The 72089-nt window shown below is 34.1% G+C and overlaps 2 protein-coding genes and 1 long non-coding RNA gene across 5 annotated transcripts in view; 1 reads left to right on the forward strand and 2 right to left on the reverse strand.

Moving 5' to 3' along the window:
• The first annotated feature begins 16642 nt into the window (after positions 1-16642).
• LOC105628885 (uncharacterized) lies at positions 16643-19837 on the forward strand. Of its 2 annotated transcripts, none has more exons than XM_012210366.3 (5): positions 16643-16803; positions 17148-17280; positions 17737-17981; positions 18762-18933; positions 19260-19837. In XM_012210366.3, the coding sequence occupies exons 1-5, from the start codon at positions 16688-16690 to the stop codon at positions 19431-19433; spliced, it is 840 nt and encodes a 279-aa protein (XP_012065756.1). In that variant the 5' UTR covers positions 16643-16687; the 3' UTR covers positions 19434-19837. The 2 variants fall into 2 exon arrangements, with proteins under 2 accessions (XP_012065756.1, XP_037492951.1); XM_037637023.2 differs by lacking the exon at positions 16643-16803 and adding an exon at positions 16864-17022.
• A 1650-nt stretch (positions 19838-21487) lies between these two features.
• On the reverse strand, positions 21488-37271 carry LOC105628886 (uncharacterized). Of its 2 annotated transcripts, none has more exons than XM_012210367.4 (15): positions 35980-37271; positions 34616-35187; positions 34130-34364; positions 32609-32889; positions 30469-30639; positions 29513-30283; positions 29309-29397; positions 27267-27329; positions 27059-27147; positions 25659-26315; positions 24913-24987; positions 24553-24623; positions 24370-24427; positions 22782-23049; positions 21488-22412 (listed from the first exon to the last, which is right to left on the reverse strand). In XM_012210367.4, exons 2-15 carry the CDS (start codon positions 35026-35028, stop codon positions 21739-21741), a joined length of 3915 nt encoding a protein of 1304 aa, XP_012065757.1. In that variant the 5' UTR covers positions 35029-35187; positions 35980-37271; the 3' UTR covers positions 21488-21738. The 2 variants fall into 2 exon arrangements, with proteins under 2 accessions (XP_012065757.1, XP_012065758.1); XM_012210368.4 differs by lacking the exon at positions 35980-37271 and adding an exon at positions 35819-35957.
• A 33961-nt stretch (positions 37272-71232) lies between these two features.
• The window catches only part of LOC149495684 (uncharacterized), a 2104-nt gene continuing 1247 nt past the window's right edge, over positions 71233-72089 (reverse strand). Inside the window, exon 3 of the long non-coding RNA XR_016321466.1 lies at positions 71233-71469. This is a non-coding gene — a long non-coding RNA (uncharacterized LOC149495684). The remainder of the gene's footprint in view (positions 71470-72089) is intronic.

Genomic DNA, 72089 nt, shown 5'->3' on the forward strand with positions numbered 1-72089 from the left:
TAGCAATGACAGACTGCTTTCCACTTTTCCATGATACTGCTCCTCTAGTTAGGAGAAACAGGTAGCCAAATGTAGAATTTCTAGAATCTACACAACCGACATAGTCTGAATCCGAGTATCCCACCACTTCTAGATGGCTGGACTTTCTATAAGTGAGTATATGATCCTTAGTGCCTTGTAAATACCTAAGTACTTTCTTTGCAGCTTTCCAATGGTCCATCCTGGGATTACTTTGATATCGCCCTAACATTCCTACGATGAAACTAATATCTGGTCGAGTACATGTTTGAACAACATTAAGCTCCCAACCACTGACGCATATGGAATAGACTCCATCTCTTTACGTTCCAAATCATTCTTAGGACATTGCATTTCGCTGAACCTATCTCCTTTTTGAATCGGAACTATTCCTGCAGAGCATTTTTCATTCTGAATCTCTCTAATACCTCATCAATGTAAGCTCTTTGAGACAATCCTAACAGTCCTTGTGACTTATCACAGAATATTTCTATTCCAATCATAAAGGATGCCTCTCCATATCTTTCATTTCAAAGTTCTTAGAAAGAAAACCCTTTACATCATGCAATAACCCAACATCATTAGCAGCAAGAAGAATGTCATCAACATATAGGACTAACATGATGTGCTTGCTCCCACTGACCTTCATATAAATACACCGATCAACAGTGTTTTTTATAAAACCATATGAAGTGATGGTATTATTGAACTTAAGATACCACTGACGGGAAGTTTGCTTCAGTCCATATCTTGACTTCTTTAGCTTACACACCAAATTTTCCTTTTCTGTGACCACAAACCCCTCTGGTTGGTCCAAATATACTTCCTCCTCTAAGTCACCATTAAGAAAGGTTGTCTTTACATCCATTTGATAAAGCTCTATATCATAATGAGCCACCAAAGCCAAAATTATTCTTAAAGAGTCCTTTTTAGAAACTAGAGAAAAGGTCTCTTTATAATCAATGTCATCCTTCTGAGTTTAGCAACAAGTCTGGCCTTAAATCTTTCAATGTTGCCTTTAAAGTCCCTTTTGGTCTTGAAAACCCATTTACAACCAACTTATTTTGACCCCTCAAGCAACTCGACTAAATCCCAGACTTGATTATCACTCTTTGATTGCATTTCTTCCTTCATGGCATTAAACCACTTTTCAGAATTATCACATTCTATTGCTTTCTAGAAAGAGACTGGGTCCTTATCAATGCTCAATTCACATTCATGCTCAAGTGAATAAACCACATAATCACTAGAAATAGTTGGCCTTCTTTGCCTTTGTGACCTCCGTAATGCTATTTCTTATGAAACCACTTGATCATTCGTGAATTGTTCATTATTTACTGGTTCATCATTTATATGGTCATTTTGTGGGTTCGAAATGTTGTTTTGTTGTTCAACCATATTGTTAAACCGTGACACAACAAGTGGAACAACAACCGAAGAAGAGACATTAGGAAAATCCACGTGAGATGGATTTTCAATCTAAATCTCTTGCACATTCACTTTACGTGGTTCACAGCTCCCACTAATTTGGCCATTTTCAATAAACCGAGCATTACCAGACTCTAGAATTCTCGTACTATGTTTAGGACAATAAAATCTGTACCCTTTTGACTTTTCAAGATATCCTATGAAAAATCCACTAACTGTTCTAGCATCAAGCTTCTTTTCATGTGGATTATATATCCTTACTTCTGCTGGGCAACCCCAAACATGAAGATGCCTATAACTAGGTTTCCTTTCTGTCCACAGTTCATAAGGGTACAGTAAAATTATTCAGCATACTCCTAACCATATCCATAAGAGTACGATTTCGCCTTTCAGCTACACCATTCTATTGAGGTGTACCCGGCATTGTGTATTGTGCACAAATGCCACGACTTTCAAGGAACTTTGCAAATGGACCTGGACATTGTCCATTTTCATTAAATTCACCATAATATTCACCACCTCTATTAGATCTCACTACTTTAACTTTCTATTTAACTACCTCTCTACCTCATTAATGAATATCTCAAGGATATCCACTGATTGAGACTTTTCATGTAGCAAATATACATAACCATACTGTGAGAAATCATCGATAAAGGTAATAAAATATTTTTGACCACCCCAAGAGGAAACATCAAAAGGACCACATATATCAGTGTGTATAAGTTCAAGCAATTCACTGCTTCTTGTGGCTGGATTCTTTAATGTGTGCTTAGTTTGCTTACCTTTAATGCAATCTATACACATGTCCCAGTCAGTGAAATCCAATTGAGGTAAGATTTCACCTTTCACTAACCTCAAAATCCTTTCTTTGGATATGTGACCTAACCTTTGATGCCACAAGAAAACAGAACATTAATTATGTGCACTACATTTATTACCTATATTGTGTTCAACATTAAATAGGGATTCAATAAATTCAGCATCAAGATTAAAACAATACAAACCATCAATCAAAGTACCAGAACCATAATAGTACTTATGTTTGTATAATGAAAACACACCATTACAAATCTTAAAACTGAAACCAACATTATCCAACCTCCCTATAGAAACTAGATTTCTAGCATATTTAGAAACATAGAGACACTTTTCAAGATCCAGATAACAACCAGTGTCCAGGATCAATCTATAAGTCCCAATTCCTTCTATTCGTGCCTTCATTTTGTTTCCCATGTATAGGAACTTTTCAGTTTCGTTTATGGGTTGGATCGAAAGAAATCCCTGTATAACATGAGACACATGAGTAGTTGCACCAGAATCTAACCACCATGTATTATTAGACACTTCAATAAGATTCAATTCAAAACATACTGAAACATAAAGTATACCTTCCTTTTCAAACCAAATCTTCCTTTTAGGACAGTCCTTTTTGAAGTGACCACTCTTCCTACAGAAGAAGCACTTCAACTCCTTACGGATTTGGCCCTCATTAACCTTCATTGGGGCACTGTCCCTTTTCTTTCCTTTCTTCCCTGATTTGTTGTTGATGCTGCTAGGTCCATTATGAAATGTGAGATTGATAAAGTGTTCCTTCAATTTCTTTAATCTCCCTTCCTCTTGTATCAACATGGCCTTGATTTCCTGAATGTTCCATTTTTCCTTAAGGGTGTTGTAATTCACCTGGAACTGACCAAACTCAAAAGGAAGTGAGTTAATAATAAATTGAACTAAGAAGGATTCACTCACATCCATTCCCATTGATTTCAGTTTGGCTACCAAATTCTGCATGCCAATCACATGATCATGAATGGATTGTGACCAATCAAACTTCTTGGTCATTAGCTCACTCATCAAGGATCCTATGATGGACCTGTCAGCTATGTCCGATTGGGAGTATTTCTTAATTTTCAGCATGTACTCTCTAGCATTGTCTGTTCTGGGCATTGATGGCTTAACATTTTCGGCCATTGTCATCCTCATTAAGTTCAAGCCCAGCCTGTTAGACCGCTCCCAAGCCTCATAATGGGACTTGTCAACTTCAGTGCTGGTCTCTGTAATGGCTGCTGGCTTTTTAGAGACTAATGCCAGATCCAAGTCCAGAACTCCTAACTGATAATGGATTTATTTGGACCAATCAGCATAGTTCAATCCATTGAACTTAATCAACCCAGTGCCCATAGCAAACATGTTAAAAGAAGCTGCAACATTATACATATACTCATACGTTAATACTTTGAGTAAACGTAAAATGGATTCAAACAAATAACAACCTTGATTATGCATCTAGATTCACCTTTGGGTAATATTTAAATGCATAGCTTTAACAAATAATGATGCCAAGAAGAAAATATTTTAACAGACTTTCATTGATGTGGAGCAACTTGCAAACCTTTATGCAAGTTAAAGAGAAGCACGCTCGTGCTTCACTACAGCACGCTTGTGCTTCTCTTTGGAAGTCAGGGCATGCCCGTGCTACATTGCAGCACGCCTCGTGCTTCTCTCTGGAAGTCCATAGCACGCCCGTGCTCATTGCAGCATGCCCGTGCTCCTTTCTGGAATCCAGTTACCTTTTTTTTTTATTCCATTCAACTATTCAATAATGCTCCATACAATATGCATGTTATCTTTGGATATACATTCATATTAATTAGTACAATGATAAGTCTCTTTAATGGCATTGATTACAATTAATGGTCTACCTTTGGGTAACCTAACAAATTATAATCAATGAACTCAATTGTTCAATTTTAACTTTCATGTCATTTAACGGCATCGCACAAACATGAATAATTGAAAACTGCATAATCAATGTCTAAAATAATCCAAACAAGGCCACTTTGGTGACTAACAAGTTTTCCATTCATTAAACATTATCTATGCAAAACTTTTATGAGATTGAATTAAGATCTCAAAACTTTAACGACATAACACAATAAGATGTCATAACCTTTCTTTATAAATAACAGCAAAATAATTTATAAAGAAAACAAACAGTTTTCAATTTCTAAAATTTTGGCTTCGTTTATACCAGATTAATTAACTTCATAATACGAAATTAATTTTCATTAATTAATCCAAACAAAACACTATCAAACAAATCTAGAACAGGTACAGGCTCTGATACCACATGTTAAATAATCTTTAATATAGCCTAGATCTATTGTTCATAGAATTTATTTGACAGGAATATACAATAATCGGAAGCATATCTTGATCCATAACAGCAGATCTATGTTATGGATTACCTTGTTGCGGCACTTCGATTCTCACCTTAACAGTAGATCTATGTTTCTTCACTCTGACCTTTTGTCCATAAGTTTTCTCTCAATGGTCAAAGAATTATCAATAGGTACGGGAGTTTCTTTTCAGGAGTGTCTTTTCACTCTCTCTCAAACAAACTATCACCATATGTGTTTGAGGTAGCCGTCACACTCTCTCTTTTCTTTTCTTTTCAGTGTTAACCCTAAGCTATTGATTCCTTTATCTTTTATAAGGCAGAGGAAGGGTATTAAAACCCTAACTGACCCTTATCCATTAAGCCCAATAATCATCATCTTAAGCCACCTTAATTAGAACCAGCCCTTTAATCACATTGGCTAGATATAGATTATTAAATAATCTAACAAGCCGAGCTTTTATCGAGCAGAATCTCGAATAGTTCACGAATAATTTGGTTCATTTATAACCCTAATGATGATTGTAATAATGAAAATCAAATCATCTGGTTTAAAAGAGAAATATTGAATGAGTTAGTTTGATTGTTAATGAGGTCAAAGAAATCTGTTTAATATTAAATGGCATGTGAAACACATGTGACGAGATGATTTGGAAATCTACATTGCACATTATCTGCTAACATGGTGAGGGGTGAGTTCCATTTTGAGTCAAATGTGAGGTCCGATGTGCCACATATGTAAAAAACACTTAATTAAAAATTGATTGAATAATTTTTTTCCGTTTATGGATGAAAATAACAAAAATTGAAAAGTTTTGACATTATTGTTCATATATTTTTAATTAAATTTTTTTAATTGTTTATGTCTTTTTTTAATAAAAGTGAATATATCTTTTAATTAAAATGTTTTACTTCACTATAATTAAGGATATTTAAGATTTTCAATTAAAATATTTTATTTAAATTGACCATTATAAAGGATATTTTAGAATTTTCTATTAAAATATTTCAATTGGGCATTACTAAAGATATTTTACAATATCTCTAATATCATTAAAGACAAATTTGTCAATTACATTATTCCCCAGCTTATTCCCACATTTATATATATTAGCCTTTTGTATGACGTGCGTTACACGTTGATTATGCTCGTTATATACTCATTTTTTTATCCATATAATATTAAATCATAAGTTTTGCTTAGCTTAAAATAAATATAAGTGGTTAATTTGTTTATACTTAGCCATACAAACTACTCGCAATGCTACTTATTATGTACTTAATTCTATTTTTATGTAATGAAGTATTTTTAGAATAAAGTTCAATTTAATCCTTAAATCTAATACTTTAATCCATAATTTATAAATGCTGATTTTTAAAATCCTAATAGATGCTATAAAAGAAAATCAAGTCATAACTTAATCTCTAACCCCCTACCCTCAACCTTAAATCGATATCTATATGTAACTATAATGAAGAATAATAATAAATTATTTTTCCTGCTAAGTAAACAGAAAAGAAATGATAAGATGATCTGAATCAATAATGGAAATCTATTTGACTACAGTGGCAGTATTACTTACTCAATGTTTAAAAAAAAGTAGTATGTGCACATACATACAAATTCTTGAAACTCCAAAAAGTGACCCAAACAGAAATATATAATTTTAGTTTTTTGTTCCAGTTTCCTAAACACTATTTTTTTTTAAGTCAAACAGATTTAGGATATAAGAGAAAAAAATATCAAAAAAAATTAAAAATACTTAACCATCAGTAGACCATCTATTTATTGCAATGGAGATATAAATCTCGTACTAAATTAAAATGATAGCAGTTACAAATTACTTAGTAACGAAAAAGAAAATAAAAAATTATTATTAAAAATAAAACTCTTTCAAAATTCACCTAATAAAAAAAACGTTTAAACGTAGATAGATATATAAATATATCAACAAAATATTATATTTTTTCAAATTAAAATTTCAATTATTCACCGTCCCATGTTTAATTATGTAAATTCTATTTGAAAATTTACTTTTTAAAAAATATCCAATCAAATATGACAAACATAAAGAACATTAATATTAATAAAAATAATATACTTTTTTCTTTTTTTTATCACTCTCCGAAATAAAACGTTATATATATTCTATTTGAAATTTTATTTTTTTAAAATTATATCCAACCATATCATACAAATATATAAAAAAGAATATTAATAAAAGAAGTATATATATATATATATATATATATATATATATATATATATATATATATATATATATTTTATCTATATCCTACAAGATTTAAATATTTAGTAAATAAAATATAAAAAAAATTTAAATGTCCCATATCATATATTCATTAAAAATAAATTTAGTAAATATAAAACTTAAAATTTTGAAATGCTTAATTATATATATATATATATATACTTATTTATTTATTTTAAAAATTATTTTTTTATTCATTAAGAGGCTTGATTAGCCGAAATAATACTGTGAACTACACAACAATCAAATTGGTAACTCACCTAACAAAAAAAAAAAAACATTTCAATGTATAATTTTATATAAATATATCAATAAAATATTATTTTTTAAAATTAAAAGTTTCAACTGTTTACCATCACAAGTTTAATTATGTAAATTCTATTTAAAAAATTTACTTTTTAAAAAAATATATCTAATCAAATCTTATAAACATAAAGAACAAAAATATTAATAAAGTAATATACTTTTTTCTTCTTTTTTATCTCCCTCCTAAATAAAATATTATATATATTCTATTTGAAATTTTTTTTTAAATGTCCAATTTGAATCATACAAACATATAAAAAAATATTGTCTTTCTTTTTTATATATTTTGTAAAGAATTAAATATTTAATAAATAAAATATAAAAAATTTTCAAATATCTCATTATCATATATATTCATTAAAAAATAAATTTAGTAAAGATAAAACTTAAAATTTTAGAATGCTTCATTGTTTATATGTATTTATTTAAAAAATAATTATTTTTGATTTATTAGGAGGCTTGATGGGTCGAAATAATACTGTGGGCAACACAATAATTAAATTGGTAAAAACAATTCTGGTCTAGTGGACTCGAACTCAATACATCTCACTCCTTACATAAGTGAGAAAATAATCAGATCACGAATGATTGGCTTAAAAATTAATTTTTATAAATTATATCCAATCAATTAATAAACTGTAATTTTTAATTGGCTATCATTAAGGATATTTTAGAACGTTTTAAATTTCATTAAGGGTGATATAGAAAATCTTATTATTCCCCTCCTATTTGCACATTTATGTATAGTACTAGTTCTTTTTATAACGTGCGTTGCACGTTGACTTTGCTCATTATATACTCATTTTTGTAATTTTTAAATTTTTTTTATCTCTATAATATTAAAGCATAAGTTTTTGTTTAGATTAAAATAAATAAAGTTGTTAATTTATATTACACTTTGCCGTACAAGCTACTTATAATGCTACTTCTTATGTATTTACTTTTATTTTTATATAATAAAGTGGTCTCAAACTGAACTGATAATGGTAATCATTTTGACTAAAATAATAATATTATTTACCTAGTGCATTGGAGAAAGAAATACATACACAAATACACAATTTCTTAAAAGCCCCAAAAGTGATATAAAACAGAAATCTATAGTTCTAGTTTTTTTTTTCAGTTTCTTAAACACTATTTTCTTTCAAATCAAATAAATTTAGAATATAAGAAAAAAAATAAAAAAATAAAAAAAAATAAAAAAATAAAAAAATGTTTAATCATTAAGAGGTCATCTATTTATTACGAGGAAGGTATAAATTCCTTACTAAATTGAAATGATAATAGTTATAAATTATTCAGTAATGATAAAGAAAATAAAATTTTGAATGAAACTCTTTCAGAATTCACCTAACAAAAAAAAAATTCAATATTATATAAATATATCAATATATCAATAAAATATTACATATATTTTTAAAATTAAAATTTTAAATTTTTCATCAATCCCACACACACATATGTCATTTTGTTTAAAATAAATTTTGAAAAGTAAAAATTTAAAAGTTTTGGCAGGTCTAATTATGTGTATTCTATTTTTTTTTTTTAAAAAATACTCAATCAAATCATACAATCATAAAGAAAAAATATAAATAAAAATGGTATATATTTTTTTATCTCTCTCCTAAATATAATATTATGTATATTCTATTTGAAAATTTATTTTTTAAAAAAATATATCCAAAAAAATCATACAAATATAAAAATAAATGTTAATAAAAATAATATAATTTTTTTCTTTTTTATTTCTCTCCAAAATAATATATTTTAAATTATAACTAAAATAAAATCAAATATTTAAAAATAAAATATAAAAACTTTCAAATGTCTCCTTATATATATATATATATATATTTTAAAAAGATAAAATTTAAAATTTATTAATTATCTATATGTATTTATTTAAAAAATAATTTTTATAGATATCCAATCAATTAATAAAATGTAGTTTTTTAATTGGCTGCCACTAAGATTATTTTAGCATATTCTTAATTTCATTAAGGAAACTATTTGAAATCTCATTATTTCCTTTTATTCACATATTTATATATAGTATAGATGTAGAGATTATATTATAATTATTTAAATCTAATGGATTTTAAAAATATTAAATTCCTTAAAAAATTAAATTGACAATGTATGCTTTAATACTATATACATGATTATATATAGATGATTATTAAATTTAAAAGTATTAGAATTCATAACTATTTTTTAGCTAATAAGATTTGGATTAAAGTAAGAAACTAATATAACAAATAAAATTAAATTAAGTGAGAAATTAATATAACTAATTAAATTCCTTTTACTTTTCAAACAACAAAATTAAAATCTTTAAAAATATTATATTATAATATAAATTGAAATTAGAATTTTTTTTTAGTAGAAACAATATTATATATATTCAAATTTTAATATATTGAATCAATACATATATATATATATATACAGTGGATTCTAACGTGTGGATATTATATAATTTTAATTAACCAATAGAAATAATGTTATTTATATTTAAATTATAATAATATCACATCATATACATGCATAGGAATTCCATACTATTAGAGCTAGAAGAAGTAGGTTGAGCATTTATTTCCTCAACCAATACTATCAATACTAAGATCTTTAATTTTACAACCTGCAATTGATTTACGAGAGATGTGAAAATTGTCAATTTATTTCTTAAAAAAAAAAAAAAAACACTTCAATGCAGTTTTGATGGAATTGAAAATTTCGATTTCTTTAATATAAGTTAATTTGAATCCACTATTTGAGAATTTGATTTTTAAATTTTAACTATTTTTTGGGTTAATTCAATTCGAATTAATGTTTTTAAGGTTTTTTTTTATCCTTATCTCTTTCCTAATCAAAATATTTAAAATTTACAATTAAATATTATAAATATTTTTTAAGATAATTTTTTAATTGGCTATCACTAAAACTATTTTAGAATATTTTAAATTATAATAAGGTCATAATAGAAAATCTCATTATTCTCATTTCATTCCCACTTTTATATATAGTATAGATAGATAGACTAGTATTTTTTGTGACGTGCATTGCATATTGTTAGTATTCGTTATTGCCCATTGTTTATACTCATTAATTATTCTTATATAGTATTAAGTATAATTATTTTTTTTCTCTTATATTTTATAGATATTTATATAATATTAAGACATGATTAATAATGAATAATATTTTTATTAAACTAATTTTAATATGATAGGATAACATTAAAAATGAAGTATATTTAATAAAATAATTATGAAGATAAAATGAAAAAATTATTATTAATTATAAGATTGGACTTCAATTTTTTTTAAAATGATAAGTTTAAACTTTAATTAGCATCAATTTTTTTAAAAAATTAAATAATATGATCCTATATTATTGAATATTAATTTGAGTTCATGAAAATCTTGGATATAGATAAAATAAATATAAATAAGAAAAATTCAAAATTTTAAAAATGTATATACAATATTATATATATATATATATATATATATATATATATATATTGCATTTAAAGTTTATTTTAAAAGTACAATAATAATCTTTTTTTTGAAACAAATAATATCATAAATAATCAATGATTAAAAATTCAATTAGAATAATATATTAAAATAATAATGTTACCTTTCAAAATTAAACTAATATTAAAATAATATAATATACCATTTTTTTAATCAATTAATAAAAAATATTAAAAAATTATAGTTTATCAATTATTAAAATTAAAGTTATTTAATAAACTCAAACTATTATCAATTTTCCAATAACTAAAGATATTTTAGGATTTCTAAACTTTCACTAAAGTTCTTACAAATAATTCCATTATTCTCCCCCATTTCCACTTTTATATACAGTATATTCACTAAACTAGTCTTTTATGACCTACGTTATATATTGACTATACTCGTTATTCGTACTTGTTCAATTTTTTTGTCATTGTTCATTGTTACTTATTATTTATATGCATTTTATTTTTTTAATATTAAATATTGATTATAATTTTTGTCTTCTAGTATTATTTAGATTTTTATAATGTTAAAATAAAATTTTATATGAGATTGATGTGAATATAACGGTTGACTAATAGAATAGCAATGTGTATATACACACTTTAGTTTAATTTATATTGTTATTTATCAAAAATTCTACAATTTCACCTAATAAATACGTTTCAATATATATAAATATATGGATATAACAATAAAATATTATATATATATTTTTAAATTAAAATTTTCAACCGTTGGCGATTCCATACACACATATGGTCATTTTATTTAAAAATAAATCATAAAAAGTAAAAATTTAAAAATTCTGAAAGATTTAATTATGTATACTCCATTTGAAAATTTATTTTTTAAAAAATATATCTAATCAAATTATATAAATACAAAGAAAAAATATTATAAAAATATACTTTTTTCTTTTTATCTCTCTTAAATAAAATATTTTAAATTATAATCAAATATTTAAAAATAAATTTAAAAAATAAAATATAAAAATTTTCGGTTGTTTCATTATTATATATATTTATTAAAAAATAAATTTAAAAAAAAGATAAAATGAAAAGTTTTAAAATGCTTAATTATCTATATCTATATGTTGTTTATTTAAAAAATAATTTAATAAATTATATCCAATTGGCTAATAAAATATAATTTTTTAATTGGTCATTATTAAGGTTATTTAGGATATTCATATTTGATTAAAGGCGCCATCCAAAATTTTATTATTCCCACATTTATATATAATATAGATTATAGATATAAATTATAGATAAAGTGCATGTAAATAATAAATTAAAATAAAATAACAGTTGAATCAAATGATAAAAAATTTGAAGTTCTAATTAGAATTATGCAAATTTGTTCAAAAAAAATGAAGTTCTAATTAGAATCATGCATATTTTCATTAAATGTCATAATTAAATACTTTCACTATTTATTTGACATTCATTGACTTTACTCAATAATCAAGAAAATGACTCAAGCACCTCAAAAAGTATCAAATTAATGAATGGAAGTACTACTTTACAGAAAACATACTGTATACTCCCTCCTTCGAGAAAATCAAATTTCTCTAGAATTAAGTAGATGATATTCTTTATAGATTTTTCTAATTTACCCTTGAAAAGATAATTAAGTGGTCCCCAAATTTTAATAAAAGGATGATAAATAATGAGACAGAGGATGTTTTATTCAAATGAGAAGTTTTATTTATTTATACTTCCAACAAGACAAAAACGTGAGCTCTACTGCTCAATATGTTCACTGATTTTCAATTTATATTGCACACATTTTTAATATATATGCACTCTCATGTAAAAATATTTACATATTTTTTTCTATAAGTATGGACTAACTATTTTATGTGTTTGCAATACTTTAAGTTACCTATAAGGTAAAGCTATTTATGAGAATCAAATTATCAGTGTTCATAGCTATAAGTTAACATAAATGAGCACAACAATTTTGATTTAAGAATTGTCGTTCAGGAAAATTTTCCTTCATTTTGGATTTATTAAATCTCATTCTATGTACACATTTGATTATTAAGTATAATCTTCTTGGTCAAATTTAATTTGTACGCATAATGTGCTTGAAGTTCACATTTTATTAATGCATGGTTCTATCAGTTTTAGAATATTAAATGTCCAACTAAAATAATGTCCGCCACTTTCTTAAAATACTCTTAAAATCATGGTTTAATCTATAAACCAAAATAAGGGCATATTAGACTTTTTTTTTCTTTGGCATTAGTCCCAAACTTACCATTTTAGGGAAATTTCTCTAATAGAACGTCAAAATAGGAAACTTGCTCTATATAAATAGAGTAAAAGGAGTAATTTACTAATTATTTATTTTTTCCAAATTCAATTACTTGCTAATCCTAAACATTTGCACATAAAAATATAAATTATATTTGGATAATATTTATTTTTTGAATTGTTATATTTCTAATTTTGACAAAATTAGAGCAATCGTCAAGTATAATTCAAAGATACAATAAATAAAGCTGAAATTTCATATTTATAAGAGCAATTACTGATAGTCAATATATATGACAATCTTTTACGAGTGCCTGCCCAAAGAGAAGACAACGGTAAACCATTACAAATAAACAATTTGATACCGAGTATTTACCTCGTACCCAAAGCATTTATGGGGAGAAGGAGCCACAAATCTTGAAATAACACACCATTGCAATTAAATGATTTGATATCGAGTATTTACCTCATACCTAAAGCATTTATGGAGAGGAAGAGCCATGGATCTTGAGATAACATTAGTCTTATATCCAAAAGGATTTAGTTATTGAAAAATATATATAAAATATAATAAACTTATTCATTTAATCTTTTTACCACCATCTCTGCTAGCACTATCATATGCTTGCTCCTTTCTGGCCTTTGCCATAATGACCCTTTGCATAGCTTCCACAAACTTTGTCACTTGATGTGTATTCATATTTTCATGTTCTTTGTCACATATTCTTCCGGTCTGACTCCAATGGCCGGTTTCTGCCTCCGAAAACAACTCGTCTTGCCGGAGTCGGCACTTATGAAGCTTCACATACTTCATTGGAGGATTCTTTAATTTGCTTGATTAATTTCTAGTTCTATGATCTTTCTTATTAAGACATAAAGCTATATATATATGTGGATGTAGGCATTATGGTGGTTATGGCATAGAGGATAACGACATGGGTTAGGACAACAAACCCACTTGATCGCCACAAGTTTTGTACACTGTGAAAGCAAATTGGCAAACAAAACGTAAAGGCAAAGTTAATTAATGATTAATTTAATTAATAATGAGAAAACATTTTCCTTCTTAACTTTGTTTGGCCGCCTAAATACTCTAAGATTGAGCATATGTAAACCACCAAACTTTGACTTGATATTTTCTTGTTAAACTGGATATGGATTATTTAATAAAGAAACAGAAAAAAAAAAAATTTCATGCATATAATATTTTTAATGATCTAATGCATATTTTTATCCGTTTTTAATTTTTATATAAAAGTGCTTTGATGATTAAAAATCCATAAAGAAGGAATATATTTTCTTATTAAAAAATAAAATTTTAATTATCTTGTAAATGGATTGAAGTTAAAAATGAGAGTCGATTTTTCAAAATTTTTACCGTTTGTGGACCATCAAAATGAGAGTCAAAGACAAGAGATAGAATATTATGCTCAAATCATATTTGTAGGAAGGTCATGAAATCGATTCATGACCCAAGTGGAGCAAATGATCGCAAATGACATAAATATTATTCTCTGTCAATTCGATCATATACTTCAAATTAAAATTGTATTTTTTATTATTTATATAAGTGATTATTATTAAACTTTCGATACAAAAATATAGAAACTTATTAATTTATATCCCATATCTATATACAGCTTCCTTTTAATAAAATTTCTAGTTTAATTTCTTTTAAAGAAAATATAAATTTTTAAATTTAATAAGAAATAAATAATGTATTTATTTAAAATTAAATATAAGTACTAAAGAAACATAACCATCATTAAAATAAAAAACACAAATTATATCTCACATATATAATTCATAAAAGAAATTTTCAAAAGTTTGTGTTAAAATTTATGTTAAGAGTTGATCATTAAAAGATTATTGTCAAGAACAACTAAGGATGAGAATAATATTTTTCATGATGAGTGGTTAATTTTAAACCCTAGAGTGATGAATTACATAATTAAATATGACTGATGAGGAGCATATGTAGTTTACTTTGTTTTTGAATTATCAATTACTAATTAAGATTAAAGGATTCCGTTAAACTACATGGTTTTAGAAATAAATAGGACTTTTTTAAGATGTTAAATTTTAACAATATTTTGTTCAAATATTTAATTTAAATATATTTTGTTGTATTTTAATATTTTAGTATTAAAATATATATTTAAAAACTAAAAGTAATAAAATAAAATTTTAATATATGGATTGGAATATAAAATTTCTATTATGTTTCAGTTTGCTATTTTATACACTAATATTTTAAAAAAATGCACTCATTTTAAATTTCACATTCTAAAAATTATATTTCAAACTAAAATTTAATTTGAAATGTCAGATTGAATTAGAATATTTCAAATCAATCAACATCTCCTAACTGTGTGTATCCGGCCCATGAGTATCTAAATCCATGCATTTGTACGCCATGAGCATTCGACTCATCCAATTTGATCGGTGACTAAATATTTAGTTAAAGAAAATCAGATTTCATGTGATTGGTTAAAAATTAATCAAACTGAATTGGTCAAACTCATTGACTTTCAAAATTATGTCTTTTTTTTTTTTAATTAATATTCTCGGTTAATTTTATTTTAGTTAAAGTCAGTTAATCACAAATTTTATTAATTTTATCTCGACTAAAGTTGATTAATCGCAAATTTCAATTAAATTCGATCGGTTAATTAAATTTTTATTTTCTTTAATTTCGGGAGGATTAATATTCAAAATTAATTCAGCCAAAATGATTCGCTTAACTTTGGTTAAAAAATTAATTCAATTAAATTTGGTTGAAATATTATTCAAATTGGCTGAATGATCCTTTTATTATTTGTCAGCCTCCCCTTTTGTTGAGTCAAATTTACGCTTAAATATCAAATTGATACTTAAAATTTTTATAATTAGTCCAATAATGTGCTAAAATTTTTATAGTCAGTCCAATCATGTCCAAAAGATTTTTTTTTTTTAACAAAATTGACCCTTAAATTTTAATATTTTGGATAACTCAATCTATCTTACAATTCAAGGTTAATTTCTTTAAAAAGACTTGAATTATAAAGGTAATCACTTAACGGAATACTAACTTCAATTTGTCACTTGAAAGTATTTAATCTTATATTTTTATAATAGTCTAGTTTTTTTTTATATAATTGAAATTTTGCGTTTACTCGAATTTCACATAACTAATACTTAATTTATAAATGAAAATTTTTTTCTCTCTTCCATCTGAGATCTCTACAAATTTACCACAAAACCATCTCAGAAACTAGTCTAACTGCTCCTGCAAACACCAGAGATACCCATTTTTTCCAAAAGAAAAAGAGAAATCCAGAAGTCTAGAATCAAAATCGTTTCATAAACATACCCAAATATGTCTTATTTTACTCAAAAACTGCACTTATAATCTTTATTAACCTTTGGAATTTTAATGAATAAAAAGGTCTGAAACTTCATTGAATGATCCAGTTGGTTAAATTTGAAATTGAAGTTAGTACTGTTAAGTGATTACCTTTATAATTACCGCCCTTCACCGAAATTAACCCTACAAGTCAACAATAAACTACAAATGTGGAATAAAAACTTCTTTCTTGAATTTGATTAAATCAATTGGAAAAACTAAGGACCAAATTGATACTTTAGCTTAAAAGTCGTCTGCCGCAGGCTTGCAGTAGAAAGGCGTAGAAGTCAATTGAAATAATAACGTTATTAATGGAGAGAGGGGTACGAAGATGGATAGTGGACATATCAAAGTGGAACCCATCTCCCCATGACTTCTCTTTTGCCCTTTCCCTTCTTCCTCAACATGACCACTCCTCCATAACCAGGTTTGTTCTTTTTTCCCATCTTAATTTCGTTTTCCTTTTTCCTAGTGATTTTCATTTTCTTATAATCAAATACTGCATTCTTAGAATCAGTATTAAACGTATCAGTTAGACAGTATCTTTAGTTTTAATTTGAGATTACTGCTCTGAATTAATACTTGCCGGTTCTATTTGGAAAATTCGAGCAAGAAATTGAATTGCAGTTTCTATTCTAAATGTTTAGTAAGTTTTAGTTGTCTTTTATTTTGGAAGTTTAATTATTATGTAAATATGGGGTTCTACAACAGTAATACATTCAAAGTTGCCTGTGGGAAATTGTATGACTTAGTGCATCTTTACATTGGCAGATTTGTGAGGATGGAAGATAAGAAACGGGCACTTGTGAGCCGGTTGCTTCAATATGCTATGGTACAGGAAGTATTGTTGATTCCATATGATGAAGTTGTTATAAAGCGCACATTGGAAGGGAAACCCTACCTAGTAAGATTAAAAAGTGCATATATTATTCTTGTTTCCTAATTCGGTATTGGTGTTTTTTTTTTCTTTTTGATTACTGAGATTTAAGAGGGTGTTTGACTAAATTCAAGTCCAAGACTGGTTTCAAATTGGATGCCATACTTAAACATTCAGTATTTTGATGCTTCAGCCTTGTATTTGCTATTGGAATGTTGAAAAATTGAACATTTATTTATAGTGTAGCCCAGGATTTCCTTCTCTTTAGAGGAGGCTTCAATTTTCTTAACATATTATTGAGTTGCAGAAGTTGAGAAATTGATATTGTCCTTCCCCCCGCCCTCAATTTTTTCTCTCTTGTTGTTTTTTTTTTTTCTTTTTGCCTCATTTTACTTTCTGTCTTGATTGAATATTTCTCTTTCCAAGTATATTTGCTCTTCTGGATTATAATAATGTTTAAAATTCATTACATAATGTTTTCAGGAATGTGCTAAAGCTTACTCAGAATTTCCCAATTTTAATTTCAATGTATCTCATCATGGTGACTATGTGGCAATAGCATCTGAACCTGTGTGCATTGTTGGGGTGGACATCGTTTGTTGTGTGAAGCCTCCAAATGAGACAATTTCAGAATTCATTCAGAACTTTGCTTCTTACTTTTCACATTTGGAGTGGAACAAAATAATTAATTCTGGAACCTCAGATGAAGTTTTGGTTGAATTTTACAGGTATGGTGGTACTTTCTATATACAGATGTCATTAAAATGACATCTATGAACTTCAAGGTTGCTGCTAAGTTCATTTCAGCACTTGATCGGTCAAATTTCCAAGTTTTTTCCTTTCACGTGATTTTCTGTGGAAATTCGCAATTGCAAAAGTCTTGCCTAGTTTTTGAACTAATGTATTGAGGTTAACACAACATGTATCAACTTATACTTATGGACTATTGCAGAGAAGTTGGAGATGGGCCATATTGGATAACTCTTCCTTCTTTCGTTCATGATTTTACCTTTTATGTGATGCTCATTTATCACACTTCTTGATACTTTTTCATACTATATCAAATCTTCCTTCTTAGTACATTTTTCAAGTTTATTATAAAATTGGTGACTCATTAAACACTGTTACTAAATTGTTAAATTAAAATTTAAGAATAACTTCAATGTGTTTCAATATATGATTGTTAGCTTTAGAAATTCTGATACCACTTAATAGAAAACTAGAAAGAAACACTATTGATAAAAAACTCAAGAATAGAAGACAGAGAAGAAGTTTAGAATAGAATTTCTTTATTAGAAAACTCTTTGTTGCTTGATTACAACTAGCATGGGATAGACTATTTATAGGTAAACTTATACTTGTAACTACAAAGGGATTAAATGCTAGGTTTGAAACTTAAGCTCTAAATTACATAAGAAACTTAAGTTCTAATTCAATACATGATAAATGTTGAAGTAATCCATCTGGATTCAGGTATGATTAAGTATCAATCTACAAGTTTTCTGTAGATACTGGTGTCTCAAAGAAGCTTATGTCAAAGCTACAGGGAGTGGACTGGTGAATGGATTGGACAGAGTAGAGTTTCATCACACTAACTGGAGAAATATATTTGTTAAAATTGATGGGGAGCCAATAACAGAGTGGAGATTTTGGATTTTTGAGCTGCAAGAAAGACATTGGGTAAATTACGTTTGGGCTATATTTCTTTTATCATTGTATTCCTTAATTAAATCCCTTAAAATTTTGCAGAAGTGTGATATTTCTATTGACGTGCCTTTCTTGAAGATAGGTGTAAAATTGCATGGCTAAATTAATGTTTCCTTTTTAGATATGTGCATCAAGTTGTTGCAGTTTTATTCATTAATTCCAAACCCTATTTCTTTGTGAAGATCATTCAAATATTAGGCATCGTAGCTTTCAAATATTTCGCTTCCTTATTTTTGGTCAAAAAATAATTCAACTCTTGTGAAATTGCTATTAGTGCTCTCTATTTTATGGAATTGCAGGTGTCTGTGGCTAGGGGTCACCCAAAAGCGGCTGCAGAAAGTTACAAGAGAACAATAAGGAGATTGGAGTTCGATGAAGAGGAGTACCGTGAGGGTCTTTATCTTCCAAACGTAAGTTTTGTTGACAAAACTGTAGAACAACTCATCCTATTACTCGAAAGAAAGAGTAAATAATATGCAAAAACTAGAACTGATGGCCAATTGGTGAAAGCTGTCAACGGTATATGGGTACGCAAGAGAGAATTCTTTCGCTTCCTGCTGGACCACTGCATAACAAGATTGATGTGACATGCTCAACCAGGTATAAAGTTCAAGTTGGCAGGAGTAGTTTTCCTCCAACTTGAAATACAATCTCACTATCCTGCTATATGAAAGCTTGATTCTGGAAAATCACTAGTGGATAGGTAAATGGTTGATGGTCCAAAATGCAAGGTCCCTGCGTTGTGATTATGGTAGTAAAACTAAAGGGTGTTATCAGTTAGCTCAAATCTGCAGGTTGTAAGATACTACTTTAGCTGTGAGACTTGAGATGTAACCAGTTGAGAATAATAAAATTTACCTTTCCTCTTTTTCCTTAATTTTCTCTTTATCTTTTTCTCAATTCCTTCCTCTTTTCACTTGCTTTCTCAATTATCAAACAGCTGGAGATATCTGCAAAAGTAGTAATAACATAATAAATCAGCAACTTTTGTTATTTTTCTATTTTTTATTACATACCATTTTCTATCTTTCATTCTACTTATCCTGATGATTTAACCTTTTCTTGACGGTTTCCATATGTCTGTTCTAATTCAAATATTACATTTAACAACTAGGAGAGCATTTGATGGGAATACATAGGATTTATATTCTGCTCCAATTAAAGAAGAGAAACCCAGATTTGCGACTGATCAGAGACTGCATCCATCTACTTAAAAAAATTTTTAGTGATCCCTTTTGCGTCTGTTTCGCAACCATTTACCTGTATTAAAAATATAATTTAGCGACAGCTTAGATTTGTGACCAGTGTTATGACCATTCCGAGGATGACCAATCGAAGACCATTGTGCGACTGATTTTATATAATTAAGGACCGGATCTATCCGTCGCAGTTTTGCAAACGAATGTACACATAGGTCGCTAATACATTAGCCATCAGTTTTTGATCGTACGATTCTGATTTCTTGCAAAATGGGAGCAAATAGAATTTAGTAACCGATTTTAGAATATTATCGGTCGCTATTGGTGTTTTTTGGTAGTGTATATATATCGTCAATATGAAGATTTAGAAGAACAATATATTCTGGATTTTGATGTTTGCAATTAAGAGTTGATTCAAGCTAGGATAAGACTTGAAAATTCATTAAGAGTGGGGGAGAGAGAGAGAGAGAGAGAGAGAGTGAGTGAGTGAGTGAGTGTATGAATGAAGTTGAAGGTGAATCATCAATACTTGAAAGTTAAACTGAATCTCAAAGTGAGAAAAGGATTTGATGTTGATGAAGAGGACCCAACTCAGGTTAATACAAGTTAGAAGTACAAAGGAAAGTTTAATGATTGAGCATTCGATCAGTTTGGTTCAAACTGAATTGAATTGGTATTGGGTTAAATAATTCAATTTTTTTAATAAAGAAAATCAAATTAACTGGAACTTTTTTATATAACCAAATCAAATTAATTTGTTTTGGTTCAGTTTTCAGTTGGGAGTTACTTTTGGTCAAATCAGTTAGACTTTTTTAGGATTTTTAGATTTTATATGATAAAATAAAAATTAATTAAAAAATGGTTCTTTCTATTAAAATATGAAATCAAACCAAAATTTTAAAAAACTGGACTCCAACCAGACTATTTGGTTTATTTCAGTATTATATTCCACCCAAAGTATCATTGACCTGAATCCAAATTGAGAAAAAACAGTTATAAATAGTATTATGAAAATAATAGGAAAATAGTGAGAAATGTATAGAGAGAATAAAGAGAAAATATTAGCATAATTTTTATTGATGAAAAGTCATATATATATATATATATATATAGAGGTATGTGAGAGAATAGACTCTTATACAAATTAGAAAGATAAAAGCTCTGGACCAACCTAACATCAATTTCTTTGGAGCAAAAGCTCTGGACGCATTTTGGAGGCATTCATTGACATTTGCCTGCCTTGTTTAGATTGAAATGGGATCGGAAACAGCTTGGTTCCGCATCAGAATTAGAGATTTAAGAGATTCTTATCACATTTAAAATAAAAATGAAAATAAAAATAAAAAGGCTCTATAAAAGTAAAATGTAATATGTTACAAACAGAGACTGTCTACATCAGAAACAAAATTTTCTTTACTTCTCTCTCTATAACTTGTACAGAGAAGTATAGCAAAAGAATGACCTATAATTACAAGTGCATATTTGCAAGGGGCATAAATTATATGTAAGCAGGTTGGTCCCAAGCAGCAGCACATAAATCTCATACATACTAATCCATGGAATTTACACTCTTCTCCCTTCAAAGAAGCATATTCAACTCTGAAAGGTCATCCATAGGGATTTCAAGGCCGTCCATCGGTAAATCAAGGCCCATCAAGTCATTTTCCGGCAGTCCATCTTCATCAAAGTTAAACAAATTACTCAAATCTTGATGGCTCCCAATATCATTGCCTATGCCCAGCTCTAAAGATAAATCCTGCAAGTCTGCAACTTCTGTTCCCCTGCTTTCTTTAGATAAATCTTGAGCATTGTTATAACCATAGGAATTCAGGCTCCCTTCTCTTTTTCTGTTGTTGCTTGTTTCTTTATACTTGTTACTAATTCCATCTCCTGAAGTTGATAGCTGAGCAGTTCTCTGCTTAGGCTTTGATTTCGTTTTCCGATCACCCTTCACACCAGGCTGCAATGCCCGGCCCGCTTTAGTAACGAGATTTTTGGCTAGTGCATCCTTGTCCCTTTCTCTCTCACTTCTCTTTCCCTTGGTTCCAGCCTGCAGTGAATTACCAAGAGATGGGGTGCCTCTGAAGGAAGCATTACCACCAACATCATCAAGCAGCAGCTCCTTTTTCTTCCCTCTATTCAATAATGGTCCAGTTTTGGCAAATTCACGTTCATGTGGGTAATTATGAGTTGCACCTCTGCCAGATTTATCATTTTGGAGATTGTGCTGTACTGCTCCGTAGGGGGACAAGCCTGCAAATTCAAAATACAAACCCAATCATTAGAGGAAGCTCAAGGAGTAAAGATTAAATAACTTGGGATTGTTAGCAACAAAACAATGGACAGGATTTCATGCAAGCAGCAGAAAATCAATTTATTAAAGCAAGCTTCAAGGTAGGTAAGCTGGTTAAAAATTCAATGACTAAGAAGGGAGTAACAAGCTTCCACTTTGTGCAAGCAGAAAACATCCTTCACCAGTTCCATATGAACATCCCTACCCAACAACTCTTCCACCATAACCAAACAGTACTTTCAAGAATGCCCACTCAAATAGAAGGGCAAATCATCATAAAATACAATTACATTTCCTGAAATCATTAATTATACAGATAGAAAGCAAACCTGAGGAACCAGGGTCGTTTTGAGAGTCAGGAATTCTGTGGTGCATATCTGATTTTACTGCTGAGCCAATGCAACTAGTTGATTCTGTCTGGTTTCTATGAAGAGGTGCAGCATAAATGACATCTCGGAGAGCAGGCTCACCAAAGCAACTTTTCCCTGTATCTTCAAATTTTCTGCATCTAGCAAGAGTCCTCTTCATAAAAGCCAGGGCAACTTGTTTTGAAACCTTAGGGACACCATACTTTGAAGCAAAACTTCCTCTAGTAGCCTGTCAATGTTAATCAAGACAATTTCAAATTGACAATATGCATCATAGTAAATTTCAGAATCTTAATGGATGGTTAGAAAAATTATGCAGAAGGTAATATTCAATCAGCTTAAAATAAATGAATAAATCTCCTACAAGGAATCAACAGGAAGCATGGGAGTCCTCCGTCAATACTGAAGGTACACCTGCTGTTCCTGTTCGGAAGCACAAGATTCCATGCCTCATTTAAGTAATGCCTTGGATGAGCAGATTACCAACTATGCTAAAGAAAATGTAAATTTAATGTCTTCCACTTGAAACATCAATTCTCCAAACGTCAAACACAAACACATGAAGAAGACAAAATTTTCAAACATTTAATAAAAATGGTACTCATACCATCCTTTTGCAAAGTAGGGACTGAAAGTCTCAGGGGTAGAGGAATCTATCCAATTATCTGAAGTTAACTCTGGTTTTAGGTTAACTTGTTGGAATGTTAGAAATGTACAGAAAGAACTTAGGGTGGATTAATGAGAAGGCAGTAGCATCCAATTACTTTGTTAAATGGTGGTGTTATTTCCAGATCATTTAATATTATGTCAGATCAAGGTTTTGTTATTTGACAAAAATACCCTTTAAGTCTCTTGAGTCAAAGTTTCCTTTTTCACTTCTTTATTATTTCCTTCCTAAAATAGTTTATTCTAACTCAAAATCAAATTCTCATAACAATGAACCCTTTTATTAATACAATTTTCAAATGTACACTTGATTTGTCAAGCTCAAATTGGAAGGGTCTGTCCAGTTTATTGTTCCTTGTGCAACTAGGGATTAGCTCACAACTGGAGAATTCTTGGAACTGTTATTGGGTTCGATCCCAATTGTTTGCTCCAAAACCAATGGCCACTTATTCTTTATGCAATGATGTGTGCCCTCACGAAGGAAAAAATCAATGACAAAAGAGGGCAGTGATTAGAATAAGGTGCATTAAGAGATATGTTAAAAATTTGACAATATGTTAACTTGCTTTTTCGCAGCTTCTAGAGATGCCCACTAAGGGACTCCTGCATTTAGTCCACAAACTTCTAGATAACTGTTGACAAGCATCTAAGCAATTAAGTCGTGCCTTCAGAATGCATTCTTGGAAGAACACAACATTGGAAAATGAAAAAGCATCTACAAGCAACTACAACTTCACAACTAGAAAATTTAAAGTAACACATTTTGAATAGAGAGTCATTATATAACTTTCTATCAAGAAAATGCAAGATAATATGCCTTCCAAATTTATGAGAAACAAACAACAGGTATAACAACCAGTAAGTAGATAAATGAATAATGTACCAGCAACTTTTTGTATGCCAACTCAACCAGCCTGTTCATTGCAAACTGCTCAAGGGCCCTGCAAATGAAACACAAGATACTGCAATTGAATAAAATTTTAAAGTACCCATTGAAATAACTGATTCATTCTGGAAAGACCAGGGTCCTAACAGCAGAAGATATTCAAAGTACTGAATAACTTACCCTTTTTCCGCTTCCTTGACTTTCTCCACTGCTTCAATCATTTTGTCCAAGTGTGTCTTCTTTTTACCAATCTACAGAAGTACAATCTTAATTATATAGTGAGAAATTATATATTTTTTATGTAAGAGTATGCGGAACATTCTCAAAACAATGTGTGTATCCGCGAGAGAATATTTTTTATATAAGAGTATGCTGAACATTCTCAAAACAATGTGTGTATCCGCGAGAGAGAGAGAGAGAGAGAACAACTTATTCAAAAAGTTTGCAAAACTGTTGACTTTTTGAATCGAGAAATTGTCAAAGAAAAATATTTTTGGGAGTTGGATTCGCTTGAGAAGTGCAAAACTAACAAAACTTAACCTGCAGATGAAGTCCCTTCTGTAGTTCAATGATATCTTGATTTATTGCTTCATCCTCCCCATCTGCTAGATCAGGCTAGAACAATGCGACCATAAAAGGGTCAAGCCCGCAGATAAAACAAATGAAAATGTTGCGAGTAAAGTATATTTATAAATGCAAATAAATAAAAACCAAAATAATTGGGTGAGAGGGGGGGCAGAGAAAGAAGATATCCATTCCATAACGTACTCTTCATGGAAAAAAAAAATTAAGAACTCATGGCTAAAATCGCATTATATTTTTCAAACAAAAACCTTTCCTACAATTACTCAGGCATGATAAAGTATTTTCAGAATTTACTAACTTGTGGTCTTCATTTATTTCATTTTATGGACAACATGATCATGTCCGCAATAGCAAGGCTATTTTGAGACTTAAGGAGTAAATAGCAACCTAAGTAAGCCCCTCCTGTTGGATGTGGTTTATTTGGATGGAGAAAAAGTAGGAAGCACCAAGGTAGAACAGTCTACACAACCTGTAGATAATTTTCCTCAAGACACCTTGGCTATTGATTCTCCAAATTCTAACACAGTTTCTTCTATTGATCTTATAGATGTATCGAATTACACTGTAAATTTTGCTTCTTATAGATGTAATGGTGAAACTTTCATGTACTCCAGACACCAGTTCATCACCCTTTTAAATACAATAGCACCGATGAAAAAAGAACAAGACATATGAACAAATGAATGAAAAATATAAGTTACCACTGATTCTGGATACAGGCCAATACTCTGAAGTTCCACCAAGAGTTTCTCCTCCAAACATGTCTGCTCATATTGACAATCCAAGGCAGATACACCAAAAGCATTCACTTGTACTAGCTTCCCATCATTATTTCCTGAATGCCCAGTGAACATTCCAATCTTCGAGTTGACAAATTCCTGACCTCCTTGAAAAAAATTATCATTGTACAATTGATTGTGAGAACCAGGAGCGCTATTAATAGCAGCATTTCCATTGCAAGAAAAAACATCAACCAGAGATTGCTTCCGAGTTTGAAAACCCAAAATGGAGTCATAATCAAAATCAATCACATCCTTGTTCCTAGGCTCAAAATCAATAGGTAGAGAACTAGCACCAGGTGACCTATCTCTATTATTTTGAGAAAGGATATTTATCCCTTCACAATTATCTTCAAATTCTTCAGATTCATCTTCCACAATCAGTGCAGACAATACTCTTTGGTACAGTGGAGTAATTTGATTTCTTCTTTCCAAGTTTCCAAATGATGCACCATTGTCCAGACCTTGATCTGCCAAATTTACAGTTGTCAGTCCCTTTGGCCAAATGTGGTCCTGGAAGCTTTTTTCGCTTTCTTCAGAAATAAGTTGAGAGTGAAAATCTTCTATATTCAGATTACCCTGAGAAAAAACAACAACAGTAGTGTCACATAGCAAGCAAAAACCAAAGGCAGAGTAAAATACTTCTTTTGCAGTAAGAATTTCTATGTTGATCTTGGAAGGCCAATTTAAACCATATATTAAATTGCTGCACTTCAATTAAGCTACAGAAATAAATTGTAACAAATAGGATGTAATGGTGTTCATATTAGCAAGACTACAATGAAAATTTGGAGCAGTAAGACGACAAAATGTTTATGACTATTGTGCTTCTATTCAATCAAGAAATGGGTTTATTGTCCACTTTTTATATTATAGATTACTATTCTTCAGCTATCTATTTATCAAAAAAAGGAAAAAAAATGGAGATTACGGAAATTCTCGGGAAACTTAGATTACCAAAGTATTATTGGCATACCGAATTATAATGTTTTTGCTTAATGGTCTAATAATCCTTAAACCCTTGTGCGAGTTATTAATATTAGCAAAAACAATTAATTTGTAATGATTGAGAAGTAAACATTTCAGCAATTAAATACAATAATATTATTGCAGTTATTTTATTTTATTTACTCTCTCTCTCTCTCTCTCTCTCTCTCAATATATTTCAAGGAAAGAGAGAGAGAGAGAGAGAGAAAAGAAAACAAATTGACTTTTTTTTTTCCTCCACACAAAGGTTTGGATTTTTGACAAAATTAGGTGAAAAAAAATTACACAGCTGAAAGAATGATTAAACCGTATATCCAGATTTAGATTGTAGCAACCTGGTGCTTCAAGTAGGATATATCCTCTAAGCAGACAGCAGCAAAAACTGGTTCTATTTTCTTCCAAAATGAACTGGAACAGGAAAAATCTACAAAAGCAATGGATTAATGAGTCTGCGGTCTGTTCATAGTACTTGAAAAGAAATACTTTTTTTTTTTTTTTTGGGGGGGGGGGGGGGGGGGGCATGATTTGATTATAGGTGCTTACAGCTAGCATTGCAAGCGAAATTTGCAGCTTCCAAAAGTTCCTCTTGATCATCATCGGACTCACCTGGTACATCAAACACATAAGGTATCTTTTGCACCTGCCTCTCATTTCAGCAAGGAAGATTACATGCTTGACAAATTGTAGGTATTATAGATAGATCTTAATATGAAAAGTAACACATGTATCAGAAAAATTTCTAGGAACGTTCACCAAGGAAACAAAAACCATTCCCAAATTTGGTAGCTAAGAGATGTAGGAAGCAATAACAAATCAACCAGATACTGTTTTTCCATTACTCTGGAGCAACAAAACTAAGGTTCTGCTCAATCAAACCAGTACTAAGCTAAAGGTATTTTAATCAAGTTGTTCAGTCCTTCCCGAATCCAGACGATTTAAGATAAGATAAAAAATTTATTTCGTTCTCCTCCATTTTCCTGAGCAACCACTCAAGGTTGGAGAATCTAAGAGTATATTTATTTTCACTTGGTCTCTCTGAAGCATAATGAACCTTCATGTGCCACTATCAAAACACAGGGCACCAAGCAGTTTCACATTTATTAGATTTTGCTATCAAATTTCATTAGTAACAGGTGCACTGTTAACCATTAAGCCTGCTAGTTTAAGAGTGCAACAAAACTAGATATTATTGATAGAATGGTAATGAAGTTTTTCACTAGACAACAATAAAGTTCACGAAGTAATTTTACATGATCTACTGAAAAGCTAATACATTCAGTATATAGAGTTTTTCATGTTTCACCTAATAGTTGCAGCCTCACTATTTATAATCAATAAAAACTATTTCAGCATAAATATTTAAATAGATGACATAAACTAATTAATAAATTATTAATTATGTTGTTTATCAATTTAATTTATATTCACAATTTTTCTGTTATGACATTGGGAGAACCGTACCTCAACAGCTAGCTGTTGAGGTTGGAGAGCTGAAGTTCATATAAATCTCAGGTTGAAATGTCATACTTCCAATGCAGGATTCAAATATTAATTGCAATCCTACCCATTCGGTTAAAATTAAACTCGCCATTTTCTGAAATTGAGGAGAGATTAATGTAATATGGTTGAGTTTGGCAATGCCGGAAAAAAAATGATAGGTATAATAGGCTATTTTTCATCTCACTTTTGACCAAAAGGTAGGATTGCAACTAATATAAGAAATTAGGGTTAAATAGTCTTTTTCTTCTTTTTTTTTCCCCTTTTGTCAGGTTGGGTATAATTGCATTTCTTTTCAAAAGCTTTTGCAGTCATTGGGCTGAAATTTCAATTATGATCAATGTTTGAATTTGTAGTAAACTCTAATATCCATGCTAATCAGGGGCGATGCCACACTGTGTGAAGTGGGGTCAATTGACCCAACTAAATTTTTTAAAAAATATTTATAAAATAGGATTAAATTGGTAAAAAAATTTATATCAAGTGAAAAATTTTAGAGTTTTAATCTAATTGACCCCACTAAAAATCAAATTAAATATAATGACCCCACTAGAAAATATTTCTAGCTCCTCTTCGCCACTGATTCTAATCATAGTGTAATTAGGAAAGCATATGCCAAGACCGCTAAATTGCTAATACTAGATATGTTTTTATTCAGGAAGAATCACATCACATCCAAAGTGGCATATTTAAGTGTCTCAACATGAATTCATTGGAAGTGTTAAATTATTAATAATTTTTTAGCATTTTAAAAATTAAAAATAAAGATAGGAAAGAAAGCTCCTTAATTGTGCAACTTCATATGCTGATTGAAGTTCTTGCGAATAAACTATATGCTCTGTGAATACTATGGAGGTGTGGCATATGCTATCCCAAGTATAGCATAAATGCACTAATATTTTATGGGCTACAAGTATAGTTGACACAAACTAGAGCATTATAATTGAAAGCCAGGGCAAAGATTTGGATTTTTATAGTTATGAGCCTTGTTTTAATTAATAGTTTATACATATATATATATATATATATGTATTCACTGAAAAGTACCCCCAAAATATATTACCACATTAAGCTACTTTAGTTCATACCTGTGAGAACTGGGGAAGCACTGGTTGTTTGCCCACGAGCAAAGGTCTTGCGATCTGATATTTTTTTAAGAGGGGGACGGCCTGACTTACTGAACTAGGAAACACATTAAACTATAATCAAATAATAATAATGACGATATCATAATTAGAACAAAGCATGAAAAAGTAGAGCTTGCTCCTCTTGTCGAAGGAAATATTCACCACCTTCCAATCTTATCTGATACAGGCTTCGCACTTCTAACTGGTTTCGCCGATGCTAGAGTCTCCAACTTCTCTCTCATTGGTGAAATGCTAGTCCTAGAAGATGATGCACCTCTACCAGTCCTTCCTTGTCTTCGCAAGCCATCACTGATGTCTTCCTTATTAAGTATCTTATTCTTCTTCATAAGCACTGCAGAAGGACCAGCACTTTGGTTTTGGGATCTTTCCTCAACTCCACCACCACCTGTTCCCTTCTCCTTTGGTCTACCCTCGTGACTTCCACCAGCACCAGATTCTTCACTTTCAGATAATCTGGCTGGAGATGAAACACTTTCATGTTTCACTCGAACTAGCTGATTTCCTATAGTCACATCCTTGGCCAGAGGTGACCCATTACTCCCTGAAGAAATTAATCGAGTGGCGAAATCAGAATTATGTCCACCTTCTGATTGCAATTCATCATGATTTGAGACAGGAGACACAACATTTGCTCTTCTAGTACGAGAAATTTTCTGCGGTCTTTGACCAACCCATTGAGCCATTGGAGGTGAAGATGATCCAGCAGTCATCGTGCGCTTCCGATTATTAGGCCCACTGATTGAGTTGACTTTACTTATGATAGAAGTCTGTTCCCATCCATCAGGAGTTCCAGACGTGCGAGAAAAATTAGATGAGGTTGCTGCCATTACAGAGCCAGTTCGATGTGCTCTGGAAGCTTTTCCCTTCATCACTGGACTTGGACCAACTATATGATTGTCTTCAAGAATATTTAACCTAATAAGCATGGTTATCAATGCATTAAAATCAGAAAAAAAAAGAAAGTTGCAGCAAATTATTAAATATCAAACAATTCTGGTGGGGATATTAACACTTCTATAACATGTCCTATATAAGTATGTTAGGCCCTAAAAAATAGTAACTGATCTATAAGAATAAAATTCAATATAATTACTACATACTTATTATTTGTTTTTGCTATAAGTCGCTCCTTATTAACGCTGTCTGCAAAATCCCTTGTCAAAGAAACTTTTTCATGTTCATTCTTGGAAATGGACCGTAGATTTGAACTGGCTGATGACAAACTTCCATCTAATTTATTAGTGCCACTAGTACCACCAAAAGATCCTGTGCTGCAAGACAGATGATCATTCATCAGCATATTAAGCATCAATTATTGCAGATAAAAGACTATGTAAACAACAGTTAAATTCTTGTCTCTTGATAGCAAAGCAACCACAGTAAAATCAACTACATGCAGGAATATAGTCAAAGAAGTGGAAGTTTTAGAAATGCAAGACACAAGCTCAACATCACATTCCCATTAGGGCATCAATTTCATGTAAAATCACCCTGCTTCTTCCCTTACGGAGCGCTATTTCCATCCGATGTGGGACATGAATATTCTCCCTCACCCATTAGTACAACACCCTTGTCACAGCAGCTTCATACCCATAGAGGAGACAGGACTACCTCAGATTCGATATCGCTTATGGGAAACCCCATTGGATGATTAAGAGAGTTGACTTTGATACCAGTTGCCACAGGATAAAATCTTCGACAGGATAAAAGGCTAACCCATTGGCTGAGAGTAGCTTCCTTCTTTATATGTCCAAGACCACCCATATTCTCATCAGAAGTGGGGTTTGTATAACACTAGGCAGGGTGCCTAGATACAAGCCTTAGGGGCTTGAAGGATAACCCTTCTTTACTATTTTACTTTTTTTTAGGGGGTGCGCACAGGTCAAGTCAGTGGGTTGAAGGTCATAAGCTTAACCAAACCAAGATTGTCGGGTTGATATGACAAACTGAAATTTGAAATGCCTAAACTGATAGATTCAGATTTTTATGTTCTCATAAAATTTTGGGTTCCAAAACTATTAACCCAAATTTCAAGCTTTCAACAATCATGTCAAGAAATAATAAGAGAAGAAGATAACACATGTTCTTAATCAATTGCAAAATACACCCAAAATGGATATCAAAATGTATGTGCGTGTAGAGAGAGAATGAAACTTGATTGCATAGAGGGGTAGAAAGACATATTATATACGTTAGTGTGCTTGTGCTCTTTCCAGAACTGTGAATCTGATTATAACCTTCATTACTTTCAAATGGTGTGGATCCCTTCAAAACTTGACCATCATGATCATACATATTAATAAAAGACTTCTACCTTTCAACTGGGAATTATGAAATTCTGTATTTTTGGATAGTACACCCAATTTCAACAATTATTTCTCACGTGTTATTTCAACTCTTAACAATTCAGCAGTTAGAAAGAAACTTAGCAAGGTCGAAAAGGAATTATTTTCCAAAAGGAAAAGGTGGAGGCATAACCTTATAAAGAGTGCTCCAATCTTGGAGTCCATTTAATGTTTCTCTTGCCCACATCTAGCTCAGTAGTGGAACCATTGGAGAAAAACCAAAAAAGATTAGTTTGGGGCAATGCAGGGAAAGAGATTAAACTTCAGAGCCCATCCCTTATATCTCTTTTACCTCCTAAAAAGTAATCTTAAGCTTTAGAGGGCTAAAATGAAAGAAAACAGTATGAGATTAATATTTTGAGTCAAAATTTTATTCTCTGAAAGTCCTTGCTCAATTTAAACTAAAAATTTCACATCCAGACTCCAGATATTACCTTACATCAAAACATAAATAAACAATTGTTACAAATTACAAGACTGACTTGGTCCTAAGCCCAATACAAATTTCAACTTCACTCAACAAAAATACAACAGGAAATCGCCAAAAAATAGAAAAATTGATCTCTAGCAAACTAGTCTTCTAAACCCTCTCTCCCATGTCAGTCTTTGACCTAAAAATTTTCAAAGTCTTAGAACATAAAAAAGCACCTTCAGTACATGATTCACACATCCAATCCATTATATTTGGGAATTATAGTTTTTCTTTTCGCATCTACCAGGCCCAAAGAAGCATTATTCCTTCTCAAACAATAGCTTGATTTGTTATTCAATTTACCAAGAATTAGGGATATATCATTATTTGAAAATGTCGTACCACTTGGCAATCATTGTCAAGTCGCAAATAAAAAATGTTCTAATCTAGTGAAAAATGGCATGTAACCAATAAAGAAAATACCTGAAGCTCTGGACATCATATGACTGCAAACCGGGTTCATTGTTAAACTTATGATGCATGTTTCGTTTAACGTCTCCATCACTATCAGTGGATCTGGCAAAAACAGAGCCAACAGAACGCTTCCTTTTCATCTTTCTGTCCCACCCTTCCCCTCCTGGAGGCATTCTCCGAACCTTTTCTTCTGGTAGATGATTCGAACCTTCACCGCCATCCCTGAGTGTATCTCTATCTTTCCCCATAACTAATGGCTGCCTTGGAAGGGTATTGCTCCGAACATCAGCCTACATATTTCAGAAAAGAAAATGATGAAAGGAACATAACTAAACCAGTCAGTAAATTAAAAGTGAAACCTTCACTAAACAGTTTCCATGAAATGGACAAATATTTAAGTAATGCCCGCACTTTTATGTCTTGACACAATTGAAAATATCGATTGAATTTTACAGATAGGTTGAAAGTAATGTAATTAGTTTCTATTGTTTCAGGCAAAGCAATAGGCTACTATGTCTCAACAAAATTGCAGTGTAAATGATATATTCAATATAGTATGAGTATTTGAGGTGTAAGGAAGATAACAGTTGAAGCATTATGGAAGCACATGTATGTCTACAGAAAAGTGAAGTCACCCATTTTATACAATATGTTTCTAATACAAAAGTGTCATGGTTACCACATAGCAATATTTTGATAGTTTTGATTAGGAATCCAAAGAACTAGTTTTATTTGGTACTGAGCCAATATAAATATGTCAAGTCAACGTGTGCCCAGAAAACAGAGTTCTCAGAAAAGATAAACACTGACAGGACAAAATCAACGAGCTACCATCGCAATTCAATAAGACCAAAACAAAATTGAGCCAGATCAGTGGTTTACAAACATAACCACCAAATTTCCCACAAGGAAAAAAAAAGACTTAAGTAAAAAACCCAAACATTTTCAAAAAAATTGCAATTATATCTACACATCCAAAAATAGACTATTCTACCTTAATTTTGAAAATTAATTGCAATTGTACCCATTTGATCAAAATTACGCCCATCAATTCTTGCAATTAATGTAGGATTAGGATAGAGTTGAGTTTGCAGATGAGTACCCAGAAAAAAAATTAAATGTATAATAGCTTATCTTCATTTTAATTTTGAAAAATTGGGTATAATTGCAACTAATTTTTAAGATTAGGATAAAATAGAATGTTTTGATAGGTTTAAATATAATAGCAATTTTTTTGAAGAATTTGAGTTTTTTCAGTCATTAATCCAAAAAAAAAAAAAGGCACAAAATCTTTGTTTCATAACATAAAAAAGTGAAATGAAAAAAAGAAGTTAAGGTATACAGTAAATTGCAACATAATTTTAAACAAATAATTTTATCCTAACCTTTGTTGCTCAAATAATTTTAAACAAAATTTTTTAACTTGAACACGCTAAATTAACATTCAAGGATGTATAGTGCAACATAAACAATTTAGTATTATTTGACAAATACAAAAGGCAAAATTTGAGAAGTTTTTCATGTACAAACCCGTAATTCTGCTACTGAAGTGCGAACCCGCTTATTCAAAACTATATTCTTAGCACGGTCATGAGTTCCAAGATCAGAAGCATTTCGATGAATCTGAATTCCCATCTTCATAAAGTTCGACCCACCTGATCTTTCACTCATCAATATCTCATTTCGATGTTGCTTTTTAAAACTCAATGCTTCAGAGTACTTGTTCAATTTTAATAAGGATTCACTCAACCTTTTTATTCGAACCCTGACAGAAAAGAATTTGTATCTTCAGAAGAATAACGTTACAATGACAAGTAATTACCAATTAAATTTATAGAAACCATAACAATATTTGTGCCACCACACACAGAAAAAATGATAGACCAAAAAAGTTTAGACTTCAATTGAACGGAAAGTTAGAAAAGAATTCTGGTATCTAAAAAAATATGCCACTGTTACAGTTAACCTTTGAAAATTTCACTAGCCAGCAGTTATTGCAGAAGAATTCAACAATACCTGGCCTTCAAACTGGCATCTAATACACTTGACTTGAAGCGCTTCAGTTCCTCTGTAGCCACTGAAGGAGGAGGCTTTGAGTGAGAACCTCCAAAAGAATTATCTTCCGTTGTGTTCCCAAGAGATGTTCCTAGAACCCTCCTTAACTCGCCTGGCCTATATTTTTGATCCCCCATTGTAATAGGATCCAGCAACAGATCATGAGTAAGTGAGGACACCTCAGATGAAACACTACCCCGAAACACACTAGCTCCAGAAACAAGGACACGGTTCTCACTGCCTTCCCGGAAGCTGCTAGACCTATCCAGAGTCGCACTGGTATAGTTCCCCCTCTGCCCATTTGGATAGCTCCCAGTAAAACCTAATTCCTCAGTACTAACTGAATTGGATTCAAATCTCACATTTCCAGCCATTTATTCAAAACCAAACTAAATCAAGTCATCAATCTTAATGATTTTGTTCTGAACAGCTTGTTTCAGTGTGTCCAGTAATTATCTCCAAAGCAGCATCTTGAAATGTCAAGAACTTGAAAATATTAAATAACCACCAATATTTCAACACAGTAACCATATCTGCAACGACCATAAGCTTTAATTAGTTTATGCTGTTGGTTATCAACAACGTTTCCTTCAGTCATATAGTAAAGTCCACAAAAGTAAATGAATACAGGAATATGGAAGTTCAATAAAACTAGAAAACACAGTAGCAGCTGGGAAGAGAGAGCAGAGAGAGTCTGTCTTCTAGTTACTAGAGTACTAAAGAAACAAAAGAGAGTCAGAAGCAGAAAACAGTAATTCCGCGTCTCTTTTGGATTTCCGAAAATGAAAAGGTTGGTCTCAACTAAGGCAGAACTTACATCTTCCGCAGTTAACTAAAGTTTCCTTTTCCACACTAATAAATCAAGCTCAAAGAATAAAACTTTCAAATTTTAAGCTTATTTTCCTTTCCTCCAATTACTCGGCAGTCAAACGAAGCTTAACGGTCAAGGCATTGCCACAGCAACCAACATAGAGAAATTACGCATAGAAACCTCTCCACAAGCAATGCCCAACTAATGATTGAACCTCTAAAAAGCATTTAAGCGAGTAAAACACTAAAATTCAATGAAATTCAGAAAAATAATAATAAAATAGAAATCAAATTACTCGAAACCCAATTCGTGCAAATAACTAAGAACTTCAGAACGAATATTATGCAACTTACAGAGACTTTAGAAACCTAATTCGAGCAAAAATTTAGGGTTTTTTGCGTTACAGAGGAAGAGCAGAAAACAGAAACCCTTATTGGAACCAAAAATTTCCACAAAAGACGAAAAGTTCAGACATCACATAGCCCAAAATAACCGAAACAGAACCGAAACGTACCGGCATTGAACCATCGGATTACGTAGTAGAAGATCGAATTCTACAGAGAAATTAAAAAAAGGAAATTTTTTTTTAAGAGAGAGAACGTAGAAAATTACTGTTAGAGAGAGTATGTGTATTCGGGTCCCACAAAAAGTTTAGGGAATGGGTGAGGTTGAGAGAAGGAGGACAGTGGCACCAAAATCAGGGCCCTAAATCAGGTTTCTTTCATTTTTATCAGGTTTTGATTTTTGGGTCCCGCTGATTTTGGAAGAGAGATAGGACTTGCTGTATCCGTAGGAAGTGTATATTATCCGGAAGGCAGCATTTGGTTCGGTTAACCGAAAATCCAATTGCACATATCCAAATTCGGTAAATTATGGGTTGGTATTTAAATATAGTTTAAATTATAAAAATATTTCTGCGTTGCAAATCATTCCAAAATGATTTTTATAACCCGGTACTTTTATTTTAAAATTTAGATATATTAATATCCTAATTCAAAAATCACCGTGAGAAGACTAAATAGATATTTAATGTGGACCCACAATTTTAGTTTGGGTTAGCTTAACCTAAGTTAAGCCAAAACTAATTGTACTCCACGAGACAATATCTCTTTCAGGCATTTTATCAAACATGTTCTGTAAAACGCCAACTTATCCATCTCTTGCAAAACCGGCCAAAATAACGTTTCAAGTAACATCATAATTATTTGGACTCTCATCAAAAACCCCTTTTGAACTCTCAATACAACAACAAAGCAGAATATATAAATAAATCAAAGCATTCCTAACATAAACATCCTCACAAAACCCAAACTTCACCGCATGACCATGCACCTGAACCCCCCTTCGTTAAAAACTAAACCCTTTTCCAGAGGCTTGCAAAAGAAAAAATGAAATTATAATTATTGGGTTTTACACGATTTCTCAATATAGATGAGTAAAAGACAACAGCCTTAAATGGCTATTCGCTCTTTGTAAAGCACCGGATCATGTTACTGTAAGCGAAAACAATTGAAATTGAGAGTGTTTGATAAATTGAGAAAGATAGTCAAATGGGCTAATGGAGTGAGAGTAAAGAAGCTGAGGAGATGACCCATGCGAGACGAATTGCAGGCAAGACCAGAGATGATGATGTGTTTGCGTGGTGTGAGAGATTGATGTGTAATAATTAGACAAAAAAAGAGAAAAGAGAGCGAAATGAAGCAATTGAGAATTGTGGATTTGAAATAGTCGTCGAGAAGAAAAGGAGAGGTCCTGATTTATTAGCAGACATAGAAGACAATAATTTGAAATGGGTATTTGAGATTTTGAAAGTTCATTGACCTTTGCTATGAGCTCGCTCATGCCTTTTTATCGTCCCATGTCAAATTCTAACAAAACGGTGAGTTTTTATTTCCTTGGGTTAATTTAATCCAAGATAAAGTAGTGGGTCTCATATTAAATATCAGTTTAGTCCTTTTTATTATCTGATTTTTAAATTGGGATGCTAATATATTTAAATTTCTAAACGAGGGTGTCCGGAGTACAAAGGTCATTTTGGGGTGATCTCTCAACAACTTGCATAGTTGATGATCTTTTTGTAGTTTAAGCCATTTAAATAATTCGATTTATTTCATTTTCTAATGATAAAATCAAACTGAATCTTATATATTTATATAGAAAAATAAATTTAACTATGTTTTCATTTATTTTTTAAATATCAGTACATTAGTTTATCGCTAATTTGTCTTTAAATTATTTTTAAAATTTTAATTTATTTCAATCAATTCAAGTGATATAGATAACTGTTAATGTGATGGTCCTTGCATTTGTAAATTGAATAGTATAAACATAGTTACTAGAGAGACAAATTTTCTTTTAAACTGTATAGATAAGATTGAAGATAAGAATGTTAAAAAACATTATTTGTTAAAATTAAAAGATTGATATTACATAAAAAGAGAAACAATATGAGCCATACGAGTTAAAAGAAATATTTAATAGGTTCAATAGTTATAAAGAGAAACTTTCCCCTTCTTTGACCGACCTACAAGGAGAAATTAAAACAGTTAAAAAAGAAATAGAAGAACTAAAATAAGAGCAAAATAAAATTAAACAAGATATTATTCAGTTACAAGTTAATAACATTATAGATGTACAGGCAGAGCCCTCAGAAAATAGAAAGATTAATAATTTAGCTGAAACATTATCGTGTGATAAGTTTATTAATGTAATATCTAAAGTGAGCTTCAAAAGTGAACAGTTTTAGTTAAATAATAGTTAATAATGATTTTTTTCATTTAACTATGACTGCATTAGTTGACTCTGATGCAAATCAGAATTGTTTACAAGAAGGACTAATTCCAATTGTATATTATGAAAAAAAACTAAAGAAATATTATTCACAGCTAATGGCAGTAAGTTAATAGTAGCATATAAGTTAACAAAAGCAAAAATATGTAGTGATGGTTTTTGTCTTAGAACACCATTTATTTTAGTTAAAAATCTTACTACAGGAGTCATACTAAGAACACCCTTTTTAGCTACTATTTATCCGTTTAGAGTAGATAATGAAGGATTAAAAAATAAATATATTAAATAATCAAATATTTTTTAAGTTTGTGCAACCACTTAAATAAAAGGATTTAAGTGTTATATAAGATATTTCTGTATGTAAAGAGATAAATCTTATTGAACAAAAAGAGAAGCATATTAGTTATTTGAAATAAGAAATTAATAATATTATGATTAAACATCAATTACAACAAACTCACATACAACATATAGTTCATATAGTTTAAAGTATGTTCAAATATTCTGAATGTCTTTTGGTCTAGAAAGCAACATATAGTTCATTTACCTTATATAAAAGATTTTGATGAGAAAAATATTCCAACAAGGTCTAGAGCTATTCATATAAATAAACAATTACAAGAATATTGTTACAATGCATTCTCATAGGGGAATTTCAAATTTTGGTGTAAAGAGGAGACTACTGCTTTAGCCTTGTGAATCCACAGCCTTCCTAGGAGGAGATTAAAGCAAGTCGAGACGTCCACCACCCAAAAGGGGATAATCATGATTGTGGGCCCGATTGTGACCTCTAGATCAGTCACGCCTGATACTACACGCCTGGTGTTGTCATATGCCCTCACTATTTGATTAGATGGTATAAAGTCTTCAGCAATTAGGCCCAAGCAACTAGCCACTTTTAGAGGGCAAACGTTTAGACTCGTTATCTACCAAAACCCTAAGTACTGTGTTACCCCTTGCCTAGACTGTGATGTATAAAGCATGATCGTGGTCTCCTCTAGCAGGGATCTCATGGTCACAGAAATAGAGAGCCAATGCTAAGGGGTTCCTTGTGATGGATGCCACCAACGCCTCTGGGGTTATATCAGCAATGGTCTGGCATTGATCCATAACTTTTACCAGAGCTTGGCGATGCATGAAGGAGGACTGGATTAACCCCCACATAGAGATTTTAGCCTTGGTCTTCTTCAGCTGCTCCAAGATTAGCTTTTTAGGTTGGGGTCCAAAGCTAGAACTGGGCATATCTTTGGCTAGGGTGGTTGGGTTGGGTAGAGCTTCTGGAGGAGGAGATGGATATTGTCTACTGCTCTGGTTAATGGAGTTGATTTTCTCAAGTACGTCATTCAAGTCTACAACGCAGCATGTGTTGTCTAGAATGGGGTGGATCAGTGAGACCAAGTTAGAATTTGGCTCTTGATGAATCATATGAATGTTATTCTGGTGATGAGGGAGAGGGTTTGTGTTTATGTTCGGTTGGTGTCGAATGGGAAGTATTTGGCAGCTTTCTACCAAGTCCTGGATCTTATGCTTTAAAATTTTTGCACTCATCAATCTTGTGTCCAGGCCCTTGATGTAAAGAGTAGAAGGAGTTGAGGTTGAAGTTCTTTGGAATCAAGTTAGGTAGGGGTCTTGGTTCCAAGGGCTGTGTCAACTTATCATCCATAGCCTTTTCAAAAATGAAAGAAAGAGGAACCCCTAAGTTTGTAAAGTTGTGCCTATCTGTTCGAGCAACTGGTCTTGGTGGTGGAGGAGGAGGAAGCTGTCTTTGGCCAATCAGATTGTTAACCTCACTACTTTTCTGAGGGATGGGAGGAACTGCATGATAGCTGGTTTGAGGCTTCTTATATCTGGAGGAAGAAGCTTGATCCTCTTTCATCTGGCCTGATTGGATTAGGTCCTCGATCTTTGAGGCAGTAGCAATGAGGGCTCAAAAGTCTAGGAGGTACTACATCCTTAAGTGACTCCAGTAGCAGGGGAGTAGATTCTTGACAAATGATGCCAATTTGTTCATGCTCGGAGGAACGATTGAGCATTTGGGCAGCTTTGCCTCTCCACCTCGTAAAGAACGAGGTGAAGGATTCTCGGGCCCCCTATTTGGTGGTCTCTAAATCCCTCCTAGTAATGTCAACCTCCACGTTGGAGTGGTACTATTAGTTGAAGGTATTACAAATCTCATCCCAAGTCCTCTCCTTAGCGTTGTATAGGGCGACAAACCAGCGGAAAGCAGCATCAGTAAGAGACTGCTGGAACAACTGAGTAAGGATCTCATTGTTTATGCCGAGAGGAGTGAGGGCACCCATGTACATCTTTAGATAAGTCTTGGGGCATGTGGTGTCATCAAATTTGTCCATGGCAGGCATCTTGAACTTGGCGGGCAGCCTGGCCTCTAGAAAGAGTGGGACAGAATCAACATCGATAAGATCCTCATATTTCTTAATTCTCTTGAGGAACTTCTCGAAGGAGTCCATTTTCTCCATCATCTTTTAGACCTTGGGAGAGGCAGAATCCTCCCCTATCTAGCTCGGGGTGGCAGTAGCATTAGAAGTGGCCCCTACCTCAGGAACCAACCCTCGGGCAGTCTGATCGCCATTGGGTTGAGCACTAGGTTGCTCATTAGATCCTCAAGTCTGATTCGGAGGGACATTATCATTCTGGCTGACAGTTATCAGAGTCCTTGCTTCCCCCAAAATGGTCTCTCGCTGAGGGGTGATAGTATTCTGAAGGGAGTTGTTTTGTTTAGTTAGCATAGTCCGGAAGCAGGTCTCTTGCTCCCAGAGCATTTCTTCCATAATAGCCCTAAGATCAGTAGGTGAAGCCATCGTCGATATTGTTCTCTGGAAGAAGCAAACAAAGGAGGCATCAGTATACGACTATGGCCATGCTTCAAAACATGCATTGTTTAAGGTTTTACTAACTAAGGTCGGTATTTGGGGTCTTTAGGGAAATATTGAGGTGCTTAGGTTGGTGTTTAAGGATTCTGGTAAAAAGGAAGCAATGCACGAGCCAAGATTTGAGGGCGTGACTCGGGCCTTGTCCCCAGTTTGGGAATAATAAGAGTTAGGTCTGGTTTAAGGCTTTTGTGAGTAAGGATGCTCAGGTCGGTGCTTGAGGCTTTAGGTTTTGAGGGTGCTCAGGTTAGTGTTTGAGGCTTTTGGGATTTTGAGATGCTCATTCAGTGTTTGAGGCTTTTTAGGGAATTTTGAGATTCTCATGTCAGTGTTCTAGGCTTTTGATAATGTTGAGATGCTCAAGTCAATGCTTGAGGCTTTTAGTAAGGTTGAGGTACTCAGGTCAGTGTTTGAGGCTTTCGATAAAGGGAAGCAATGCACGAGCCAAGATTTGAGGACGTGACTCAGGCATTACCCCCAGTTTGGGGATAATAAGTGCTTAGGTCTAGTTTAAGGCTTTTGTAAGTAAGGATGCTCAGGTCAGTGTTTGAGGCTTTGGGTTTTGATACAGGTGTTCAGGTCAATGCTTGAGGCTTTTGGTAAAGGGAAGCAATGCATGAGCCAAGATTTGTGGACATAACTTGAGCATTGCCTCCAGTTTGGGGATAATAAGTGTTTAGGTCTAGTTTAAGGCTTTTTGTGAGTAAGGATGCTCAGGTCGGTGCTTGAAGCTTTGGGATTGATACAGGTCCTTAGTTCAGTTTTTGATGCTTTTAGTAAGGTTGGGGTGCTCAGGTCGGCGTTTGAGGCTTTTTCTAAAGGGAAGCAATGCACGAGCCAAGATTTGAGGACATGACTCGGGCATTGCCCCTAGTTTGGGGATAATAAGTGCTTATGTCTTGTTTAAGGCTTTTGTGAGTAAGGATGCTCAGGTCGGTGTTTGAGGCTTTAGGTTTTGAGGGTGTTCAGGTCAGTGTTTGAGGCTTTTGGTAAGGTTAGGGTGCTTAGGTCAGTGTTTAAGGCTTTTGGTATTTTGAGGTTGCTCAAGTTAGTGTTTGGGACTTAGGATAGTGGAAAGCAATGCACAAGTCAATATTTAAGGGCATGACTCAGGCATTACCCCCAGTTTAAGGATTGTGTCTAATTTAAGGCTTTTTGGTAAATAAGGGTGCTCAGGTCAGTGTTTGAGGCTTTTGGTAATTTGAGTAGTGCTTAGGTTGGTGTTTGAGACTTTTGGATAGGAAGAAGCAATCCATGAGCCAAGATTTGAAGGCATGACTCCACATTGCTCCCAGTTCAGGAATTATGAGTGCTTATGTCTGATTTAAGGCTTTTTTGGTAAATAAGGATGCTCAGGTCAGTGTTTGAGGCTTTTGGGATAGGGGGAAGCTTTAGTCGGGCACATTTCCTCGGGTAAGGACTGGTGTTTGGTATTTAGACCACTAGTTGGTGTTTAGGTTGGCCACTGGATGGTAGTTAGATTTGACTACTGGTTGGTGTTTAGGCTGACCACTGGTTTGTGCTTAGGTTTTACCACTGGTTGGTGCTTATGTTGACCACTGGTTGTTGCTTAGGTTTTACCACTGGTTGGTGCTTAGGTTTTACCACTGATTGGTGTTTAGGTTTGACCACTAGTTGGTGCTTAGGTTTTACCATAAGTTGGTGCTTAGGTTTGACCACTAGTTAGTGCTTGTGGTTTGACCATTGGTTGGTGCTTATGGTTGAAGGATTACTCTTGGTCCATAACATGAGATGCTTGAGTGCATGAATGTTATGCCAAAATGGTTTCATGATGTTGGGTGCATACAATCCTAGGGATCGGATCTAGGGTCATTACATGCTTTTAGTGGATTGGTTTAAGGGTCCCATCCGCTAAAGTTGGAATATAGCTCGTCATTTGACCATGTATCAAATAGAATGATCGGTAAGCCAAATCGTTTATCCTACTATAAGGAACGGAGGTGCGCAAGATCGGGTGAGTAGCTTTCTCGGCCCAGGCAACGCTAAGGAAGATTTCCCCTAAGTGATAATAGCAACTCGGTTTGCTTAATTCTAATGATGGGAAAGGATCCCAAATGATGCACCTGAATGTATGCAAAGGCGATTTCTTAACTAGACCAAAACTAGAGATTCCAAGCCTACTCGGTAGTCCTCTTACTACATTTTTTAGTTTGAAAATGTTTGAGTCCCCAGCAGAGTCACCAGCTGTGAGCCCCGCTTCCGAGTGCTATGAGAAAGACCCGAAGGACGGAGTCGATCCAAACAGGCCCATTGGTCACTTCATCACGAAAACTAGGAGGAACTCTTTACGGTTCCTTTTTATTTGATTACATTGATTGTGGCTCGGTTCAGAGCTTAAGTGTGTCGAGTTGGCTCTTTGGAGCACTTTGACAGGTGTGTGATGTGTTAGAGTCACCACCTTAATTTGTTTTTGTTTTCAAGGAAAGATTAAGGACAAAATCCCGTGTTGGACTCCATTTTTAGTTTGCCTTTTAGGATAAAAGTGCTAGCCTCGAATCATTAGGTTCAGGGACTAGGTTTTCAGCTTCTTTCGAATGAATCAACATTTTAGGTCATAATTAAAAAATCAAAAGCTTTATGTTGCATGAATGTCAGTTTATCGATGCATGAACATACTTAAAATGCATGGCAATATAAAAAATATAGTGCATTGAAAGTAATAAAAGGAATAAAGGGTGTAATTTAGAGGGGAGCCTGACTCTATCCTCGTTTATCAAGGATTCTAGGTTGTGCGACACATTCCTTAAATCCCGATCGGTTAGTTTGGTCGGGGGCCCGCTACCTAGGCTGAAATCCATAGGTATGCCATTGTACCTCGTTTGTATGAGGATCAAGGGGCACAAAGTTCTACCGTCCATTAGGATGGTAGGGTTTTGATGGTGCCACTCGGGGAGTGGGCTTACGGGTTGCCAGTCAGACCGGGCTTTGGTTTGAAAATTGTTTCTATAGTTTTGTCGGATGGATCGGGCTTTGTGTGCCATGTGGATCGGGGTTAAAGCATGCAAAGTGCCAGACGAATCAGGCTTGACAGTTTATCAGATGCCTGACAGACCGGGCTTAATTGATAAAGTTTTGAGTTTGAATTATTTATACCCCCGTGCTTGTGATGCAGCCGGATCGGAGCTCCGCAGTTGGTAATAGACCAAAGAGGCTGAGTCTCTCTCCAAATAAGTTAAGGCAGGGCACAAGGACCCAAGTTATAGTCTTATATTTATACTAGTGTTAATTGACAGATTATTAATTAATTCTTAAATTAAGTAATAATTAATCAACTAACTAATAGCTTTGGTCTAAGGAAGACCAAAGTGTGATTAAAAGTCGAAAGGATCGACTTTTGAGTACCAAGTCGAGCTTAACTCAAATAAAGAAGAAGAGCAAAGTCGGACTATATTGCCTTAGAATCATTAAAAGGGAGAATGAGAGTCGTTGATGCTTGAGAACGCTCGATCAAGCAATAAGAGGTGTGGAATGAAAGAGAGGAATGCCATATTTATAGGCCAAGGGACATTAAGCCAGGCAAAAAATGATTCTGAAGTCCTCCAGATCGGCACCGATATGCCCCTAATCGATGCTAATTAAGAGTCCTGCCGCACTATGGATCGGTGCTAATCAAAGGGAGATCGGCGTTGATAGGGCCATTTATCAAAGTGCCTCTACCCTTTGACTTCAGGGTTTTCATGCTTCCAGAGGTTGGTTCTAGGCCCAAACCACATCCGATCGAGCTGATTCTCACACCGACCTTGGCGGAATTTCCTAGAGCCTGGTGCTGAAATCATGGTCAACACTTGCTTATTTTCTACCCCTAACCCTGTCTTATTCTGTAGGTGTCTATTGACAACTATAATAAGGTGTGCCAGCTGTACGAGGTAGCGCGCTTAAAGTTGGCGGTGGCAAGGCTTTCGGATGAGCATGTATATATAAATATAAACAATACAACACAAGAGAAAATATGCTATGCATATGCCATATATGCATGAAATGCATTTACTGATGCTTATGTATGCAGAGAGCTAGCATGGCACCTCCTGCTGGCTGGGGTAGAGGGACGCAGCGCGGCAGGCATGCTGGTCGCAAAGCTAGACGCAGGCAGGTGGTCATTAAAGAGGTCGAGGAGACCAGCAGTGACGATTCAAAAGAGACGGCTTCCAACATGTCTTGAGTTGGCTGCCCCAGTCTTCTAGCTAGTGGTGTGGGCCACTGTGCTGTGGCTTGCACCACACGTAGTGGCATGCGCGTAATACTGCAGTGGCAACCAGTTGTCAACTTGTCCTTTTATTTTCTTGCTATAAAAGCCCATAAAACGTTTGTTCATTATAAAAGTTCTTTCTTCTCATTCAAGACGAACTCTTCACTCAAAAACTTCCCTGAACTCTTCATTTCTTCTTCATTTTTCATTGATCTACCCTTGGCACCTGCTTTTGAAGCATTATTCCATAGTTTTAGCCGTGAGGATTGGGATTTGCTGACACCATTCAAACTCAACGGGCTAAGCTACTACCAAAACATTCGGGTTCAACTTGGATTGCTGCAATGGTTGATAAACCACTTTTATCTTTCAAACAACTTACTCTGCCATAAATGACTTCGAGATCTGCCCGTTGTTTGAAGAATTCAGTATCATTTCTGGAGAATACCCGTGGTGGAAGAAGTTCCTATAATGCCTTGGTTGGATATAGTCCCTACTTCACTAATACTGTCTGTTTTCGGTTTCTCAGCTTACGAGATTCCATCACATGACTTCGGAGCTGATGTCGTGCCCCTGCAACCGCTTGTAGATTGTGCAATGAGTACGGACCACACTAGCCCGTACTAGTCTTCACTTGTTTGCTTTTGCATTATTAGTCAGTACTTGCTACTTAATGAAATCGATGGCTACAGTAGCCTCAGGCTGGTGCCCATAGTCGAGCAGATGGCTAGGCGTCAAATGCCATTTCCACTTATTTTGGCTGAAACATTTATTTGGCTGGGAGAGCATGCTCGGGACCCTAGCTCAGTACTTGGTCCGATGGGAGTCCACTTCTTCTGCAAGTAAATGCATTTTTCTTTTTTCTTGTACTTTCTCTTTCTTTATTTTATATATATATATATATATATATATATATATATATATATATGTATATATATATATATATATATATACATATATATATATATACATATATATATATACGCTTTAACTTTTGCTTAAGCCTCCCTTTGCTTTATTTTATATATATATATATATATATATATAAAATATATATACATATATATATATATATACATATATATATATATACGCTTTAACTTTTGCTTAAGCCTCCCTTTGCAGTTTTTCGACTTAACTAGCTTTTCTTTTTTATTTAATTGATTTTTTTTTTGTAGTTGTGGCCTTTGAGAAGCTACAAGTGATGGACCCATCATTGGACCATCTGATGTTCGATTATAGACTGTAAATCTATGTCCGTCGTCAGCACCATTTGACTGGCGAGACTGTCAAAGACTGGACTGCTATTTTTCAAGATCTTACCTCCAAGGAAGTCAGATGGACTTACCCCTGGTGGTACATAGAGCGAGTCAAAGTTTCTTCTTATATGCTCCGTGTGCCCCTATGTGGCTTGACCATAGTGGTGGCTTATTATCCTAATCGAGTAGCTAGGTAACACGGTCATCACTAGGCTGTCCCTGATTACACGCGATTCGAGGCCAGCCTTATTACCCATCGATTTCTGTCTCGCTTTATTTCCAGTTGGCCTAGTCGCACAACTGTACCCATTTTTAATGTGGTTGATACTTCTTCCTTAGACTTGTACCACTCTTAACTGCAGGCTTATTCTAGAGTCAGTGCTTATTCGGAGGCGGCTCATCTGTTGACAGCTAGATTTCTGTTAGGACCCAGCATGTAGATGCTCCTATCCTGCTTTTTAATGAAATGTACTAGAAAATTATTGATAGTAAAATTATATGAATGTATACACTTATTATGAATGAAATGTCTTTTTGCTTGAAAATGCTTGATATAGCTCTTGCTATTCTATTACATCAAAGTAAATTCACAACATTTGCATGTTAACATAAACCTAGTACAACACGCTTTAAAGTTAATAAGAACACAAAAGGTGAATTTATTAATTGGGCTTTTCCATAAACATTTCAAGCTATATATAAAATTTCTTCAGCCTATTCGAATTGATAGGTTCGGTAAATTCATTGCCTTCCATATCTGATAGCTTCACTGCACCATTGGAAAACATTCTCTTAATAAAAAACGGGCCTTCCCAGTTAGGCTTGAACTTCCCCCTTGGGTCATGAGTGTTTGGCCGCATATGTTTCAAAACCAAATCCCATACTTTTAGTAGCTTCAGATGAACTCTTTTGTTGAACTGCTTGGCTATTCTCCTTTAATAAAGCTGATCCATGAATCTGGCATTAAGCCTTTTTCCATCTAGGAGTGCTAATTCTTGATGGTGATTTTTTGCCCATTGACATTCTGAAATCATAGATTCCATCATTATGCGCAAGGTTGCACTTCTATTTTTGTTGGTAGTACAACTTCCATTCCGTAGACTAGAGAATAAGGGGTTGCCCCATTCGCAGATTTGGCTGTGGTCCGATAACCCCACAAAGCATACTGAAGCTTGCTTGCCCAATCATGATGGTTTTCTACCATTTTCCTCAATCTCTTCTTGATGTTTTTGTTTACAACTTCCACTGCACATTTGCTTGTGGTTTGTAAGGTGAAGATTTATGATGTTCAATTCCATACTTCTCTAATAGAGTCTTTTACTTCTGCTTGAAATTGAACTCCATTATTTCTCACTATATGATGGGGGATTCCATATCTGCGGATCAGGTTCTTTTCAATGAATTTAGCCATTTCCTTGGCGCTAATGTTTTTAAAAGATTCTGCTTGGATCCATCTTGAAAAATAGTCCACTGCAACCACTATAAACTCGTGTCCATTAGAAGTAGGTGGTGAAATCTTGTCAATGATACCTATTCCCCAATCTGCGAATGCCCATGGCGAAATAGAAGGATGTAATTTTGAAGGTGGATTGTGATTTAGGTCTCCGTGAATTTGACATTCCAAGCACCTTTTCACAAGAGAAATACAATCTCTTTCCATTGCCAATCAGAAGAAACCCTATCTGAGAATTTTCTTAGCTAGCACTTTTTCATTCATGTGGGTGCCGCAAACCCCTGCATGAATCTATTCCATAATCCCTTCAACTTCTTTCTTCGATACGCATCTTAACAATATCCTATCTAACATTGTTTTGTACAACTGGCCATCCAAGACAGCAAATTGTAGTGCTAGACGTTGTATAGCTCTTCTATCGTCTCTAATAACTGAATCGAGGTATACCCTTTTAGTCATCCATGGTTCAATGATCTGTTGTAGTGTATGACTAAAAGGGTGTACCCCGATTTAGTGACAGCAGCAAAATCTATCGGCGTGATCATCATCTTGCCGAACGGCAGATGGAATGTATGTGCGGTGTCCATCCACCGCTCCATAACGGCCAGTATGCTAGACGGTAGAGTCCGCTGATAGGCTTTTTTGCAGTGTACGAAATCACAACAAGTAATAAAGAATGAGTAGAGTATCGTTCCAAGAGGATTGTATACCAATTATCAAAATTGTGTTAACCTACTATTATTTAAACGATAATAAGAAGAATATAATCTAAGAATTTAAATTAAAAGAAATAGAAGAGAATAAAAAAAAATCAAGCAAGAATATTTGATGAAAAGAAATCAAGGATTAAAAGCTACTAGGGATTTTGACTTCACTTAGTTCTATCCAATTTATTGTATTAGTTTGATAATCAATTTTAATTGTTCAAGTAGGAAGAACAACTCTAAAATCACTAAAAAGCTCTCCCGATGTATTGCTAGCTATTTTTAACCTAGTCTAATTACCTATCTTCCAATAGCGTAATCAAACATGAATTAAATCATTAAGTTTTATGGTTTGTTTGTGAATTCATAACCTAAGATAGTTAACTTATGAAAATCCCCATGAGTCAAACCATATAGATTCAGCATCAAGTTATTATTCTCATGTAATTTATTGCCTTTTTCATATCAAAAACCCTTCTCTCGATTAATGAAATAAATCAATCTAGGGAAGAAATTCTGTCTGGAAGCATTAAGTTCGATAATAAATTATACTTTGAATAAAGAAAAGCAAATCTAATGTTATAAATTGGAATAGAGATTAAGCTACATTAAATCCCTAATATGATAATTTAGTTCAACATAGTAATTAAATAAAATTCAATTAAACTTATAAATAATCTCATAAAGAATAATAAAAAAAAAGAGTTTAAAAATAAAAACTAGTCAACAATGAACTTGAGCGGCTTCCTTGAATCTTGACACCAATCATGAGCACTTGAAATCTTAAAGAAAGAAAACTAACTAGAGCACAAGAGACTTCGAGATAAAAAAAGACTCCCTTTAACGTAGTTGATCTGTAACGCCCTAATTTTTCTGTGTCTGAAATAGTAGTTTAACCGGTCTGTGAATAGTACGAATGATCCGGGAGTCATTATTATTTTGGTCCGAAAAAGTTATGATATATGTTTTATATTTTTTTTCAATATTTTTGGAGCATGTATGCATGGTTTTTATGGGTAGAAAATAAGTAATGAATATTTTTGGAGAATTTAAATAATTAGTAAATAGTGAATTATGGTGTTATGGTGTTATATTAATTAAGGAAATTTGAGGAATTATTTTTGAGGATTAAATTTGAGAATTTTGTGGAGAAAAACAATATTTTGAAGGAATTTAGTTGGAGAATATTTTTAGCCTTTAGATTAGATTACTATTGACTAAATCCTAGCCGTCCAATTATAGGAAAAGACCAAAACACCCTCAGTTGCTTTATAAAAGTCAACCTCAATTATTTGAGCAACCACTTTCTCTTCTTCTTCTTCTTTTCAACGCCAACTTCCTCTCCTTCTTCTCTTTGTTTTTCTTCAACTTCTACTTGCTAAATCCACCAAATTCACCTCATCCAACTTGATTTAAGTAATTAATCTTAGAGAGTGAAGCTAGAGAAGTGATTTTTTGTGACTAATTTCAAGAAATTTGGAGATTTTCCTACTTGGGTCAAAGGGTGGAGAACCTTCTACCAAAGAGAAGGGCAAAGCTAAGCCTTAAAGAGTTTGATTTAAGCTTGTTAAAGCTTGTGTTTAAGGTTAGTGTTCATAAACACACTTACCTTGTTTGTTTGTTTTTTTTTTTATTTGTGAAGTTTATGCTACTTTGTGAAAATTGGAAATTTGGTATGAAATGATTTGTTTATTGAACCTTAGTTATACAAATGTGTTCTTGGGTGTTTTCTAAGCATACCTATATTTTGAATTGATGAGTGTTTAGTATGTGGTAGAAATCTCTCCCTTATATCTTTTGTCTTGCATGTTCTTTTTCATGGTTAAAGTAAGCTGAAATTGAGAAAATATGTTATTGGGTGAGATTAAGGACTATTTTTCGATCCTTTTTATTTTTCCATTTGTATCTGAGCCCTTCATGAAAGTTGTAGGTCTACTTCTTAGCTTTCCAATCCATCCTCTTGTGTCCAATTTGGACATATATAGCTCAACTTATGGCTGAAACACCCAAACTGACTCTAAAGGAGGAAATTCCTCCCCTTGGTTTTTCATTAAGAGGCCGAACCACCCTAGGGTGGTAATGCTTACTTAATTTCTTTTTATGATATGCTATATATATGATATAAGTATGATTATTTTGATTACTTTCATATGTTTAAAGTTTATGAAAAATGGATACTTAAAATGTATGTGTTTTGAATTTTAAATAAGGAAAGTATGATTTTATATAATAAGAAATTACTTATGATAAATTTCATTGTGACTTTAAGAAAGTTTTAAAAGAAAATGAATTTATGAGAAATTTCCTATGTTAAGTAATTATATTTAAGTATGAAGTTTTCATGATTTACTTAAGTTCTAAAGTAAGCTTCCATTACGATTTCAAAAAGACTATGGAATAAGACAAGTTTTATGAGAAGTGTTATGAATTAAGAATTAAAACAAGGGTTTTGGGCTCTAATATACTTGGTGTGAATTTGATGCATGATTTGATTTTATTATGTAAGATGTTCGCGACCTAAGGCCATTATGAATAAGTTGGCGACCTAAGGCCAATATGAATAAGATGGCGACCAAGGCCATTATGAATAAGATGGCGACCTAAGGCCGCTATGAATAAGATATGAAAATCTATTTGCTTCTCTTTCTCCTAAGTGTATACGAGCCCTTAGAAAATATTTTTAAGTCAATTAAACGAATGAGATTACAATATTTTAGCAAACCTTACTTTGGAATTAATGATTATGTTATCAAATGAATTTTCAAAGCATGATATTTCAGTACATGGTTTTAAAATAAATAGTATATGTACTGGTATAATAAATGTTCAAGTAATGAATTTATGACTTGGAAGAATTAAATTATTTATGTTATTAATTATAAGTTTATTTGATATCTCTTTTGCTATAAATGTAAATGTATGTTGAAATTTAATGATTTTATGATTGTAAATAATTTTATGAAATTTGTATTTTAAGTAAGTTGCCATCACATCTTTGATAAGTATGTGAATTATGAGCACCATTGAGTTTTATACTCAGCGCGTTGATTTTATCATGCGCAGGTTAAAGACCGTGGTTGCTGCTTGAAAACTAGAAGAGTAGCATCAGAGCAGAAGAGACTACTGTGGTAGTAGTAGATTGAGATTTATGTAATTAAGAATTATGGCATGTGTAATTATTACATTTTCAGAGATTATGTTATTTGAATTATAACTTAAGCATGTAATTATCAATTATGTTGGCGTATATATTTGGAGATAAGCATAAGATTTATTAAATGATTTAATATAAAATATTTTAAGATAGTTGGTATGATTAGTTTATTAAGACTTGATATATATAATGAATGCAGTTAATTGATAAATATTAAAATGTTATTGAGGATTTATATAGTTATGAAGGTATAGAAGTGTTGTTGTGTTATTATGATTATTTGGAGATGTTGGGAGTTTGGAGTTTAATTGGGAGTGTTTTGTATTCACATGTTTGGCGAGCTTAGTTTTTAAAGGGAAATTGTTACAATATTTCTATACGATTTTTCCCAATCTATATAGAAAAAAAAAAAGATGAAAACGAAATGAAATGATATTATAAAAAAATTATTACTCGATAAACTTGTGAATACTCAATTACTTCTAATTCATAATCTAATTTTCTGATCTATATGTTAAGTTAGGACGGTATCTTCGGCACCGAATGTGGCATCCGCCGTCGGGTCTCTCGTGACTAGGCAGTGGGTGTTACACATGTAACATCCCTTCCCGGTCCACCCGTTAACTCAAATGAACCGAGCCGAGACGTTACAAACTGGTTAACTTTATGGTCTGACATGCTGAAATCATAATGTATATTGAATATAATATCATGCTGATGTTGTTTACAATAATAATGTAATTTATATTTACAAGACATGATACTAGTGTCAAATGAAATGGGCCCAACTGTGTGCCCTGTACAAGCCATAAAAAGGGTAGACAAAAGATACACATCCAAATGAGTAGCTACCCTGAAGACTGAGTCTTCTACAGATGAACTGCAGCAGTTGCAAGCTGACTCTCTACGGTCCAATCTCAAAACCTGCGAGTTAAATAGGTAACTCGCTGAGCAAATAAAGCTCAGTGGATATCTCAACATATAAAGAAACAATTAAGCACATACATAGATAAAAATGAGCATGTAAATGCATATGGATAACTAAACATATAAGCGCATATAGCATGATCCTTTCCTTATACCTTGATTATCTTTCGTTGAAATGTTATGTCAAGATATTTGTATGGCTCCATAAGGTTATAGTGAAACCGAAGTGATAAGAAAAACTGTATGAAACTGGATGAATACTATATACTTGGCTGCTATGGCCCATATATATAATCATATCCACTCAACGGCCTGTAGCCGGAGTACCAAACTGTATGGGGTGCAGATCTGCTATCCTATGTCGCGACATAGCCTTATCTACATGGTTTCTACCGAACCTCAATGGAGCATAATGTTGGTATGTCAATGATATAACACAACATCATATTCATAGTTCATAACTTCATAAATCATAATGTTTATTTGATTTCACATCATTTGTATGCTTGCATGTTGTTTTGATACATGATTTAATGTTGTATTTTTGTTGTAAAATGATTGGAGGCATACAAGTTGAGCAAAGGAATCCAATTGCATAGAAAATAAAATCCAAAAATGCATGAAAACACAAGTCGCGAGCGCGCCTTACAAAGTCGCGAGCGCGTAATGCACACCTGAAGGTCAGTGAGTTTCCAGGTGAAAGTCGCGAGCGCGCAGTGCAAAGTCGCGAGCGCGTAAAGTGCAAAATGAGAGTCAGTGTGTTATCCGGCATAAGTCGCTAGCGCGCAGTGCAAAGTTGCGAGTGCGTAAAGTACCAAATGAGAGTCAGAGAGTTTCAGGTGAAAGTCGCGAGCGTGCAAATGAAAGTCGCGAGCGCGTAATGTGCAAAATGAGAGTCAGTGAGTTTCAGGCACAAGTCGCGAGCTTGTCATGCAATTCGCGCGCGCGCGTCGCGTTTTCGAGCCTGCACAGTCTGTACTCTTTTGGTCATATCTCTCATTATACAACTCCGATTTGGATGATTCAAAAACCCATGTAAAGATAACACATAGAGGAACAAATAACTCTTCTATAACACTTCCTAATTCCATCATTAAATGGGGTCAAAATCAAGATGAAGCTACTGGTAAAATTTCCAGTAAAACCTGTTTCAGCATAAACTCACTATTTACTTCATTTATTCAACTCCTCCCCTGTTTTCTCACCATGACCAGTCCTCCCACTCAACATAAAGCTATATTGTCTCATTAGCAACACACCACACAAATTCTCATGCAAAGAAAATGGTAAATGAAAAGAGATATCAAACCTTTACTCCAAAAAGCTTGAGCTCTTCTTTAACTTCTTTTTTCTACTACCTTTGAACTCCCTTCTCCTATACACATCATAATTCTTATAACTTATCTACAATATAGCTCAATTAGAGGTTGAATAATATAAAGCTTCAAGAAATTCTACTTACTTGGAGAAAATTGAGGTTGCCTTAAACTACCATGAAAATGGATGGAGAAAGGAAGGAGATGGAGAAGATAAAGATAAGAATGAAAATGGTAAAGTGAACTGGTTATTACGGGTAGGCCATCAAAATATCAATGAATTTATGTGAAACTTCCTAAATGGTACCTCAAGTGGCAAAAGGCTATAACTTAATACCCAAGCTTGATCTTTTAATGCAAATAAATCTTCACCCATATGCTTTGATCTTTTTCTCTCAATCAAGTAAGTCCACTTATAACCCCATTCTACCCCAACTGGGTTTGGTTTGGCCCGACTCAACTCGACTCTATGAAATGACTTGACTCAGTAGGATGTCACAGTTCTCCCCTCCTAAATAAAAACTTCGTCCCGAAGTTTACCTGTTGTGAACAATTGCGGATACTGTTGTCGCATGGTGTCTTCAGATTCCCAAGTTGCTTCTTCTGTCTTATGATTCCTCCAAAGAACTTTTACCAATGCTATTTTCTTATTCCGTAATTATTTAATTTCTCTGGCTAAGATCTGAACTGGTTCTTCTTCATAAGTGAGATCCGGCTGAATTTCAATCTCTTCTGCTAATAACACGTGTGATGGGTCTGATCGATACCTTCTTAACATTGATACATGAAAGACATTATGAATCCGATCTAAGGTTGAAGGTAACGCTAGGCGATAGGCTAATGGTCCTACGCGTTCAACAATCTCGTATGGACCAATGAACCTAGGGCTAAGCTTACCCTTTCGTCCAAACCTTAGGATCTTTTTCCATGGTGAAACTTTCAGAAATACCTTATCACCAACTGAGTACTCAATATCCTTTCTCTTTAAATCAGCATAAGACTTCTGTCGATCACTTGCTTCTTTCAGCCGTTTTCTGATGATTTCCACTTTCTCTTCTGTTTCTCTAACCAAATCTGGACCCAAAATCTTCTTCTCACTCAGTTCTGTCCAACACACAGGTGTCCTACATGGTCTACCATACAATGCTTCATATGGTGCCATCTTAATGCTCGATTGGTAGCTGTTGTTGTAGGCAAATTCCATGAGAGGTACATATCTGTCCCAACTGCCTTCAAATTCTATCACATATGATCTCATCATGTCTTCCAGGATCTGAATGACTCTCTCTGATTGGCCTTCTGTCTGAGGATGAAATGCAGTGCTGAAATGCAATTTTGTCCCTAATGCTTCCTGCAATTTACCCCAAAACTTCGATGTAAACCTTGGATCACGATCAGATATAATGGATGATGGAACTCCATGTAGTCGAACTATTTCGCTAACATAAATGTCTGCTAACTTGTCCAGAGAATAGTCCATCCGAACTGGTAGAAAGTGTGCAGATTTAGTTAATCTGTCCACGATCACCCATACTGCATCATGCTTCCGCTGCGTTTGAGGTAATCCAGTAACAAAATCCATCGTGATCTGATCCCATTTCCATGTTGGCACTGTTATTGGATGAAGTAACCCAGCTGGCAGTTGATGTTCTGCTTTTACTTGTTGACATGTCAAACATCTTGTTACAACATTTTCGATATCTTTCTTCATGCCCGGCCACCAATAGCCTTTCTTCAAATCTTGATACATTTTGGTACTACCTGGATGCATTGTATATGGACTGTTATGAGCTTCATGCAGAATCTTTTGTCTAAGCTCCCCTATCTGTGGTACAATAACTCTGTCTTCATAGAATAAGACTCCACTGTTATCCAATCTGAATTTCCCACCATGATCTTCCTGTACTTGTTTCACCCATAGTGCTGTTTGTGCATCTTTCTTCTGTGCCTCTGCAACTTCCTGAACCCAAGATGGCTGTACTTGCATCTGTGCTAGAATAACTCCCTGCTGTTGTAACTCTATGCTAATTCTCATTGCTCTCAAAGCAAACAATGATTTCCGGCTAAGGGCATCAGCTACCACATTAGCTTTGCCTGGATGGTAATTAATGACATAATCATAATTAGCCAGAATCTGCATCCACTTCCATTGTCTTGAATTCAAGTCCTTCTATATCGGCAAATACTTTAAACTTTGATGATCTGTGTAAATGTAACACTTTTCACCGTACAGATAATGCCGCCATACCTTGAATGCTAGAACAATGGCTGCCAATTCTAAATCATGGGTTGGATAATTCAATTCATGTGGCTTCAATTGTCTGGAGACATAAGCTACCACTTTTCTGTCTTGCATGAGTACACATCCTAACCCAATATGAGAGGCATCACTGTAAATCTCAAAGTCTTTACCTGACACTGGCTGAGTCAACACTGGTGCTTCAGTCAACTTTTTCTTCAAAGTGTCAAAACTCTGCTGACATCTATTATCCCATTGGAATACAACTGCTTTCTTCAATAATCTTGTTAAAGGTGATGCAATGATGGAGAATCCCTTTATGAACCTTCTGTAATAGCCGGCTAAACCCAGAAAACTTCGAACTTCTGTGACATTTCTGGGTGGTCTCCAATCAACAATAGCTTCAATCTTATGAGGATCCACTCTGATACCCTCCGATGACACCACGTGTCCTAAGAAAGAAACTTCTTCCAGCCAAAACTCACACTTACTGAGCTTGGCATACAGCTGTTTATCCCTCAGTGTCTGAAGTACAATCCGCAAATGTTTATCATGTTCGACCTTATCTTTGGAGTAGACCAGAATGTCATCTATAAACACCACCACAAACTGATCCAGATATGAATGAAACACGTGGTTCATGAGATCCATGAAAACCGCTGGTACATTTGTGAGACCGAATGGCATGACTAAAAATTCATACTGACCATATCGGGTCCTGAATGCAGTCTTAGCGATATCTTCTTCCTTTATCCGCAACTGATGGTATCCCGACCTAAGGTCGATCTTAGAAAACATACCTGCACCTTTTAGCTGATCAAACAAATCATCGATTCGAGGCAATGGATACTTATTCTTGATTGTCAGTTTGTTCAGTTGTCTATAGTCAATGCACAATCTGAGTGATCCATCTTTCTTCTTTACAAATAATACCGGTGCTCCCCAAGGTGATACACTGGGTCTGATAAAGCCTTTATCCAATAACTCCTGTAGCTGAATCTTTAACTCTTTTAGCTCTGCTGGTGCCATTCTGTAAGGTGCAATTGATACTGGTGCTGCTCCAGGATAGACATCTATGGTAAACTCCACTTCCCTCCTTAGTGGTAACCCTAGTGACTCGTCTGGAAATACGTCTGGATAATCACACACTATTGGTATGTCTTGCACTTCTGACTGTTCTTTCTCTGCTTGTAATGCACATATCAAGTATGCTTCACAACCCTTCTGAATTAATCTCTTTGCTACCATGGCTGATATCACATTACCCAGAAAATCTCGCCGCTTCCCGACTACTGTAATCTCTTCCCCTGCTGTTGTATATAATGTCACCCTTTTCTTTGCACAATCAACTATAGCCTGATGTCTGGATAGCCAATCCATACCCAGAATAACATCAAATTCTCTAAATGGCAACTCCATCAAATCTCCTGGAAACTCTTTTCCATGAATAACAATTGGACATCCTTCGACCACTGTATGAGTTTGTACTACATCTCCTAATGGATTAGTAACCAACATACCCTGACTCACATATGCAACTTCTAACCCTTTAACCCAAGGTTTAGGTACACTAATGTATGAATGAGATGAGCCAGGATCAATTAAAGCATAAACTGTATGATCACCTAAAGAAAACTCACCAACTATTACATCTGGAGCTTCCTCATCTTCCCTGGTTCCCATCGCATAGACCCTGGCTGGACCTCTTGTATCGGGTCTGTCTACAGTCTCTGACTGCTGTCTCTGCCTCCGGAGCTCTCACCTCTCCCTCTGCCTGCTATGAACTGTATAGGAACTTTTGCCCTCTTCGGACAATCCTTCTTCTGATGGTCTGATGCTCCGCATATCCAACATTACCAGTCACCAACCAACAATCTCCACTATGCCGTCTGCCACAATGCTCACAAGGTGGAAAAGTATAACCGGCTGACTCTGCACCTCTACTGGTGCCTCTACCAGTTCCTCTGCCTGAACCTCGACTACCACCAGCAGAACTAGCCACAACTGATACCCGCTGTGGCATTAGCAACCCTAGCTGCGCCTTGGCTAAAGGGAGGTCTAGAACTACTGAACTACTAGCACCTCTGAATCTCTTGCTTTCTGACTGATATGCACTGGGTGCACTCTGAGTTTGGTCTCTCCTCTGCTGAGACCGTTGGGTGTCTGGTACGCTGACTGGCCTGAATTCGCTCTACCTCCTGAGCTGCCTCTACCAAAAGCTGAGAACTCTCTGAATCTGGAAGCTACCACTCCCATTTGAATCTCATCGTTTAGGCCTTCCTGAAACTTTTTACACCTCTCGGCTTCTGTAGCCACTATCCCCTTACCATACCTGCTGAGTCTGGTGAATTCTCTTTCATATTCTGAAACTGACATTCTGTTCTGTCTCAGGTATAAGAATTCTTTCCTTCTCGCATCTAGGTAAGCCTCTGTGATGAACTTTTTCTTGAATTCATCCAAGAAGAATTGCCATGTACGCTGCTCTGCTGATACCCGCTGCTGAACAGTAGTCCACCATGTGTATGCCTCATCTATCAGCAATGATGTGGCACAAACCAACTTGTCCTCTGGTGTACACTGTAATTGTTCCAGAACTCTCGATGTCCCATCTAACCAATACTCAGCTATTTCTGGACTATCATCCTTGTTAGCACTGAATTCTTTCGCCCCATATTTCCGAAGCTTCTCTAGTGGGGGCTTTCTTTCTCTTTCTACTACTATTGGTGCTTGAGGTATCACCCCTGCAATCTGTCGAAAAGTATCCGAAAGTTGCTTTAACAACACCTCTTGACCTGGTGCTATTGGAGCCTCACCCTCCACTGGTCTGGAGGCGTGTGACTCGCTCTCACCTTCCTGTGACATCCTCCTAAAGACAACAACTGCTTAGTTCATCAGGGTAGTCATGGCATGTACACTATAACTGACTTATGCATGTAAGCCCGGGGAAACTAGACCTAGGGCTCTGATACCAAAATTTGTAACATCCCTTCCCGGTCCACCCGTTAACTCAAATGAACCGAGTCGAGACGTTACAAACTAGTTAACTTTATGGTCTGACATGCTGAAATCATAATGTATATTGAATATAATATCATGCTGATGTTGTTTACAATAATAATGTAATTTATATTTACAAGACATGATACTAGTGTCAAATGAAATGGGCCCAACTGTGTGCCCTGTACATGCCATAAAAAGGGTAGACAAAAGATACACATCCAAATGAGTAGCTACCCTGAAGACTGAGTCTTCCACAGATGAACTGCAGCAGTTGTAACCTGACTCTCTACGGTCCAATCTCAAAACCTGCGAGTTAAACAGGTAACTCGCTGAGCAAATAAAGCTCAGTGGATATCTCAACATATAAAGAAACAATTAAGCACATACATAGATAAAAATGAGCATGTAAATGCATATGGATAACTAAACATATAGCGCATATAGCATGATCCTTTCCTTATACCTTGATTATCTTTCGTTGAAATGTTATGTCAAGATATTTGTATGGCTCCATAAGGTTATAGTGAAACCGAAGTGATAAGAAAAACTGTATGAACTGGATGAAGACTGTATGCTTGGCTGCTATGGCCCATATATATAATCATATCCACTCAACGGCCTGTACCGAGTACCAACTGTATGGGGTGCAGATCTGCTATCCTATGTCGCGACATAGCCTTATCTACATGGTTTCTACCGAACCTCAATGGAGCATAAGTTGGTATGTCAATGATATACACAACATCATATTCATAGTTCATAACTTCATAAATCATAATGTTTATTTGATTTCACATCATTTGTATGCTTGCATGTTGTTTTGATACATGATTTAATGTTGTATTTTTGTTGTAAAATGATTGGAGGCTACAAGTTGAGCAAAGGGAATCCAATTGCATAGAAAATAAAAATCCAAAAATGCATGAAAAACACAAGTCGCGAGCTGCAGCCTTGCACAGTCGCGAGCGCGTAAAGTGCAAAATGAGAGTCAGTGTGTTTATCGAGGCACAAGTCGCGAGCGCGCAGTGCAAAGTCGCGAGCGCGTAAAGCACCAAATGAGAGTCAGAGAGTTTCAGGTGTGAAAGTCGCGAGCGCGCAAATGAAAGTCGCGAGCGCGTAATGTGCAAAATGAGAGTCATGAGTTTTCACGCACAAGTCCCCGAGCTCGGTCATGCAATTCGCCGCGCAGCGCGTTCGCTTGTCCAGCCTGCACAGTCTGTACTCTTTTGGTCATATCTCTCATTATACAACTCCGATTTGGATGATTAAAAAAAAACCCATGTAAGATAACACATAGAGGAACAAATAACTCTTCTATTACACTTCCTAATTCCATCATTAAATGGGGTCAAAATCAGATGAGCACTGGTAAAATTTCCAGTAAAACCTGTTTCAGCATAAACTCACTATTTACTTCATTTATTCAACTCCTCCCCTGTTTCTCACCATGACCAGTCCTCCCACTCAACATAAAGCTATATTGTCTCATTAGCAACACACCACACAAATTCTCATGCAACGAAAATGGTAATGAAAAAGAGATATCAAACCTTTACCTCCAAAAAGCTTGAGCTCTTCTTTAACTTCTTTTTCTACTACCTTTGAACTCCCTTCTCCTATACACATCAGAATTCTTATACTTATCTACAATTAGCTCAATTAGAGGTTGAATAATATAAAGCTTCAAGAAATTCTACTTACTTGGAGAAAATTGAGGTTGCCTTAAACTACCATGAAAATGGATGGAGAAAGGAAGGAGATGGAGAAGATGAAGATAAGAATGAAATGGGAAAGTGAACTGGTTATTATGGTAGGCCATCAAAATATCAATGAATTTATGTGAAACTTCCTAAATGGTACCTCAGTGGCAAAAGGCTATAACTTAATACCCAAGCTTGATCTTTTAATGCAAATAAATCCTCACCCATATGCTTTGATCTTTTCTCTCAATCAAGTAAGTCCACTTATAACCCCATTCTACTACCCAACCGGGTTTGGTTTGGCCCGACTCAACTCGACTCTATGAAATGACTTGACTCAGTAGGATGTCACACACAACATGGTTGTGTGGTATTGTTAGCTTGTGTACTTGATCCAGAGTCGAAATCTCCTAATGTACATGATATATCCACAGTGTGTGATTTTTCCCGGATGTATTTCCCGAGGAGTTGCCTGGTTTACCTCCTGAGAGAGAGGTTGAGTTTGGTATTGAGATTATGCCTGGTACCGCGCCGATATCCATTACTCCATATCGGATGGCGCCTATTGAGTTGAGAGAGTTGAAGATTTAGATTCAGGAGTTGCTTGATAAGAGTTTCATTTCGTCCTAGTGTATCTCCGTGGGGTGCTCCAGTGTTATTTGTAGAAGAAGGATGGATCTTGAGATTGTGTATTGACTACAGATAACTTAACAAAGTTACTGTGAAGAAGTGGTATCCATTGCCTCGGATAGATGATTTGTTTGATCAGTTGAGAGGAGCTAGTGTATTCTCGAAGATAGATCTGAGATCGGGTTATCATCAGCTGGGGGTTAAGGAATCAGATGTACCTAAGACTGCTTTTAGGACACGTTATAGTCATTATGAGTTTTTTGGTGATGTCGTTTGGTCCGACTAATGCTTCTGCAGTCCATGGATTTGATGAACCAGATCTTTAATCCTTACTTAGATCAGTTTGTGGCTGTGTTTATCGATGATATCTTGGTATATTCTCAGACTAGAGATGATCATGATCACCATTTAAGGATATTACTTCAGATATTGAGAGAGAGGAAGTTGTATGCTAAGTTGAGTAAGTGTGAATTTGGTTATCTAAGATTGCTTTATTGGGTCATATCATTTCTGCTGAGGGTATTTGTGACATCCTACTGAATCGAGTCATTGTATAGAGTCGAGTTGGACTGAACCAAAACCTAGTTCGAGCCATTAGAGTCCAGAGTGGGGTAGTATGGGATTTACTATATTAAAAGTGGACTTACTTGAATGAAGTAAAAAGAAATCAAAGTATAGGATTAGGACTTACTTGCACTAAAATATAAAGCTTAGGTATTAAGTTGTAACCTATTGACAATTGAGGTACCATTTGGTAATTTCACATAAAATCATTGATATTTTGGAGCCTACCCGTGATTACCATTTCATTTTCTTTCTTCATCCTTATCTTCATCTCCTTTATCTCCTTTACTCAAATTCCTTTCTCCATCTTCTTCACCTTTATCTCCATCAATTTTAAATGTAGTTAATCATTAACTTCAACCTCTATTCTATCTAAGCAAGTATAATTTCTTGAATTTCATAATTTAGTCATTGAGTGAGATTTTAGATTATTCATAAGAGTTCTTATGTATAGGAGAGGTGAGCTCAAAGGTAGAAGGAAAAAGGGAGCTAAGAAGAAGAGTTCAAGCTTTTTGAGTGAAGGTTTGATATCTCTTTTATTTTGTTGCATGAGAATTTGTGTAGTGTGTTGATAATGAGAAAATATGTTGCTTAATGTTTGAGTAAAGAGGACTGGAAATGAATGAGAAAGCATGGGATGAAATGAATAATGAAGTAGATATTGATGTTTTTACTGAAACAGGTTTGCTGGAAATTTACCAGTAAATTCACCTTGATTTTGACCCTATTTAATGATGGAATTAGGAAGTGGTCTAGAAGGGTTATTTGTTCCTTTCCCATGTGTTAGCTTTCCACATGGGTTTTTGAATCACCCAAATCGGAGTTATAAATTGAGAGAATATGACCAAAATAGTACACACTGCGCAAGGCTGGAAAACACGACTGCGGGCTCACGCATTGCATGGCGCGCTCAGCAAATTGTGCCTGTAAACTCGCTGACTCTCATTTTGCACTTCTCGCGCTCGCGAATTTCATGGCGCGCTCGCGAATCTTGCCTGTAAACTCTCTGACCCTCTTGTGTGCTTCTCGCGCTTCGTGACTTTTCATGGCGCGCTCCCGCGACTTGTGTTCTGATACTCTTTTTGAACCTCTTTTTTCTATGCAATTGTATTCCTTTGCTCAAAATTGTAATTCCTACAACATTTGAAAAACAAAAAGACAACATGAGAACATGTATCAAACAACATGCAAGCATGCATATGATGTGAAACCAGGTAAACAATATGGGTTTATGAAGTTATAAAGACGTTAATATGCTTTTGTTTTATACTATTGACATACCGATATTATGCTCCATTGAGGTTAGGTAGAAACCACGTAGATAGGCTATGTCGCGACATAGGATAGCAGATCTGCACCCCATATAGGTTTGGTACTCCGGCTACACGCCGTTAAGCCGGATACGATTATATATGGGCCATAACAGCCCAGTCATACAATATTCATCCAGTTTCATACAGTTCTTCTTATCACTTGGGTTTCACTATAACCTTATGGAGCCATATAGTTATATGGACTAACCATTGCATAAGTCATACAACATAATAAACAGCAAGAACGAAAATCAAAGTATCATGAAAGTATCAATGATATGTGTGCTTACATGTTTAGTTATCCATATGTGTTACATGTTTATTTCTACATATGTATGTGCTTACTTGTTTCTTTATAAGTTGAGATATCCACTGAGCTTTATTTGCTCAGCGAGTTACTTGTTTAACTCGTAGGTTTCGGGACTGGACCGTAGAGAGTCAGCGTACAACTACTGCAATTCATCTTTGGAAGACCCAGTCTTCAGGGTAGCTACTCATTTTGATATTTTGATTCTGTCTATCCTTATCATGGCATGTACATGGCACACAGTTCGGCCCATTTCATTTGGAAACTAGTAACTGTCTTGTAGATATTGAGTACATTACTAATGTATACAACATCAGCATGATATACTATTCAGCATAAATTATGATATCAGCATGACAGGACATAGGTTCAAACCAGTTTGTAGTGTCTCGGTTCGGTTCATTCAGGTTAACGGTATACCAAGAAGGGATGTTACAATATTAGAGTTGATCGAAGAAGATTAAGGCAGTACTTGAATGGAAGCCACTAAAGAATGTTAAAGAAATTCGGAGTTTCTTAGGATTGGCTGGTTATTATAGAAGATTTGTCAAGAGATTTTCTCTTATTGCGGCCCTATTGACTAGACTTCTTCAAAAAGATGTCAGATTCGAGTGGACTGATAAATGTCAAAGTAGTTTTGAGAAGCTTAAGGCGATACTTACTGAGGCTCCAGTGTTGACACAGCCAGTTTCGGGTAGACCTTATGATGTGTATAGTGATGCTTCATATAACGAATTGGGTTATGTGCTTATGCAGGAGAGTAAGGTAGTTGCTTATGCTTTTAGACAGCTTAAGCCTCATAGAGAAGAACTACCTACTCATGATTTGGAGTTAGCAACTATAGTCCTCGCTTTGAAGATTTGGAGGCATTACTTGTATGGTGAGAAGTGTCATCTGTATATGGATCATAAGAGTCTCAAGTATCTGCTTACTCAAAAGGAGCTTAATTTGAGACAGCGCAAATGCGTAGAGCTTCTCAAGGACTATGACTTCACCATTGATTACCATCCAGGTAAAGCTAATGTGGTCACAGATGCACTTAGTAGAAAGTCCTCAATTGCTTTACGTGCTATGAACACTCGATTATCTGTGGCTAGTAATGGTGCACTTGTGGTAGAGATTATGGTTAGACCTATCCTACTTCAGCAGATTCAAGATGCACAGAGAGATGATGAGACGATTGCTTTGTGGAAAGGCCTAGTTAGAGATGGTAAAAAAAAAGTTTGTGATTAGGGATGATGACTGCTTGTACTTTAAGGATTGGATTTGTGTGCCTAAGATTTCAGAGTTGAGGAAGAGAATCTAGCCCTATTCTATGCATTCTAGCGTAATAAGATGTATCAGGATTTGAAATTACAGTATCAGTGGAGGATATGAAGAGGGATATCACAGATTATATGTCGACCTGTTTGACGTGTCAGTAAGTTAAAGTAGAGCGTCAGTTTCCTTCTGGTTTGCTACACCCTACTTCTATTCCAAAGTTGAAATAGGATAAGGTTACTATGGATTTTGTGATTGGATTGCCTTTGACTCCTAAAAAGAAAGATGCTATATGGGTGATAGTTGACAAATTAACTAAGTCAGCGAACTTTCTTCCTGTTAGGACCGACTTCACCATGGAGCATTATGCAGAGCTTTAATATAGATGAGATAGCGAGATTGCATGGGGGTCCTCTTCCAACATTTCAAATAGAGATTTGAGATTTATTTCTAGATTTGGAAGAAGCTACAGTAAGGCCCGGGTACTAAGTTGAATTTCACGCACAGCCTTTCATCCTCAGATAGATGGTAAGTCAGAACGAGTTTTCAGATTCTGGAGGATATGTTAAGAGCTTATGCAATTGAGTTTAAGGGTAGTATGGAAATTACATTCGACTTGTGGATTTGCCTACAATAACAGCTATCATCGAGCATTCAGATGGCTCCCTTTGAAGCATTGTATGGTAGGAGATGGAGGACTCCACTATGTTGGTCAGAGTTAAGTGAGGGCAAGCTGGTAGGTCTGGATTTGAGTCGGGATACAGAGGATAAATTCAGATCAGAGAGATAGATTGAAAGTGGCTTCAGATCATCAGAAGTCTTATGCAGACTTGAAGAGGAGAGACAGAGTATGCAGTGGGAGATAAAGTTTTTCTTAAAGTATCCCCATGGAAGAAGGTATTGAGATTTGGAAGAAAGGGTAAGCTTAGTACTAGGTTCATTAGTCCATACGAGATCATTGAGCGTGTGGGTCCGTTGGCCTACATAATGTCTTTACCACCAGACCTAGATAGGATACATAATGTCTTCCACGTGTCTATGTTGAGGAAATATCGATCCGACCCATCAATTGTGATATCAGTTGAGCTTGTGACTATAGAGCCGAATTTGACTTATGAGGAGGAACCAATGAGGATACTTGCTAGAGATTAAGGAACTAACGAATGAGAATTCCTCTAATAAAGGTTCTTTGGAGAAATCCTAAGATCGAGGAAGCTACTTGGGAAAGTGAAGACATTATGAGACAACAACATCCTCAGTTGTTTACTTCAGGTGAACTTCAAGGACGAAATTCTTTAAGGGGGAGAGCTGTAAGACCCTATTTTTTCTGTGTCTGAAATAGTAGTTTACCGGTCTGTGAATAGTACCACCGATTTGTGAATAATACCACCGATCCGGGAATTAGTATTATTTCGGTCTGAAAAAATTACTATTTATATTTTTATTTTATTTATATTTTTGAAGCATGCATATATGGTTTTTTTGGGTAGAAATAGGTAATGATTTTATTTGAATTTAGATAATTAGTGAATAGTGAATTAGAGGTTTTTATTAATTAAGAAAATTTGAGAAATTATTTTATGCAGTAAATTTAAGAATTTTATAGAGATAAATAATATTTTGAGGGAATTAAATTGGAGAATATTTTTAGCCATTGGATGAGCATACCATTGACTTAATCTTAACCATCCAATTTTCACTTTTTAAGGAAGTAGTTGTAAAAGACCAAAATAACCTTAATGGCCTTTAAAAGTCAACATTTTCCACCTGTCAACCACTTTTTCCCATTCTTCTCTTCTTCTTCCATGTCGGCGTCCTCTTCTTCCTCTCTTTCTCTTTGTTTTTCTTCATTTCCTACTCACTAAACACATTAATTCCACTTCATTAAACCTTAAGTAAGTAATTAATCTTGGAGATTTAAGCTTGGGTAGTAATATTTGGTGATTATTTTCAAGAAAATTTGGAGATTTTTCTATTTAGTCAAGTAAGTGTTTTGATGTTTTTCTTTTTAATTTTTGGGTTTTGATTTCTCTTTAAGCATTTCCATGTCAATTCATACTCTAATTCTTCTTTTATTTGTCTTCTTGGTTTTGATTTTTGATTTTCTATTTATGTAGAGGTTGGGGAACCCTCTACCAAAGAGAAAAGCAAAGCTAGAGCTTAGAAAGCTTTAATCTAAGCTTATTAAATCTTGTTTCTAAGGTTAGTGTTCATAAATACACTTTTCCACTTTCAATTTTTGATTTTGAAATTTATGCTATTATGTGAAAATTGAGAATTTTGTATGAAATGTTTAAATTGTTGAACTTTGATTGAATAAATATGCTCTTGGGTAATTTCTAAGCATGACTATATGTTTAATTGAAAAGAGGAAAACATTTCCTCCTTCTCCACCCAAGGAGAGGCCGAACCTAATTAAGAAAATAGCCTTAAGTTTTTCTTATTTTCTTTGCTTGATTATGCTCTTAAAATGATGCTTGATGAGTATTTGGAATGTGGTAGAAATATCTACCTTATATCTTTTGTCTTTCATAATTTTTCTATGGCTAAAGTAAGTTAAAAATTTGGAGATTTGACATGTAAGGTCTAATGAGGTGTAATGATGTTATGAAAGTGCTACTAAGACTAAATGCATGATGTTAGAATGATTAGAGAGTTGATTTGCCTAAGTAAATCAAATGTGAGACTTTTTCCTACTTATGCCATAACATAGGAAAGTTGTCTCTTTAGATAATAAACATGCTTCTAATTGGTAATATGCTTTAGTTATATGATAAACATTATCTATGTGAAGCATAGATGAAATGGTAAGCTATATCTTGAGGAATGAGAAATTTCCTATATCTTGAATTATGAAAATATTGAGAATTTGCATCAAAGTGTAGTGTGCATGTTTGACCTATGGATATGCTCACATGTATCTAAAGGATGATTTAAATGGAATCTTTTGATTGATATATGTTTTAAAATGCTGTAAGTGATTTTTTATGATAAAAATTTTCTATGTTAATTAATTATGTTAAAGTATGGGATTTTCATGAATTACTTGAACTCTAAACTAAGCTTACATTATGATGTCATGAAGACTAAGAAAAAAAAAGTTTATGAGAAGTGTTATGAATTAAGAAATAAAGTTATGTTTTGGGCTCTAATATACTTGTGTGTGAATTTTATGTGTGATTTAATTTATTATGTAAGATGAGCATGCTCTGCATTAATGCCATTATGATATGAAGCTATGATTATATGCTAGGCACGTGGGTGCCTTATATTAGAGGCAGACGTGTTTTCCCTCCGTAAACACGAACCAGCGTTTTGATTGTTATTTTGTTGTTATTTTGTTTTGAAAAGAGTTGATAAAACCTTTTGGTGTACGATGCCGATAAATCGGTTTTATAAATTATTTTGAGTCGCCACCCATTTTTTTCGGCCAATGGGACCGTTTTCAATTTTATAAAAATGACTCCATTTAAACCCAATTTTATTCAAGGCCAAATTATTTAAAAAACTGGTCAGGCGAACCAAGTACTGTTCTGGGTAAGGGAATTGGGTACGCCAGCCCGTTGGAAGTCGACGGCCGGAAAACCGGCCTCTTTTAACCTACAATTTCTAATTGATTTTATTTTAGAAAAGCCAAATTATTTATTTATTTAAAAACCCAACCCGAGTAAATCGAACTGAGTTCTATGTGGAAAATTAATTAATCGTCCCAATCAAATCTAATTATCACATAGCAATTATTCAAATTAAAGCAATTGAAATCGAAACGATCAAAATAAATAAATAAAAAGACCCGCTCTTGCCTTATGGTTAAAGGCGGGCAACAAATCGAACCGAAAATATTAAATCAAATGAATAAATGACCCGCTCTTGCCTAATGGTTCAAGGCGGGCAACAAACCGAACCTAAAATACATTCTACCTGATTTAAATCCAACCCATAAACCCAAAATCATACATATTTATTATTTAACACTAGAAATGCAAATTGTTAATAAACATGCAAATTAATCTTAAATATAAATAAATCAACAAACTTAATTTTATTTTTCATTTAAACATAAATTGCAAAAATTCATATAAATAAACACATAAAATTACATTTTAGTGTTCTAAGTTTATTTAAACTGTGATCTGTTCATAATTGGGCATTTTCAAATTTATTGAAGAAATTAGATTTTATTTTCGTATAAAATTTATTTTTCTATTTTTTTTATTTTTCTGGAAAAATCGATGAACAGTCGCGTGACGCAACTGTTCTTGGATGAACAGTCGCGTGACACGACTGTCCTTCATGAGCCGTGAATAGTGAACAGTGAGTAGTGCACAATGATAGTGAACAGTCGCGTGACGCAACTGTTCTTGGATGAACAGTCGCGTGACACAACTGTTCTTCCAGGAACAGTTGCGTGACGCAACTGTTCTTGGATGAACAGTGGCGTGACGCAGCTGTTCATACCAGGAACAGTTGCGTGATGCCTGTCCTAGCCCAGAATTCATTTTTAAATGTTTTATTTACATTATTTCTTACTTAAATACGGTTTAAAGACATATAAAATGGCCAAATATGAACAGAATATAATTTAAAGAACTTAGATTACTAAAACCACAAAAATATTACTAAAATCACAAAAATATATAAAAACAAAATACAAAGAATGTTAAGGAATTACCTAATCCTCAGATTGATGCTTGCAAATGGATCAAATCTCTTACAAATGATAGCTAAGATTTCCAGAAGCCTTTTTTTCAAGGATTTAATGGTGGTTTCTTTATAGTGTGTTTTTTGGGGTTTCAAAATCGTGTTCCTGTCTTTTTTTTCTTCTGTTCTTGTTCTCCTCTCAAAATTGTGAGAAAGAGATGTATTTATAGGGTAGGTCAGGACACAGCTGCGTCACACTACTGTAGCTGCGTCACGCAGCTCATTTTCACAGTCGCGTGACGCGACTGGTAGTGGGGTGATGCGACTAGCAGTCGCGTGACGCGACTGGCAGGCGACTGGCAGTGGGGTGACATGACTGACCCAACCAAAAACTTAAAATTGGTTTGATTTATCCTTGGATTAAAAGACTTCTAGATGGCATTAACCCATTCATTTCACATCCTCGTATCATCATTGGATCAGGCGGGGCATAAAAAACACGCGTCAACAATTTGCCCCCCCACTTTATCATTAATTGTATAAACGATTAATGTTAAAGTGGTCTACTGACGCGCCTTCAGTCTGGCACCATCCTCAAAGCCCGGTTTGATCGGCTTAAAGATGTTGGATTGACTTGATCATCTGGCCACCTACTCAGCTCGGTTTGGTCGGCTTTGTTGGCTCCAGTCGGATATGTGAATGACTTTAAAACTCAATTTGATCGGCTTTGAAGACACCTCCGAGGCTCGGTTTGATTGGCCTGAAGGATTTGAATGCCTTGGCCAACTTCGCAATACACCATCATTGACCGGGAAGAGAACCCAAACAGCTTTGTAATACACCATCACTATTCGGTCACTGAAATTGTCCTGATCAGCTTCGCAATACACCATCACTAATCAGGATTTGAGTCAACTTCGAAATACACCATCATTGACTCGATTAAGGATTCCAAAGTTCAGTTTGATCGGCTTTGTTGTCCACCTCCTCAGCTCAGTTTGATCGGCTTTAGAGGATTTGAATAGAGATTTGTCTTGATCAGCTTCGCAACACACCATCACTAATCAAGAAAAGGTCCAAGCAGCTTCGCAATACACCATCACGGCTTGGTGGGATTTGAGATTGTCCTGGTCAGCTTCGCAATACATCATCACTAATCAGGAAAAGGATTGACTCGATCAGCTTCGCAATACATCATCACTAATCGAGAAAAGAACCCAAACAGCTTCGCAATACATCATCACTGCTTGGTGGGATTTGAGATTGTCCTGATCAGCTTCGCAATACATCATCACTAATCAGGAAAAGTGTAACATCCCTTCCCGGTCCACCCGTTAACTCAAATGAACCGAGCTGAGACGCTACAATCTGGTTGAACCTATGTCCTTTCATGCTAATATCATGTTGTATGCTGATTATGATGTCAAGCTGTTGCTTTTTACATTAGGAAAATATAGATATGTACTTAATATTTTTACAAGACATGATACTAATTTTCAAAATGAAATGGGCCCAACTGTGTGCCCTGTACATGCCATGATAAGGATAGACAGAATCAAAATATCCAAATGAGTAGCTACCCTGAAGACTGAGTCTTCCACAGATGAACTGCAGCAGTTGTAAGCTGAATCTCTACGGTCCAGTCTCGAAACCTACGAGTTAAATAAATAACTCGCTGAGCAAATAATGCTCAGTGGATATCTCAATTTAATAAGAAATAAAACAATAAACATATAAGCACACATATCATTATACTTTCATGATTTTACCTGCTGTTCATGATGCTGTATAAATTTTGCAACTTTTATTAACCATCGTATACTTTATAAATAATAAATCACATAACTGCATGGCTCCATAAGGTTATAGTGAAACCAAAGTGATAAGAAAAACTGTATGAACTGTATGAAACTGGATGAATACTGTATGGCTGGGCTGTTATGGCCCGTATATAAATCATATCCACTCAACAGCCTGTAGCTGGAGTACCAAACTGTATGGGGCGCAGATCTGCTATCCTATGTCGCGACATAGTCTTATCTACGTGGTTTCTGCCTAACCTTAATGCAGCATATTATGTGTATTGTGATAATACAAGAATTATTTAGAAAATATCTAATGAGGAATAATGCATACCATTGATAATGTATAAAGTAACTTGCATGGAAATACTCTAGCTATTGCACCCGCGATGCAATTCTTACTAATATTTATGTAACTAAATTTTACCATTCAGATTAAGGAAATTCTTAGTTTGAATTAAGTTCACTTA

Source organism: Jatropha curcas, chromosome 6 (assembly GCF_041381405.1).
Source record: "Jatropha curcas cultivar XTBG-Jc1 chromosome 6, XTBG_Jcur_1.0, whole genome shotgun sequence".
Lineage (NCBI taxonomy): Eukaryota > Viridiplantae > Streptophyta > Magnoliopsida > Malpighiales > Euphorbiaceae > Jatropha > Jatropha curcas.

Excerpts from the sequence above, each read along its gene's own strand:
- LOC105628885 (XM_012210366.3), top strand. The coding sequence starts at position 16,688 with ATGGAGAGAGGGGTACGAAGATGGATAGTGGACATATCAAAGTGGAAC. Across the intron at positions 17,281-17,736 it reads TGGAAGGGAAACCCTACCTA|GAATGTGCTAAAGCTTACTC; the intron begins GTAAGATTAAAA and ends TAATGTTTTCAG. Across the intron at positions 18,934-19,259 it reads AGCTGCAAGAAAGACATTGG|GTGTCTGTGGCTAGGGGTCA; the intron begins GTAAATTACGTT and ends ATGGAATTGCAG.
- LOC105628886 (XM_012210367.4), bottom strand. The coding sequence starts at position 35,028 with ATGGCTGGAAATGTGAGATTTGAATCCAATTCAGTTAGTACTGAGGAA. Across the intron at positions 34,365-34,615 it reads GATGCCAGTTTGAAGGCCAG|GGTTCGAATAAAAAGGTTGA; the intron begins GTATTGTTGAAT and ends CTTTTCTGTCAG. Across the intron at positions 26,316-27,058 it reads TATCCTACTTGAAGCACCAG|GGTAATCTGAATATAGAAGA; the intron begins GTTGCTACAATC and ends GTTTTTTCTCAG.